We start from the raw sequence: 60,948 nt of genomic DNA, 5'->3' as shown, positions 1-60,948 counted from the left end.
CCACACCCACACACACCCACAAGACCGCAAGAAGAGCGCAAAAGCTTGTATGGGCGACGGCCCAACACTGCCAGCCCACGAAAACGTAGGCGTGGTCGGCATTTCCTCCTTTTTGTAAGTTCCCATTGTGCTCTCTTTACTACTGCTACATGTGTTGATTCGATGATTCACTGCATAATTGGATGCTGCAGCTAGCGCGAAACTCTCAGCATGTGCCATAGAAATTGAGGACTAAAAAATCTTTCCTTCCAGTACTCCAGCAGATTACCAATCCGATCCCTGGAACACACCTCCCTCTCACCCAAATGATGATCCTCTCACCCAAACGAAGGGGATTCATCCTATTCATGGGTATGACTTATGAGTTGTTTTGATAATCTGCAGTACCACTAGTTATAAAAACACAAAGAATTGTTATCGGTGAGGGAGAGAAAATGTATTGGTAAGGAGGAATAACTTGCTAGAGATACGTAACAAACGCGGTGTATTCTGGCATGTTTTTTCTTAAAAGGACTGTAAAACGCACATCGCGATTGTGTCCTTTGATGTGCAGGTTGCTTTGCCATCTTCGAGAGAGTTATGAACGTGGAGATAATTTCCACAAAGCGAAAAAAGAGAGCAAATTGCATGCACGGGCACAGAAGAGTGAAAAGACGGGCGGTGACAATTATTGGCAGAATGATAGCACAATCTTACGGTAACACGCACGTGACCGTGACGGTGTTAAAAGTAATCCAACTAAGAACTATACATACGTTGTACTTTGATTTCATCCTCTGACGATAGTCACAGACTCACAGGACTGTATACACATTACGGTTCAAAAGACCACGCAAGGGCCGACGCCCTGACCAGGTTCTCACAAGGTCCAGATCGTGCAGATGGAGCCCCCTAGTTGTCGGATTGCATGCTCCTGAGCATGTTCAGGATGGAAAGGAACAGGTTCAGGATGTCAAGGTAGAGCCCAACGGACGCCCAGATGTACTCGTCATAAGTGTGGCGCTTGATCAAGTTCTCGGTGTCGTACAGGATGAAGCCTGCGAACACCAAAGCTCCAAGCCCACCGAACAAAGCAACTGATACAGGTCCCAATGGGAAGAAAATCTGCAACATGGCGTTCCACAGAACAAACAGCTATCACAAGCAGTGGATTGCTCGAGTGGTAACATAAAAGTATTTGTGAACAGAGTGCATTCTTTTAGAGCTTATCATAGGCATTACCTGAAGAAAGCTTGTTAGGACAAGGATAGTAAGAGCAGAAGACAGAATAGGCCCCAGGTATCCAAATTCCTTGCCCTTCTTTGAAGCCCAGAAAGCATATGCAGTCAAAGAAGCAACCACACCGGCAGTCAATACTAAAGCCTCTAGAACAATTTTTCCTGCAACAAGTAAATGATTGTTAAACAAAAACCACAATGAGCATCTTCTACCGAAAAAGAATCAAACTATTTCAAGAAAAGTAACAAACCTTGAGTGTTAGCACAGGCCACACCAATGCTGAAGCTCAAGCACAAAGTGAACAGACCCAGGAAAACAAAATTGTGTGGGTGTTTGTGCTGATAATGATACAATGGGATCATCACTGCAGACAATATCAGAAAGGTAGTTAGTGACTTAAAACCTATCTGCTAACAGAAAATAACAATCATGGCTGCTCAGATTTTCTCAAAAGAGAAGGGTATATTTTGGTGTACTAAGAGGATACAGCAACGCTGGCTAAGATAGACAATAACACAAGTAAAAAATAGACCCAAAAGACTTATTGCATCTCTGGTCCAATAATCTGGTCCAATAATTGAGACTGATATTGATTCCTCCTTAATCCACAGATAAAATCTACTCATTTAATTATCCAAGCATTCTCCTATGCCTGTTTATCTGGCAAACAGCAACGCACAAACCCTACAATTGAGCTAGATAACAAGAACCCTCAATTTGCTGCTGAAAGCATAGTCAAGCAATAAATTGTACTACCCCATTTTCATTTACTTGACACCGTTGACTTTGACTGATCAAGCTTTGCTGTTACTTCACCATAAAAGTCAATAGCTTCGAATGCATATTGGTAGAATAACTTTTGATTACAGGTCAACTTAAGACCAATTTTATGCTACATAAAGGAACATTTTATAATTTGTTATTGGTCAACAACCTTGATCAAAGTCAAGTTCAAGCAAACAAAAATGGAGGAATACGTGTACACCCAGCACACAAGAGCTGTTCCCCTACCTCTCCCTCAAAACTCCAGACAACTCTACTCTCTAGTTTGTGAACTATAAGAGAGTAAGGTAGTACGGGAAAAGTTTTGGATAATTCCTTGAAACTGGCAAATGGAAACTCAGTTTCATGCCTCCTTTGCAAAATGTTTAGTACATAAGTCAGTTTTGGTTACTCTTATCTTCTCATATTCTCAAATCATTCCCCAACTCAAATTCCACCATTAAACCAATTCCTACATTATCTTGACAGAGCTGGGGCCATCCACCTTTACACCAAATCAATAGCATAAGTCAGAGAAAGCTTCGGACAACTATGTATCTCTCTTATTCCAATTTATATTTGTATTGCATCATCAGCAACACGGCCATGGTATCACAACACGTCATCAGCACAATAACACTCCCAGACTTCCCCACAACTGCATACAAATTGCTAGATGAAGGCAATGAACCGGGAAACTTAAGTGAGACCATTATCGTGTTATAACATGTTGCAACATTATAGTCGAGTTGAAGATGATCAAGACAAATATCGAATTGGAACAAGACAAATAGGTAGCAATGTCAAGCTCTCTCAACTTTGTTATGCATTTGGCATCTCTTAATGTTGTAACATGGGTTTAACATGCAGAGAGTTTAACTGCACTAAAGCTCATCGGACGCGTCACGCGTGTGGCTCCCTTATTCATTTTACACAGCAAACCTCTCCAGCTCCTAACATCAAGGAGGTACAATTGCACATGCAGTGGCAAGTGCACAATATAGTTGAGAGAAATTTTAGGACTACAACACATTTCTACTGTCTCAATTTAATCTTCCTTTGATAATTGAAAATATTATCACAAGTTCAACAAAACGTCATCAGCACAATAACGCTCACATAGGCTTGTTAGTAACTTGATGCAACACATGTTAGACCCGGTAAGTTACTATGAAGCCTCAATGAGATCATTTGCTCAGAACATATTGCGATATTGTGATCAAGTTGCCCAGGAATAAATGCTCAACAGTAGAAAGATTAAATTGGAACAATTGACAAGGGAAACAGTCCGATTTCCCAACTAAATCACGCAATTGGCATATGTAAAGCATCCTATAGAATTCATAAATAACATGGCACTAGAGTACGGAATTAGACCTAACAAGCCAATTGACCCTAAGAAACCTAGTTAAGGTAAGTGTCCACACATCTATAATATCTATACATCCCCAACTAACTGCAATTAACTTTAAGTCATGTAGCATGAATTGCAAAGCAAAAGGACATTTCGGGAGGTATATTTCTAGTTAAGGAATTGGGGGAGAAAACACCAATTAACTTTTGTAAAGCATGTGACATGAATTCAAGCTTGTATTAACTACATCCTAGATCCAGATCCGAAGAGCTATACGATCTAGATCCAAACAGCTATTCGTCGTAACTAACAAGGGAACGTGATAGGAACACAGCATCGACATGTCTGAATCTGGATTCAACCAACGCATCAAACCAATCGCCGATCAGTTTTGTTCGAGCGACGCCTCACCCTAATCAACCGTCAACCGATATCAGGAACCAGAATATCCTCACACCAAGCACAGCAAACCCGGGCGTGAGCACGGGGGCTTACGGATGAAGGGCAGGACGGCGAGCACGAGCGCGAGGCCCGCGGAGTCGGAGAGCGTGGCGTTGAGGGTGGGGTGGAGGACGGTGAGTGCGGAGACGGCGGTGGTGAGGAGCAGCTGCGCGGCGAGGATGCCGTAGACCTTGCGGACGAAGCCCCAGCGGAGGGCGCTCTCCCCGCGCGAGATCCCGGGGTACAGAGTCTCCCCGGTTCCGGCCTCCAGGTCCACCTCCGAGGCCTCCACCTTCTCCTTCATCTCCGGCGCGCGGCGGTACCCCGCCGGCGCGAGCGGCTGCATCTCCGACACCGACGCCATCTCCCTCTCTCTCGCTCTCAGACGGGATGAGGGTCGGGAGAATGGGGAAATTTCGCTCGAGACGCGGGTTGCGCGTCGCTGCGGAAGGGGAGGACTTGTAGGGGCGGCCGGCTGGTGAGATTTGTAGATTTGCTACGGGGACTCGTGAATCCTGCCAAACTTATCCTCGCCCGCTGAAAGGTGGGGCCAAATCGGGCGGATGGGGTGGGCGGAGCACTCAAAAACTCGTGCCACGGTGGGCGGGGCACTCAAAAACTCTGATCATAATTTTTTCTAAGAAAATATTGAGTCATAAATGAACTATGGTTGACTTCGTAACTAGTTTGGGATGTTTGGATACACCTGCTAAAGTTTAGCACATGTCGCATCGGATGTTTGATATTAATTAGGAGTATTAATATATGTTAATTACAAAACTAATTACACAGATGGAGTCTAATTCGTGAAACGAATCTATTAAGTCTAATTAGTCCATGATTTGACAATGTGGTGCTACAGTAACCATTTGCTAATGATGGATTAATTAGGCTTAATAGATTCGTCTCGCGAATTAGACTCCATCTGTGCAATTAGTTTTGTAATTAGCTCATGTTTAGTCCTCCTAATTAACATCCGAATATCTGATGTGACACTGCTAAAGTTTAGTATCTGGTATCCAAACACCCATTTACTGTCTTACCAGAGCCTGCTCAGATGTGCTATTGTTGAAGTTTCGCAACCGTTAGATTTTAGCACTTCCACTCATTTTCACTCCCATTTGAAGATGTTTCTCATCGATAGAGCTGAAGTTTATGAAATATAGCTTTTGTCCTTTTATCTCCTCACCTCCTCCCTTTTTGTCTTTTCACAAGCCATTAGTATCCGTTAGCTCCTCTCTAGCAACTAATACTTTTGCATCTTTTAACCCTCCCATTAACTTTCCTGTTACGGGATCAAACAGGTCTTAAGATGGTACTTTGATATCCTTTACCTATAAGTTGATTGACTCAGGTAATAATTGTCGTGGGACCTTTTTTCATTTTCTCAAAGAAATATACTCTAAACTAAGACCTTATGGTTCTGCTTAGTAGCTAACGACACCCTACCACGGCGTCGTTATTTTCATGAGCTAAGTAATACCTATTCTCATCTTCCCTCCGTATCGAAGTATTTATTGTTGTTGACTTTTTCTCACAACGTTTGACCATCCGTCTTATTCAAAAAATTATTGCAAACATACGTAAAAATAAATCATTATAAAAATACCATCAAAATAAGCCACAAATAAAATAAATGATATCCCTTCGTTCCAAATTGTAGTTCGTTTTACCTTTTCTATAGACATAGAATATATCTATGTGCATAGCAAATATTATGCACCTAGAAATACCAAAACGACGTATAGTTTGGAACGGAGGAGTACTTACATAATTTTTGAATAAGATGAATGTTGTGACTAAAAATTAACAGTGACAAATATTTTAATACGGAGGTAGTACTGATTAGTTCTTTTTTTTTTCTTACTTTGATGCAACTCCGCTATCTCACCCTGAAGATAACCATCTTTGTAGGTATGTTGGACTCACGCTTTTTTATGTTGCCTTTTTTGATTATTAAATATATCATATGGTAAAGGTAGACCTGATAGAAAATATTCAGTATTAGCAGGGCATTTTTAGGCTAGTATTTATGAATTTTGTGCCATATATTTTTGCAACTCTCGTAAAACACAATTCTTCAAAGCACTCAAAAAAAGAAAAACTACAGAAAAAACATAAAAAGTAGTTCCTCCGTCCCAAATTTACAATTTGTTTTAGCTTTTCTAGATACATTATTTTTGGTATGTATCTGGACATCTAGATGTATATAAAAACTATGTAGCTAGAAAAGCTAAAATGAATAATAATTTGATGCGGAGGGAGTAGTTGAATATATATTGAATCCAACCGACTCAAGTTCTTTTTGCACGGAAAAGGATTGGGTTCAGGACTGTTTGGTTCCACTTACTTATTTTTAGGGGTTAAAAGTTGTTTATTTGGAGGGACTAAACTTTAGACCCTGTTTGTTTCCCACCTCCTAAATTTTAGCTCATTTTTAGTCCATGGTCCAAAGCATGTTTGGTTCCACCTCCTAAAACTGACTAAAAGCAATAAATGTTGTGGCAAAATGATCATACTGCCCTTCCCCATGCCCCAGCTCCTTCTCTGCCTGCCCCTCCCCTCCTCCCGCTTCCCTACACACACGCACCCACCCAAGCCCTCTCACTGGCCCTGCCGGCGGCGGCCGGCACCCTCCTCTCGCCGGCGCCGCCCCCTCCCCTCCTCCCGCCGGCCCCCTCCCCTCTCTACTTCCCCCGGCCGCCGCCCCCTCCCCTCCTCGTCTTCCCCAACACCGCCCCCTCCCCTCCTCTTCTTCCCCAGCGCCGCCCCTACCCTCCAATCAAGGCCGCCGCACCCCTCCCCTCCTCCCGCTGGCCCCGCCCCCTCCCCTCCAATCCTGGCCGCCGCGCCCCTCCCCTCCTCTTCTTCCCCGGCACCGCCGCCCCCCTCCCGGTCCTCCCTTGCCCGGATCCGGCGGCAGCAAGGATTCGGCGGGGGAGCGCCCGACCGGCCCGTGCGGTGGCGCAAGGGAGCGGGGGCGGCGGATCTGGCGGGGGATGGCACGGCCGCCGGTGAGAGGCCGCGGGTACCGGCGTGGAGGAGGGAGGGAGCGGCGGTGGGGTCGGGGAGGGTGCGGTCGGGAGGAGGGTGCGGGGGCAGCGGCAATAAAGGAGGGGTAGTGGGAGTCCAGCACTGGTTTTAGGAGGGGGTGAAGGGACTAAAAGTTTTGAGCCTCTTAAAACTTTTTAGTCACTTTTTAGGAGGAGTGTTTGGCTCTTTAGTCACATTTTAGTCACTTTTTAGGAGCTAAAATTTTAGGAGGGTGGAAACAAACAGGGCCTTAGTTCTACCTGTTTGGTTCCATGAGCTAAACAACATTTAATGAGATAAAGAATGACTTGTTTGCCTCTAATCATTGCTATCCTCCCTTTTCTCCCTCCTTCAAGGCGGGCATTGAATGAGGGCAATGGGTGTCCAGTGCACTTTTAGCCCAAATAAGCAACTCAAAGTTGACTTGTGGACTAAATTTTAGTAGTTAAACTTTAGCTCAAATAAATAAGGATGCTTAACTCTTTAGGATCAAATCAAATAAGGATGCTTGGCTCTTTAGGATTAAAAGGACTAGAGTTTAGCAACCCCTCACGATCATATCGTATAAGAAGATACCCGACGAGCTAGATTTCCGTGGGGAGCTAGAGCTGTGGGCTGTGGCACTAGCGTTTAGGTAGGGCTCGCTGGAAGGCGTGCGGTCTGCGGTGGAACTGGTCGGGGCCGAGGACAGTAGACTTTTGGGGACAAATCACGAAGCTCCATTCTGAAGTAAACGCGTTACTGTTTTGGTTTGGCCGTGCGCACGGGAGATATGCCGGGTGGACGAGTCACCGAGCCACGGAGGGTTAAATCAAAGCGTCTGGGCTGACAGCTGAGGGGATTTTCACTGTCACTGTGTCACAACACAACTCACAACCTAGGTCTTGTTTAGGTCTTATTTAGTTCCCAAATTGGGAGTAGCAAAGTTTGCATTTTACCATAAATGGGCAACTGTAACATTTCGTTTGTATTTGTGAATTATTGTCCAAACATTGACTAATTAGACTCAAAAGATTCGTCTCGCAAAGTACAATAAAACTGTGCAATTAATTTTTAATTACATTTAGTACTCCATGCATGTACCGCAAATTTGATGTGATGGGAAATCTTCTTTTTACATAGTGCTAAAGTTGGGAAAAAGAGGGGAAAACAAGGCCCTAGCGACAGATACCATGCGTACAACACACGAAGCAGAGTTCGCAGCAAAGAAATACTGTTACTGCATTACGACAAGGTAGCATCTCATTTTCAAATCTCGGTGCACCTGCAAAATTACTAGGCCAAACTTCTTTCCTGTGCCCATGGAAGAAGCCTGCATAACATGTACAGATAATCGATGTTGATTCCCAGAAAAGAAATCAATATTGCGACGTGCCTCCAAAAGGTTAGTAGTCACAGTAGAAGCCTAGAATGACTTGTCTTTATTTTCCTTTCTGCATCAACCGATATTCATGCCATCATAAGTTTATTCAGCTGGTGATTTAGGGCATCAGCCTGGCAACATCACTTCATACATCATTCACATCCATCATAACAGAGTAGGGGACACAACATCAAATACACTAGGTAGCATACTAAACACCATACTACATAGACTGCTACCAAGCAGGCTCATTCACATCCATCATAACAGAGTAGGGGACACAACATCAAATACACTAGTAGCATACTAAACACCATACTACATAGACTGCTACCAAGCAGGCATAAACGAAAGCTGAAGCAGAGCTTTCAGTTTCGGTGGGCATAGAAGATTCATCAATTTGCTCGCAGCTCAGGGATCCCTGGCTCATCTCTCAGCTCAAACGTAACAGGATTGTTGTCCAGAAACGGGTACTCGTCAAGCTCATCATCAGTAGAAGAGTCTTCAGCGAGCTGTGCTTTATCACCTGCATGGGAAAGTGTAAGTTACATCCAAGTAGCTGAACATTTCAAAGACGTAAATTCTGCATATTGAAGAAACAGTAGAGAGATCACAAGACGTAAATTCTTACGTTCTTCTTGCACGTCCTTGTCCAACTTCTGAGGATAATTTCCTGTTAAGTGAGTGCCCTCAACCACATCCTTAGCCCATTCATGACACTTCTTGGTCTCTTCAACAGCGAATATTTTCAGTGGATTCTTAATCGCTTCATGCCTGCGTAGAGAAGGCCTCTCTTTCAGGATGGACTTCTCTTTGAGGGTGTTAGAAATATCCTGATGATCCTTCCGCCCTGAGAGGGTGTTTGACAAATCCTGAAGAGCCTTCCGCTCTTGAAGCCTAGGTTTCACAGATGACTTCAGTTGTTTGGCCGTTGGTGCATCAGCCCTCTTGCCTGAGGTAAAGAGACACCTAGTGTTGTCTGGGAGAATCTCTGGTTCCAGCTCCAGCTCTTTCACTTCTTCCGAAATATTGGCAACCTCCTGTAAATCATAAGGAGATGGATGATATCACATTTCTGGTATAATAATATATGGAGAAAAAGGGAGAAGAATGCAAAAAATGTTAGTTTGTGGAACATTACACTTTCAGTGCTATGTTGCTCACTTGCTTTAAAGTCTAAGTCTTTGAATGAATGATGTAGCGTATAAATGGAGTTATATATACAGGGAAAAATCATATGATTTATGCATATGTTTAAACAGTTGCCGAGCATTCTGTATGTGTCAACAACCACTGAAATACACTGAAGTCAGATATAGAATTTTGTCTCCCATTTGTTGTAAACTAAAGGAAAACGATAAGGAAAAGAAGCATAACTTAATTAGTGTTGCTGACATGGTGGAAGGCACAATTGTTATATTGAAGTATTCTGTTTCTGTAGAGTGCGAATGGATGACCAGGAGCGGGCCATAACTCAAACCGTATACAAATGATAACAAAAACACATGAGATGACCAAGAAATGACATAAATTAATGTTATTGAACTTCTACTGATGTGTAATATCATCCGCCATTAAGCTACATGGAGGACAGGGTTTTTAACCCTTAGAGAGGGCAGCATTATATAAAAATAGGCCAGGACCTCCAAGACACATATTACAATTTTAGTTAATACTAGCAGCAGTGTCATACCAAATGACAAGTAAAATGTGTAGGGCTTCTTCTGATGTCACGAGATATTATTAGGTGGCACAAAATGAAGAGAATACAATGGGAGAAGAGGTCCATATCTTGTGATGCAATACATATTCATAAATAACCAGTTTGCTTCAGTACTACTGACAATGGAAAAATTCCAACATCTAGAAACAGGATGTTTATACTTTATTCAAAGACACTTTACATTTCAGAATATGCTTCTTGATAAGTAAATCTTGTAAGTAAAGAGCCTAATTCCTACCGGCGAAATATAACAAGACCAAGCTTATAGTCTTACATGAAAGAAGGCATGATAGTTCCTTCACGCAAGACATGGATGAACCATTAAACCAAGCTTTTCTAATCGATTTATCAAACCAATTTTAGGAAGCATAAGTGAAGAACAGTTTAAATTCACTGCCACAAGTATCTATTTATTGCTTGTGGTTAATGAAACACAATAGCCCAAACTATTACCTAAAGCATTATGTTGATACTGAAAGCTAGGCGATAAATGATTTTACTGGCTTAACCCATAACTCCATCTGTCCAAGAACCACTGTATCAGTTGTCAAGGAGAAATAAGCAACCAAATGGCAAGAAGATAGACTTTTCCAATTCCCTATTTAAGAACAACATGTTTCATTTTCCTGATTGCGATTGTGCACTGTCATAGTCTTATAGAAACAGACATGACTCTTTTGAAAGTGAATACTGTTAAAATCAATGGTAAAGTAATTGGACCTTAAGAAAACTTGCATGAATTATGAAATATTATGCCGGGCCACATACCTTAGCTGGAAACATCACAGGATCAAATACCACATCTGACCAGCCATTGAATGCTGACATAACTTTCACCACTTTCTTCTGGACACCTATATAACAAGCACAGTCAGCCATATGCAACTATATAGAAAAAACTACCACCTGTGTATGAAGAAACAAAAAGAGCAATCATCAGACTTAAGTTCTTACGTTTGTCTTGCATATCCTTATCCAACTTCTGAGAATCATTTCCTGTAAAGTTAGTGCCCTCCACCCCATCTTTAGCCCATTCATGACACTTCTTGGTCTCTTCATCAGCAAAAACATTGACTGGGTTCTTAATTGCTTCATGGCTACCAAGAGCTGGTTTCTGTTTCAGGATGGACCTCTCTTTGAGGGTGTTAGACACATTGTGAAGAGCAGGTCTCTCTTTCAGGATGGACCTGTCTTTGAGGGTGAACTTATCTTTCAGGATGGACCTTTCTTTGACGGCGGACCTGTTATTTAAAGCAGTGCCTTTAGGAATGTTAGACACATCCTGAAGAGCCTTCCGCTCCTGAAGCACAGGTTTCGCTGATGGCTTCAGTGGTTTGGCACTTGGTGCCTCAGCCCTCTTGCCTGAACATGTGGATCAAACAAGTTGGTTATATGTGGAAATGTCACAAATCAGCTCTCAGGAGAAAACAGACTCACCTTTATGTATCTGCATATTCTCATTAAGCAGAACAGCTGCTGGAGTTTGGAAAGCCATAACCGAACAGAAAGGTTTCTTTTTCTACCTTGAAGGCCAAACTGCAGTTCAATTGTTTGATGAAGGAAAAATAATCAGAATAAGGAAATCGTAGAAAGCAACTTCGATAAACTATTGTGTTCTATAGAAGATGAAAAAAAAATCCAGAGGCATGCTAAGCTGGCGCTAAACTGCTAAATTTAAGATAGACTGAAAACTGTAAACAAACTAAGTCACAACAAAAGTATATAATCCGCAGGGACAGGGTTGAAGGCATCAGTGGCAGTGTTGCGCTATGCAGATGCTAATTTAAGATAGACAGGAAATTGTGAAGGAACTATCACAGCAAAAGTACTTAATCGATGACAACAGGGGTGAAGGTACCGGTGGCAGAGTTGCACTATGCAGGTGCTAATTTAAGATAGACTGAAAATTATAAATGAACTAAATCACAGAAAAAGTACACAATTGGCAGAGACAGGAGGAGGAGGAACAGGCAGCAAAGTTACGTTTTCATTTTACAGCAATAGATTTTGGAATTTGATGTAACCAAAGTATAAACTGGTGGCAGAGAAATTTAGAAGGATCATGTAATAGACTTCGCACTGGAAAATCCTTACAGGTTAGCACCAGGCCTGGATCAGCCCCTAGATTAGTGCAAGCTCTAGCCCAAGAACACCAAAACACACGTGTCATCTAGGAGGCCAAGCAAGATCACAGAGAGGCTTTACATAAGCAGCCAATTCCTAACTGTGATAGGATTAGCAAATACAGGACGCAACTCAACTAGAATCCTCTAGCACAACAAGCCGCGCTGAAATCTTGGCCCCGAGCGCCCCAAGAAGGGAGCCAGTATATCTAGAAATAGCGAAATAAGAGCTAATAGATCCTAAAACGGGGGCATCCCATCCCTAACTCGCGCGATTATACATGAACAGGACGGGACATCGTGGCAACGTTAGGGTTTCGACTTGGTTGCTCACACCAAAGCATGGAGGGAGAAAAAGAAATCAGTACAAACCTAAATCGATGCGAGCCAAGAAGCGGCTGGGTTTACCAGCGCCGGGGAAAACCAATCCCCCGGATTACTCAACTCAACTCCGCTCCGCTCCGGGGCGCAGCAGCAGGGAGGACGCGCGCGAGGAGAGAAGGGACGAGCCCGCGGCGGCAGTTGGTGTTCGCTGTCTTGCCAAGGCCCGGCGTGCGTGGGAGTTGTTACTGGCGGTACGGTACCTCGGAGTCGGGAGGATTTGGGGGCGGAGAGAAGACAGAGGGAGGTTTGGAGGAAGAAAAGGGGAGGCAACGGTCGGATTTTCGGGTCGGTGGGTGCTTGCCGTTCGCATAAAGGCCGAAATATCCGTTGCGGCCCAGCCCATCGGTGGAATCCGTTCAGTCCGTTTCGCCCGTCGATGGGCCCAGATCCTATCCTAGGCCCGCGGAAAGCGTTTCCTATACGGTTTTATTTTTTTTGATAGGTGCCTTATATTTGCTTGATATAAAAGGAAAACAATAGTAGGTACAAACGAAGGACAACTCGACACAAAATGATATTAAAAAATAAAATTACACCGAAGATCTTTCTGGTCGTCTTCCACTGGAGCTTAAAAAATATACTGGAAAGGTGGAAAGGCAGCAAGGGAAAGTGACACATGCAAACACCCTTACCGTACAAGACTTTGAACCACTTGCTCCTAACAACGAGATCTAAAAACCATTGAAAAAACATCTGCTGGGGGAACATCCCAAGCAACACAGGCTTGCAATCCATCACCACCGAAATAGAGGGTTGAAGAAATCAGATCTTATCGCAGAACAAACCGAAATAAGAGGTCAAAGTCACCACAATAAAAGACAACCAATTACATCTCCTCATTGACACACCAACTGCAAAGATCTGAAGAGAACCTACCGATCTGGCAGAACCAACTCTCACTGGCCCTTCGACGATGCTAGATCAAACATCGTCGAGGTAGAGAAAGGTCGAAGAGACCTTATTCCAAAACGTCATCGTCGACACCACCTCGTCGATATCGCCTAGAGAACCAACCTTAGATGAAAAGACCTAAAAAAACTAATATGTGAAGAGAACATATCCCCGCTCCTCCACCTACCGGCGAGGCCGCCGGAGGGACAGAGGAGGGGGATCGAGGTGGCGGTGAAGAGAAGGGTGTGGCGGCGGCGATTAGGGCGGACTCCAAATGCTTTCTCCTTTAATGAAAATTCCTATACGGTTTTTGACGTCCTGTCTTGCTGCTTAAAGCGGGTCGTGCTCAGACTGAGCAGCTCAGTGATTATTTGAACATTTCGGAAGTCTCCGTATTTGATTAAATCTTTCATCGAATAAATAATCATACGTGAAACGAAGTGAACAATGTGATGTACTTCCATTTTGCGCCAAGAAAAAAAATCATTCTTCTATCTTAACAGAGCAGAAAAAAGGGATTCCAAAGGAGAATCCATGATATCGAGCAATTTGCTATAGTGGATCACATAACCAAGCTCCAAGCCTTTCAAGTTTCAAGTAGACGAGCACGCGCAACTGCTTAGAGTAAGTATAATAAAGGGCTGTAAGCTAGCTGAATGCTGACGTGGAGGAGAGAGAAGAGGTGAGAGAGGAGAAGCGGACTACAAGCTTACAGCCGACTTGGGCACAGGAACCAAGAAACTTTGTGAGAATGACTTGTGGATCATGTATTAATGGTGAAGAGCTAACCATTGTACAAGTGGGCTAGGAAAAGGCTGAGAGAAATCTTACAGCCCGCTTGCTAGCTGCATTATTAAACTTGCTCTTATGCGAGTTCGCACTGCAGTATGCAACCAATCAATCCACTACCGTGCTGTCTGCAACCAATCAATCCACTACCGTGCTGTCTGCTGGCACTTGCCTTCAAAACAGATCTTCACAAAGGAAACTTTCTTGTGCCCATGAAAGAGATCTTGCATACAAGTTTGGGACAATCGATACTGCGATGTGCCTCAAATGGGCTAGTAATATCAGCGCTTTAACAGTAAAAGCCTAACACATGTTATCTGTATTTTGCATTGTACATCAACCAATATTCATGCCATCTAATATTTGCATACACATATATAGTACCTGAAATTTCTGATCCTGACAAGTATGTAAAGTGCTGACCCTGTATCCTCCTATCTTTAGGGCCTACACACTCAAAATTCCCCTAAGCTACAGATTAGATTGCAGCTATGCCAAAATATGATCAGTTGACTAGTCACTAGTGACAAGATTGGTGCCTGGTAAGAAATGGCCATTTAGGGGTAAAGGATAAAGAATGAATTGTGCAGAGAACCAATAAGGAAGAGAAAACTCTAGTCGTGCTTTTTCTCCAGGTTTGCAACTGCCTGTTTCTGACGCTTCTCCCATGCTGGCATCTTCCCTGGGAACGCCCATCGTAGAAGCCGCTCCCATCCGTAGCAACCGCAGAACATAAGCATTGCCCACAGCATCAGTTTGCCCCTCATTCCTTCTGGCAAGGGTTCCAGTTTCATGTAGTCATTCAGATCCCTGAACATATCCGACGTGATAACTGTGAAGAAAGCAACCGCTCCGTACAAAGCATACTTGAAGGGCTTGTTCTCGGAGATGCTCTGGTTGAATGGATGGCCCATGTAGTTTACAGCAAAGGTTGCCACCTGGATCATCATGTTCACCATATATGAAACTGTGTTCACAAGGTTTGGATGGAAGTCCGAGTCAGGCTCAATGCATTCCTCCGGCATGTGCTTGGATGCTTCATTGACGGCTGTGATCAGGAAGAGTATGTGCATGGCAAACTGGCCAAGAATGGAGAGCAACACATATGCACAGAATATGTTAGGGTGAGGCCGCTCTGCGGACAGCGTTTGAAGTGGCCGAGCATGGGAGATGAAGAGGAAGAAGGCTGCAGTGAAAACACCACTTATTGTAGCCTGAACATCGCCGAGTTTGACACCATCCAGGTACATGACACTGAGAACGTATGCTGTTGCAAGGCAGTTGAGTCCAAGAATCTTGAACATTTGAAGTGTGGTGACTAGGGTGCTTCTCCCCTGGCGGATGATGTCAAGAGTGGGAGCAACAGAGGCATGCTTTGCTGTGAAAGGTGAAGCCATAGAAGCATCCCCAAGCTTCACAATTGGTGCCGAACGGCCATCACTTTCATCATTCATTTCATCCAACATCTTCTGCAGCTTTTCTCGCTGCCTCTCAGCAGCAGTCAAGGGGCGGCTGCTCGATGCTTTAGCGGGACTGTTAGTTGCTGGAGTCACTTGTGATGATGCTTCATTAGCAGCCTTCTGTTTTTTCAACTTCCCAGATTTACTTTCAGCTTTGGATTTTGAGTCGGCTTTCTGAACTGGTTCAGCATTCAAAAGAGCTATACCAACATGTGCCTGAAAGAATATCATGAAAGGAATGAGAAAAAATAACAGATTTCCATCAAATAATCTCATAAGGTGGATAAAAGGAGTGCTGCTTTCCAGTAAACAAATTCAAAGCGCCACTAGAAAAATAAAAGGCCTAACAAAATCATGTAGAAGATACAGTTGCCCCCAAGTTCACTATTACCGCATTTTAGTTATCACAGTATCCAACAATAAGAAAAGAACAAAACACCAGGGTAATATCGGTCAATCTGCATATTAGTATTCAAGTAACATGGACCTCTGCCACTCACATAAATATTACTGGCTCAAATTTCTTCCATAAGTGCTGCCATCCTTCCAGCATAAGCTATAATATATATAAGCCACCTCTTAATAAAATGTGTAAAGAACATTCAGTTACATTCTACTCCCTCCAGCCGGAAATACATGTTGTTCCGACCTAGGGATTTTGCTTATCACCAGTTCAACCATCCTGTCAAACATGACTCTTTTTTTCCGACCGGAGGTAATATACTAATATTACATAATCAGGTGGCAAGTATTACCATGATGCCATCTCAATAAAAACGAGAAAAATAAATGGAAGGAAAAAATTGTAGTGAAAACTGAAAAGTCTCTACACAATTTGGCATGGGTAACAACCAAAATATGTTGTTGTGTCAAATCAAGTCAGAGAAATTAAAAGTATTTTTTTCTATGTAAATTGAACAAAACTAAGTGGGATACAAGACAGGTAATCACCTGCTTCAGTGCACCAACATCATTGGTTCCATCTCCACACATCAGTGTCATCCTCCCAACACTTTTGAATGTAGTCAGTACAAGTTCTTTCTGTTCTGGAGCAACCCGTGCAAAAACCTAAAAGAACGACAATTAAAAGAACCGCTGAGCACGAAAATGAAAGCCTTCATATTCTGTACAGAGGAGGTAAACTGTGCACACATACCTTCACATAAGGAATAACCTGGAGAACAGCCTCAGTACTTTGTAGCATTTCAAAGCAGTCCCCATTAATGCAAAGGTCGTGTGATTCTGATAACACTGCGACCTCCGCAGCACTACAAAACATTATACAGGACATCAAACAGGACACAAGAAAACCATGACTGTATGTAGTTACAACACCAGTTGAGATCATAAACAACAGACTTAATATATCAACAATATTTCGGAGATATTAACACAAAAAAAACTATTTACTTGCAACTTGAGGAAAAGTTGAAGAATAATCATTTTATTGGACAAATGGACACAATTATCATCTTTCTAAAAAACTAGTTTCCAAGCCACAATGCTTGTGGCATAGTGGGTAATAAAGCAAGCAATATAATATCTGTTGAAGACTTGCACTGGAACAGGGTAAAGATTTGCAGGAAAGAAATGAGGTAAGAACTCAATAGAAAAGAACCAGTAAAGAACCATAATGCTAAAGACTGCATATTAACAGTTACCTGTAAGGAGCTCTATCAGTTTCATCTGGCGAAACCCACTCAAAACCACCAGTCTTTATCCGTGTCAAGATCAAAACAGGTTTGGAAGATATATGTACTTGGCTAGCAACATGGCAGGCAGTCAACGCTTGGTCTCCAGTGATCATGACCTAATAACATCAGGGAGCCAGTAAGTACATTAATCATATAAAACAGAAAATTGTCATTTACAATTCTTCACAGGTTGCTGCTATGAGTACAGTATGTTTGCAACCCTTGGGCACTACTTTGTATATATGTATCACATTACTGGCATGAAATCAAACTTCCAGTACAGTGAAATTTATTATCATAAATGGTTACAGGATAAATAGGAGGATATACCAAGTCATGGGAAGATTGTCCCAGTTCTTGTAAGACAGAACCAGAGTCGCTCCTTATAGGGCAATTGAAGACCTGAGTCCAACCCAACACAGCCACATAAGAAAAACATGTCAACTAACTTTAGTAACAGAGAATTTCAAAATAAAAAATTATGCATAAGAGGGAAAAGTTCATACCGCAAAACCCGCAAATGTTAGGTCGCTCTCTACTTGATCCCTTTCCAGATTTCTAGCTTCACTAACCTGTTATTCAAACACCAAGAGGTCACTCTAACCGGATACACTTTTCATAGAAAAATAGCTGTAAAATTCAAAGGTTAATAAGTTAAACGCAGGCAGATAATAAACTCTGTTTGAGAGTAATTTCAGGTAATATTTAATCAGTTAGCATCTCATAGAAAGACAAAAGAATATGAACGGATGCAAATAGCCATAAAGTCCCAAGGTACGTACAGGGGATAAACTCAATTTAAAGTCACTTAAGGCAAGCAGTCAATGAAATATGCTTTGTGAAATCTATCTTCTGGAGCCCAAGCCAGTGAACCACAAACCTTGGGAAATGTATTTTATTTCGAAATGTACCATTATCTGGCCTTTCGAGAATAAATTAGCTCAATGTGACGGATATCTTGTACAAGAGTCAAACATATCAAATGCATAAAATAGGATAATTTTGAAATCGGATGATGATGTATTTCCTATTAATGTATATCCCATTTTGCACAGCGACAATTATTTTAACAGCTACCTTTTCAACTAGCCAATCAGCATTATCAAAGTTATTAATAGAAAAACATAGGGCTCCAATTTCCAGTAAGTAATAATTGCTTCTCATCTAGCCACAAGCTGCGCGCAAGTGGAGCATCATTGGATTATCACAAAAGCACAACGCTGGGAAAGTTGAAATTTGGACGATCCCTTTGCATCAATTAATCAATAAGTTTTTTGCTTTGTTCTCGCCCAGGAAATTTATGGAAGTACACTGACAAAATAATAATAGAACAGTAGGGAATGGCTACAGGCAAATGACATGATAAAACAGAAACTTACAGGCATCTCAGGAAGCAGTTTATATGCAAGAGCCAAGACTCGAGAACCCTGCCGCGTGTATTTCTTGTATGTCTCCACATAGGCAGCAGGTAAATCAACTAATCTCTCTTGGATGGTCTCTGGTGCACCCTGAAGATCACAAAGTATAAGACACATAGATATCTAGAAAAAAGAAGACCAAATCAATCAAGATATGGAAAAAGGTATTGACAGTAATCTCATAGCATCCTCAACCACAGAAAAAATGACTGACTAGTTCTTATGGGCCAACTAAAAATTAATTCATATCATGGTTGATTTCTGAATTATAAAACTCAAGAAATATTGTGATTTTACATTTTTGCCAGCTACAATATTTTCCCTGTTAAAAGAAAGGTACTGCTCAGAACTATTGAATGACAGCACAGCTATTCTAACGTAGAGTGATTCAACAGTAGTTTTAAATGGAGCATTGGTTGTATCACTAGTTCACTCAGGTGCCTATGCCAAAACAACTTTTAGTTTTGGTTAAATTCTAGAGAATGATTTCCTTTAGTTAGTTGAAATAAGAGGGGGGGTCCCATTGGAGTTTCTACACAAGCAAATAAATAAAAGTATATATAAAACATAGTTACTCTAATAGAGAATACAGTCAATTTGACATAAGCCTTTTCAAAGACTGCTTCGAACTGTGGGTGACCAAGGTGAACTCAGCTTTGAACTCTAAACAGATCAGGTGGATAATCCTTAGGGAGTGTCCTGATGAAGATTTCCACCCTTTTCCATTCAAACGATATGGAATAAAGATGTCTTAACCTCCAACGGTAATATTCAATGTATCAAAACCCTATGAAGATCATTTTGGTTCTCTTTTCTCCAAGATACAGGTGGCTTGGAACAATAGAGAATACCATATATTATTATTATGTTACAATTATGATCACATTTACATCAAGGCAAAAAGATACAGGTTCGGAAACATCCCAAATAGGAAGCCTATATTAACAAGTTGTTAACAATTCATGTCACACCTTGAGACAAATTTGATTGGATCTCAGAATTCTTTACCTTAATGAAAGCATAAAACTTATCCTGAATACGGACGACAACAGACATTCTCTTCAAGTGAGAAGCAAAATGGAACCTGTGCACAATCTGTACAGGTTGACCACCTGGCCTGCAACAAAGAGAACACGAATTAACACATAAATGTAATATCTAATGCTTGCAGTGGAGCAAGGAAAGGAGTAATAACCGCCCAAGATATTCTTTCTTGGTGATAAAACAATGACATTGAAATCCATGAACATCAGGTTCACTCAATCATAAGCTCACTTGCACACATATTCATGCATATGACAGCTTACTTTTTAGACATGGCCTTCTCATCAGATGTGTAGATCCAGTCTATGCCCTTTATAGCAGCCTTTTCAAGGGGATCGCCAACCTTTATTAAGGTGCAAGATACCATCAATCAAAAAGGAATATACTTTCATGGTTACTAGATTATACTTCACACCTTCATGTAAGCAGTAAGTTATGAGCTAATTGCACCATACCAGTTTGTTGTCAACAAATACCAACGCATGGCAACTGGAAAGCACTTCTTGTGTTCGGAGGGGCAGCTTATTTGCATCAGATATTAGCTCATCATCACCTTCCAAAGTAACAATACCTTGGAACTCCTGAAAAATAGGGTTGGTCAGCTTTCGAACCCCCCCTCATATTGGCTTAAATAAGGAAATAAACTAAGCACATAACTTACCATATCATCTGATGTCAGAGTCCCCGTCTTGTCGAAGCAGCATATGTCAACCTGATCAAAGAGAACTCTTAAAAGCTTGTAAAGAAAGAAGAAACAGTGACTTGGTAAGGTTTCCTTACTAACCTTCCCAGCAAATGGTATTCTGAATGGCTCTGTGCAGAAAATACCACGCCGAGCTAATGCAATTAAAGATGTGTTGACTGCTATGGAGAGCTCCATTGGCAGTTCAGGGGGTATCACAGAAGTAATAATCAACGAACAACTCAATAAAAGTTTGTATCTGCTCCTTGTCGGGTCCTCCAGTCCCTATACACAAGATAAAACGATAGTTTAATATAAGACAAGAAGAGGCAATGAATGGTAGGATAAAAACAATGATTCACTGTATAGATAGTGGTTTCTGGTTTCACCTTCATAAGCACGTAACCAGACGCGATAATTGCAAAGAAGAGCAAAAAGAGTATAAACAAGCCACTTTCCTTGTTGTTTGCAGTAACCTGTTATGTCATTAAATGTGAGTGTCAGAATTTCATGCCTTCATACAAGTTAATTTCATTACTGAAGAAAAGGATGTTACCCTCTCAGTTGAAAATAAGATAGTCCTCATCAATTTCCCTTGGCTAGTCTCAAATCCAGTTCTCAATACAAAGGCTACGCAGCCACCATCAGGTGCTCGAAGATTTACACTCTGTACAAAGTAAAAAAATGTCAGAAATGGTAGAAATCTATTGGGCACAGATAGCTGGCATAGGAGAAGTATCTACCTTATCTGCAGTGTGTTGCAATATCTTAGTGCCACCAAATAGGATATGGTTCTTATCCCGCTTTATAGATAGCATTTCCTCAGGACCACGGCCAGCAATTGAAACCTATCAGTAGATGTATGATCAGAGCCTATATTATATAGTTAAGGCACAAGAATAGGAGCAGGGAAGTTAGACAATAGAGTTTTGGAAATAACAAAGAAAATGTATTTTGAAGCACATTGTTAATTTCATCCGTTTCTAGCCAGAATGACTGAACTATTAACTACAGATAGCAAAATCAATTGAATTTAAAAATGGCTTTGTTCTAACACTAAAAACACCAGGTAATTCCAGCCATTCTGATGATATCCCAACCATTGTGGTAGCTTTGTGACAATCCATATGTAGTCTCCTCCTAAGGTGGGCAGTAAGGGCAACATAAAAATATTGCTTAGAAACTAACATATATCTTCTTCATCAAGTAACACTTTTTTAAAAATTTGAGTTCTAAATTTTATTGCTGAATCCAGTGTACTTATATCCTTGGAACAGATGCTCTCCAGTAACTTGGTTGACAATTTTATGAGTTACATGTAAAGCATTGATTTTTTGGTTTAATATGCAAGCAAACTTGTTGACTGTTGTAAAGTATTTAAACAGAATGTGCAACACAAGAAAGGCATACTGTAATAGTCCAGTAAATGACTCTTCACAAACTAGAACCACATCCACATTGGAATTTTAAAAATTAGAGTTGAAAGTGCAAATTATCCAAGACGAAACGAGATTTTTCTAATTAACTACATCCAAGGGAAAACGAAAGAAAACCTTCCACTGTGGAGTAGATTCTCCTGTAAGAATAGCTTCATTTACTATTGCAGACCCAGCTAACAATAGCATATCTGCTGGTACAGATCTATCTTCACCACTAGTTGAGCGGCCTATTGACACAATATCTCCAGGTAGTAGTTCAGTTCCAGGGATTTTAACCCATCTGAAGAAAGAACTCACAATTAGGATGGTATATATATGCTGAAACAGATAAGCATTCAATCAAATGAAGGAGCCATACTTTCCACATCTATAGGTCAACACAATCTGATTATCAACTTTCACACGTCTTAGCTCAGTCAATGTCTTCAGTCTATTCTTTGCCATAGTAGACTCAAACAGGAAAAGCATGAAAAGTGTAAACAAACTGTAGTACCAATACGCATCCAGGCACCAAAGAGCAATGCAGAAAACCTGTATAAAGAAGCTCAATGTCATCAAAGATATATAAGTGGGTAAAATAATAAGTATAGAGATACAAGAAAGTAACCTGGAAAACAAAAAATGGTTCCATGATTTGCTCCTTCATTAATTTCTGAAATGTGGGCTGCGGATACTCAAATCTAGAAAGGAAAAATAAATATTGTTAGCCATTGCTGTTAAACAGATGAATGTATTGTAAAAGCTTCCATATTTGCAAACCTATTATGTTCAATTTGATGCAAATGTCACTAGTATATTGGTTGTTTGATACATACATAATCAGAAGCGCCCACGTCCACAGTCCATAATTAAAATTCCCTAGACACCTAGCATGTTCTCACTTTGGTTCTACTAAGAGATCATCTCTGCAGCATAGATCCTTTGCATTCCATTCCTTATAATATGGACTTAAAACAGTTACATGTTGCAGATATTACCATATAATACTCCCTCTGGTGTCCAGAATCACAAATACATGCCATTTTGGCAATAGCACGGTCTCCAAAATACATTGACCACTAAATTAGAATATATTGTACTTATTTATAAAATCCAATAAGATTGTAACATTGTCAGTGCCCTTTCCATTACACAGATGATTTCAAGATTCCAATCTAAATACTAGGAATATTAATAGCCAAAATATTCAAATGTTTGATGGTAAGTTTGTGCAAAAAGACAAGTACTTGTGATTGGATGAAGTATGATACAATTCAATATAGTAACAAGTTATGTTGGCATATCCATGTATGCACAAATCCCTTCAGCTACTCATTTAAAGCTAGTCCACAATTGGTTCAAGTCTATCTACTTCGGATGATATGAGATATGAATGTGCATTGCAGGTCAGCAATATTCCTCCATGCTCATGATGGATTCCCCATAAGTTTGAGTTGTGAATTTCCTTAAGGTGTAGTGCTGGATGGAGCAAATTTTATCTCCAATTGCACACGTTTAAAACATTAAACTAGAGTCCCCTACCATCTTAAACTACACTTGTGTTTCTCATGTTTGGTATATGTGATCATCGATTATGCAACTACCAGTTAAAAGCTCTCTAGCTAAACTACTGAAAGCCCAGTATGAAATAGGGAGCAAAGATGCATCTTACATGTTTCTACCCCACTTGTCCACAGCAGTGTTAATCTTGGCCTCAGTTCCAAAACCAGTGCCCTTGGCATAATTGCCAATCGGCTCCTTCGTTGGGTACCGGAGTTTTAAAAAGTTATCTTTCTCCGCCGAAAAGATGAACCTCTGCTTCCGGAAGTCAAAGTAAATCTCCTCTGTCTCTCCTGCAGCTGAAGACGAGGCCACCTGAACAGACACCCAATCAACAAGCTTAGTAACAGAAGTTCTCAGCCACCACCAGCTCTAAGCAACGTTGCACTCACATTTTTCTGAATGTGCAGGGGCACAATCTCCTTGGACCCAGAGAACTTTGCAGGAGTCACCTTGCACGCATTAGCCGCATGGATATCATTGACCTGCACCATCACCAAGCTAAGTCGTTCATACCTAAAATCTAAAGCGCCCAAACAGATACGGATAATGCTGGCTAGATGGGTTTGGGAGCATGTGAGACAACTCGCCTTGGAGTACCCGACGAAGGCCCGGAAGTCGACGGACCAGGCGGTGAAGAGGAAGGCGAGGATGTGGGCGGTGGAGAGCGCGGCGAGGACGATGAGCGCGTCAGTGAAGTCGAGCGCAGGGACGGCGAGCAGCAACCAGAGCGCGTAAAGCGCGAGGAAGGGCCAGAAGTCGAGGCGCGACGCCCAGTACCGCCGCCGCAGTAGGTCCACGCCCTGCACCGACTTGCCGTTGACCTCGAACCGCGCCATGCCGGCGCCGCGGCCGCCCGGATCGGGGGAGAGCGCTGCGGAGGCGCGGGGACTCTCAGATCGGGTCCGGATGTGGATCAGACAGGTGACACGGTTGGAGATTTGGGAAGGGTTTACCGACTCGGCTCGACGGGGTCCGATCGGCAGCGGCGGGCCGCGAGCGGCGGCGGCGGCGGCGGACGCGACCGACGGAGGGCTTTGTCGCCGCTGCTGCTTCGCTGCGCGTCTCTGCTCTGCGGCTCGTCCTCAACCTGGCGTTGCAAGTGGTTTTACGGTGCGGAATCCCACGTCGATCTGAATTCTCGAGACTTTTCTTTTTCTTTTCCTTTCGTAATTTAAGCAAAGTTTGTGCCAGCCAAACAGATGGTAGACAAACTGAACTGTTTGGAGATGCAAAAGTTAAAAAGGAATAACTCATCGATTTACCTATTTTTTTTATCCCTCAACCCTAGGATTTTTTAGGTTAGTCTCAACGGGAGTTTCATCAGTATTAATTTCTATATCATATTAGCAATTTTGCTGATTTAGCAAGATTTTTATGTGGAGAGAAATGATATAATTTTATGAAACGAGAGAGAAGTTTTATCCCTATAAAATTGTGCATTGAGACTGACCTTAGCGTGGGTACCTCAACTTTCAATTTTGTTTATTTTTCCCTTAACTGGTCGAAGCAGTTTTAAGACAGAAATTTCTTGTCATTGATGACGTGGTTTATATGAATTTATATAAAATTTATGAAACCTCTTTATAATAGATTTATTGGATGTTTGGAGAGCTTGTTTTCGCGAGCCCTGCTTATTTTCTTGTGGGAGAATTCCTCTTATCCCAAAATATGTCTAGATTTTTTTAGAAAAAACTTATGAAGATGTTTGAGTTTTTTACACATTTAAATTTTAAAAAATTACTCTTCTAATAGAAAATCAATTTCAACTCTCTCATTGAGTATCTTGGCCAAATGTAAATATTTTGCTCGGTAGGAAGATTTTCTTCTCTATTCTGGGACATTATTTTCTTCCATTTATACTAAAATGTATCGCAATTGAACTTATCATATATGTACAAAACTACTGATCATATTCTTATAATCCTACCTAACCAAAGTGCAATATGTTGCTTTAGCATTTTGCCGTGCCATGTCCAATGCAACTAATAAAAGAGAGAATTCCCTATTTGACACCAGGAAAATGACCCGTTCCTTTCTTGGCCCTCAGAAAATTTTGGTCCCTATTTAATACCGAGTTCAACTTTCATTCCTTATATGACACTGTTGGATTTTCCATCCATGAACCGTTAAATGCCCCGTGAAAAGATAATTTTACCCCTATGGGCCCCACCGCCCTTCTCCCTCCTCTCCTCTCCTTCTCCCTCTACTCCACACCGGCCTGCCGGCTGTCGTGCCCCCGTGGGAGGTCGAGCCCCGTCGGCCGCCAGGACCCTTGGGAGGCCGCGCCCCCCATGGGAGGCCGCGTGCCGCCGGCTACTCTTCATCCATCGGATCCCCGCCGTGTGCGCATGGTTGTTGGTGCGGGGCAAGAACAGGCCGAGTCCCTCCCCCTAGTCCCCCGAGTCCCTCCTCGCCGCCGTGACGTCCCCCGCGGGCTGCGCGAGAGACACATCCTGCTGGTTGCCCTTGGCCGCCGCCACCGCCGAAGCCGCGCCGGAGGAGGACTTCCTGTTGCCACCGCCGTCGCAGCCGAGGAGGCCGTCGAGGATGGCGAAGAGCACGAGGTAGAGGTTGACGATGTCCCAGCCGCTTTTGAAGCTGATCCCGCCTCGGTGGTACCCTTGGCCCCCGCCTTCCCCTCCTCTTCCTCTGCCGTTGCTGCCTCCAGCCCAGGGCGTCGGGCCGCCGCGCCGCACCGCGAAGGGTAGGAACGACAGCAGAAGCAGTGCGAAGAGGAGCACGAGGACCCAAACCTTGACCCCGCCGGCGCCCGCATTGTCGTCCCCGTCGCCGCTGCACCGGAGAGTAGGAACGACAGCAGGAGCAGTTGCGAAGAGGAGCACGGCGGTCGGCGGCGAGCGGCCTCCCACGGTGGCGCGCGGCCTCCCAAGGGGCCCGGTGGCCGACGGGGTTCGGCCTCCCACGGGGGCACGACAGCCGGCAGGCCGGTGTGGAGCAGAGGAAGAAGGAGAGGAGAGGAGGGAGAAGGGTGGTGGGGCCCACAGGGGCAAAATCGTCTTTTCACAGGGCACTTAACGGTTCACGGATGGAAAATCCAACAGAATGTGGTATAAGGAATGAAAGTTGAACTCGGTCTCAAATAGGGAACGAAAATTTTTTGAGGGCTAAGAAAAGAACGGGTCATTTTTCTGGTGTCAAATAGGGAATTCTCTCTGTGCGGCACCAGCCCCTGGACATCTCCAGCTCTACGTGCTGAGCTCAACATCACTGACAAAGCATCTCCCACAAGGTTGAAAAGTAAAGGAGATAGTGGATCTCCTGCCTCAGGCCTTTATAGCTCCTAAAGAATTCTCCTCTTTCACCGTTAATGTCAATTGCCACTCTCCCCCCTCTGACCACCTGCATAATCCAGTTAGTCCACTGTGGTGAGAAACCTTTCCTGATCAGCACCTTTTTCAGAAATTGCCAACTAACTCTATCATACCCTTTCTCAAAGTCTAGTTTAAGGATAACCCCTCTTCTTGTCTAGTTTTCAGCTCATGCAGAACTTCTTGAAGGATCTCCACTCCATCTAGAATATTTCGTCCTGGGATGAAGGCAGTTTGATTTCTGCTGATGATCTTGGGAGCAATTTTTGTGAGTCTTTTGGTTAGGACCTTTGTAATGATTTTGTAGATGACATTCAAAAGGCAGATAGGTCTAAATTGTTTAATGTTGTTTGGTAATTTCAGTTTCGGTATTAGGATAATCACTCCATAGTTTAGGCGCCACAGGTCCAGGGTACCTTCCCACATATCATCTAACATTCCCTTGATGTCTTCCCAAATCAAAGCACAAAATTCCTTAAAGAACTCTACAAAGAATCCATCCGGACCCAAGGTCGTGCTGTTTTTTTATTTCTTTCATCGCTTGATCAAGTTCTTCTAAGGTGAAACTCTTGGTTAGTTCCTAATTATCCTCTGCAGACACCTGTTTGTCTGCTAACCACATATCTCCCGCCAAGTGTATATCAGCTACCTCTTCATGTCCAAAGAGTTTCTTATAGTATTCAGTGACATGCTCTCTCAGCTCTCTCATATCTGTGATTATCTCTTCTCCATTTTCTAAGGATTGATTGTTGTTTTTCTTCTTCTTCCATTAGCACATTTATGCAAATATGCAGTGTTGTTGTCTCTTTCCAGGAGCCATCGTTCCCCTCCTCTTTTCTACCAATATAGCTCTTCAGTTGCGTATATGTCTAGGAGCTCTCTCTCCAAGTTATATCTAAGCTCCCACTCTTGGCTAGTTAGCACCTTTTATTCAGCTTGCTCGTCAATCCATCGAATCTCTCTCAACATATTATGTTCCTATTTCTTTCGCTCACTCTCATAGTTCATCCCCCACCCTTTCATAGCACTCCTCAACTTCCTCGAAACTATATGCCAATGGTCAAGCACTTTATGTTTGTATTTGTCGGGGCAACTCTCTATCACCCAATTCCTGAAGCCAGATTGTTTAAGCCAACTGGGGTAAAACTTCAAATATCTGGGGTGTGGCACCTGCTCACTGCTTATGTTTAGGAACAATGGATTATGATCCGACCCAATCCTGGTTATCACTTGCACTTTCACCAGATTGTATCTGTCCTCCCAAGGGTTGGTCACAAAAATCATGTCCAACACGTTCTGTATAGGGGTGGTTTGCATATTTGACCATGTGTATCTGCTACCGCTTCTATGAAGCTCCCTCATCTCAGTATCCAAGATCAAACCGTTGAAAGCATTCATGAACCTAACATTCACATTCCCCGTCGACTTATCCTCCACTCTCCTGACCATGTTAAAATCGCCTCCAATCAGTATTGGAAATTGGCAGTTTTGAATTTTGCTTTGAATTTCCTGCAAGAAGTAGTCTTTTCTCTCATCTTGTACTGGGTCATATACGTTAACCAATTCCCATTTAAAGTTATCATCTTTCATCTTCACCGTTACACTTTGAAAGAACTCGCCACTTCCTGAAGAACCTCTACTGTTTCCTTCCAGACATCAATGAGCAATCCCCCGGAGTGCCCTCTAGGAGGCGCCTAGAACCAGTGAAACTCAAAACCTCTACTAAAGTTGTTCAGTTCTCTTGAAGTGTTTGACTCTTTGATAGTTTCCTGTAGACATATAAAGTCAAAGTTGTGTTGTTGGCATAACTCTACTAGTTGTCTTCTCCTCACTACTTTCCCTAGGCCTCTAATATTCCAAAAAGAATCCTCTTTGATAAAACCAACTCTTCTTGTTTGTCCTCCTCCCCCTCAAAAGGTGGGAGGATGTGTTGTCTTGTGCGGTGCTACCTCTACCGTTTGATCATCAACACTCTTCTCATGTGCAAGGTCTGTGGTGTTCTCTCTCATCTTCTCAGCCTGCTCTACCTCTTTGATTTTGAACTTCTTCGTTGCCTTACTCAAAGCTGTTTGTGCAAGTTCTTTAGCCTTTATCAAAGAAACATTTAAATCCCTAGAACTAGTGTCACAACCTAGCACTAAACCACAATTTTCCACAACAGTAAGGAGTTCAGGAGATTCAATATCTTGTAAAGAGGATGGGGTGTGTTTCATGGGGTTACCTGGTACTTCAAGGTTCTTCTTCATCTGCAGTTGTTCCGCCATCTTCAGTGCTGGTACACCATGTTTGGGCTTCCTTGAACTAAATCTTGTGGCTTCCGGCGGGAGGTACGAACGTCCAACTTCTAGGCATCTTTTTGCTTGGGTAGGATTCTCCTACGCAGAAATTTCATCTCCGCCTTTCCTCCCAGACCTATGCTTGGAGTTCATATCTTTCTTTCATATCTCTACTTCACCTACGCACTTCTCTTTGTCTGAGGTAATTATGGTGTCATCAAGTTTTGTCCCCACCTCATTTGCAAGATTTTTGCTAATTTCAGATACGGATGTCTTCTCCATCTCGGGGGCCTCCAGGGTGGTTTCTGTAACAACCAGGTGTTAAAATGGTTTAAGAATGGTTATTTTGAGGTTGAGAACAAAATTTGGGTGCTAAGAGAGTTTATTGGCAAAAGTCAACTTTAAGTCAAATGTTGACAAAAACGTCAAATTGAGATTCAAATTTAAAAAAAGATGACAAGTGCGTGGATTTGGACTTTATGGACAATTGGAACTTCAAGAGACCATTTGAGAAGCAAATGGACCTTAAATTGTCCAAAAATCAAAATGAAGGATGCTCTTGAAAATAGGAATGATTGCCTATGAAAAACAATACTAAAAGGAACGAATTTTGATTCAAGAGATTTTGAAGAAATCCTATATGGACCTTTGGTTTTATGGACAAAATGGAACTTTTATATCAAGCTTAACATGATCTCTAAGTTTGGCATGAAATGGTTGGCATCTGAAGTGTCAAGTGGAAATTCAAGATTAATTTGGAGCAAGTGCTACTGTTCTGTTTAGAAGAACAGCTAACTAATGCAAGTCCAGTTCAGTAAAGGGCAAAACAAAGGTAGCCAGCTTCAGGGCTAAAATTGGAGGGGAAAAAAGGAGGATTTGACTTTTCGGGTGAATAAGAAAAATGTAGAGGAATAGGTCCTCTACAACTTCTATAAAGGGTGTTTTGAGAGTTTGAGTGCAGAAAATAGAGTAACCACCTTTTGAACTTTTAGTTTAGAAAATTGGCAATCCTGTAACAGTTGGGTTGGGAAAATTTTTTTTGAACCCTTAGGGTCGAAATCAGCAGGAACTTCAAGTGTAGCAAAGGGAGTCACTAAAATTTCCTACAACTTTGTTTAAGGGTCCTCATCAAGCCTCTATTGAATTCCAGCCACAAAGTCGATCTGAAGGTAAGCTGTCGAAGCCTTAGCTGTTAAAATGAGGCAAAACAATAGCCAGGTTCAGAAAGAAATTCCCCTTGATTGGCTGGGAATTTGAAGGAGATGTAATAAGGTTTCAAAAGGAGGAGGTTTAGTTTAAGTTTAAGTTCCATATTTAGAAAAAATTTATAGATGCTTTTCACAAGAAAGGAGTGAGATTCAGTCAAAATTGTAAATCTATGAAAGGTAGAACTTTAGATTTCCTCTACCTTTGCTAAAGGGAGTTTGGAATGTTTTGTTGGCCAAGGAAGGTAAAGGAGTCAATATAAATTGAAGCTTAAGGTGAGCAAGTAACAGACTAGAATTGCTGCTGGTGCAATTTTTGCTTAAGTCTGAAAGTAGAGTGACTTTACCATTTTTGGTGCAAATTTCTGAGAAATCCATTGTAGAAGATATATGGGCTCAGGTGCAAAATGGAACCTTGGTTAGTTGTAGAACAAAGAAGGATAAATGATGGATGCTATGGATCAAGTTTAAGCTATTTTAATTGAGCCTAAAATTGGGCAAATGGCCCTGTTCTTATGTCTGACAAAACTAAATTGTCTGATTCAGTTAAATGGTCGTTTCAGCCCGAATCTTGGAGCTTCAGATTCAGGGTCTCAGATTAGTTGTTTTGGTTTAAGGCCAATCTATCAATTGAAGTGCTTGGTTTGCACTACGAGTTTGCTTAAAGGATCTTCACGAGTCACATTGGGGATATTGGAGTTTTAAGCCTCTGAACTTTGAAGAATTTGAGTGTGCGCATGTGTTAATAACAGAGGTCGAGTCCAGGCACAGAGCCGTGCCACCGCCGGCCACCTGTGCATGCCGGCCAGCGCAACTCGCAAGCCACATCCGTATCCACGCACCCTGGAGCTCACCGACGTGGTTGTCATAGGAGCAGTAAAAACTCATACTTCTACTGCTCTCGCCCTCCTCCGTTTCACCCTGCTATTTTTCACCGTCGCAAGCTGAGCCAATCGAGTAGCACCGCCGCCGGCCGAAACCACCGCTCTGGCGCTCCTCTCCTCGATTTCGCCCACTCAAAGCTCCGCTTGAAGCTCCTATACATGCTCAGCAAGCCACCACTCCACTCCCTCCACCGTAGCACTCCGTCATCGTCGTCTTCCTTAAGCCCGGCTGCTACTTCGTTCTGGTAAGAACCGCCACCGTGCAGGTCTTGGTTACTGGGGCTGGGGTCACTAGGTAAGGGCTCAAGTGAGCTTCTCGTGAGCCAAGGATGGTGTTGAGGCCGCTCGTTGACTTAAAGCATGGCCAGGTTGGCTGGAACGCCGTCGCCGCCGTGTGTGTCCGTCGCCGCCATGGCCGCCATAGTGGAGCTTTATACCCTGGCCATGGAACGCCCTGATTTGGGTGAGCTTCGTGTGTCCAAGGTCGAGGCGAAGCTGCTGCGCAAGCTTGTTGTCGTGGAGTTGCTGCCGTTGAGCCGCCCGCCGGAAGAACCCTAGCGCCGCCCGTTCCGCCGCTGTTCGCCATCGACTTCGGTCGAGCCACCTCAGCGTCACCACCGGTGTGTGCGTCGTCGAGGCGAGTCGAGCCAGCAAGTCACCGTCGCCGGAGACCTCGCCGCCGGCGAGTTGAGGCGCGTACCCGCGCCGGTACCCACGGTCAAGGCCAGGGGTACTGTGTGCTGACCGGGCCCGCGAAGCAGTGAGAGAGGGGTAGAGCGAGGGTGCGTGAGAAGAGTTTCTTAGGGGGGTTTGGATAATCATAAGTTTTCCTTTTAACAAATAATAGCTTAAAATCGTTTATCACTGTTTAGTTCATTAGAAATTCTAAAAATGTCCAAAAATAGTAAAACCAATTTTATTAGGATTGTTTTATTTTCCTTTATGCATTAAAATTCTTAAACCCAAGGAAAGGTAATAAAATTTTAGGTATTTATTTAATGCCTTTTGATTAAGGTATTTAGATAAATGCTAAACCTTTATTAAATGCATAAAATTTTGAATAATATTTTCTTATTCACAAATTATTATTAAATCATAGGAATTAAGTTTTGAGATTAGAAACTATTTATACTGCTTTTCTAAAATAAAAGAAAAGGGCTTAAGGTAGGTTAGTAAAGAAATTAAAAAAATTTTGGGTTAATCTTTATGGGTAGTTTAGTGTTGGCTTGCAACTTTATCATGAAGATGGGTTGGTCACTTGTTGGCTTGCAACTTTATCATGAAGGAAAGTTGTATAGTCATGTGTTTAAAAGTTTGCATCTCTAACTCCTGCATGTACTAAATCGTAGACACTGAAGCTCTAGAAGTGGAATTCTTGGAGTTATCTGAAGAACCTTCAGAGTTTGAGGAGATTGTTGAGTTGATCCCTTGCGAAGCAGGATCGTTGGAAGATGCTAACCTTTTTGTGGATCAAGGCAAGCCCCGGTGCATCTATGCCTATCTATTTTGGAGTTATTATTTCATGTGTCCAGTTATTAGTTATTGGTTATTTTCTTTATGAATGCATTAAGTCTAGGAGTTGATTGAAACCTACTCTTGTGCATGATCCTACCTTATTTAGAGGACATCTTTGCCACTTGTTCACTAATTAGTAACTATCCTATGCTTAGCAATGCTTAGATACTTCTAGCCACTTGGTTGCTTAGCTCTAAAGTAAATTTGGTCATACATATTAGTCAAGGAAAATAGCCTGGAAATTGGAAATGCAGACATAAGCTAGAAATGGTAGTTCTGTCTGCTAAGTTAATTTGGTTAAGGCCCGATCGTTGTGTTAACCTTTGATTAAGGGATTTTTACCTGGTTGCTTACTGGGTATGGGACCAGTAAAGCCCAGTAGGTTAGTTGGCTCTCTGATCGGGAATATTTCGTACCCGTACTTGACGTGCTGGAGAATGGCAGGGGCATAGCCTGAAACTCACATGGAGATCAGGCCACACGTGGGGTCCCATCGTGGAAGTGATCCTGATGTATGGCTATGGATCACGTCGTGGATGTTTCGAGGAGTCCTAGAGACACTCGACAGACTACCGGACTTACACTGTTTTAAGTGTGTTTCGGATAATTGCTGTTCTGATAGCGATTAGGTGCACTTAAGCCAGTTTAAAATGGGCGGTTCCGCCACAGTTTCCTTTGGCAGTTGTATCTCTCTTTCCATATTTCCTCCTCCTACTAGCACCTCACTATGCTGTCTACCGGCTTCCACATTGTCTGCCTCCTCCTGAACCAAGGTCAGTTGTTTTCCTTTGGTTTGACCCACCTCCTTTGTTGTGTTAGATGGTTCTGAATCCTTCTGGGTTGGGGAGCTCCTGATTTTAAGATTGACTCCATCAGGATCCGTAGCTGTCTTGTGAGTCGGTTCTTCCTCATCTGTGATATCACCATCATCGTCCATCTTATCATCAGGTCCTCGGGTTGGTTTGATTGGTCCTTTGCCCACCATAGATCAGGTGATCCTATGCCCTTGCTTATTGATGTACACTTCAGAAGTACCGTTAATATGTGTCAGGTCTTTACAGGATACTTTCACCCTTACCTCTTTCCAATTCAGTGACTCTATGTGAACCTCCTATGGGTCTCTAACTAGGTAGGCCAGCTCCATTACATAAGATTCTTTCCTAGCCACCTTGGGTATTCCAACTGCTTTCACCCAAATAGTTTCTAAGGTAGCAAAGGAATCAGGGTCCATTTTGGTCTCCTCAACAGTTGCAACCATATCAAGACATGTGAACCTGATTCTCCCTATATTTCGCAAGAGGTTCAGCACTGCCATGGATGGGACTGTGACTAGAAAGGTGTTGGAGGTTAGTCTCTTTACCTGCCAGTCCCAATCTGCATCTGCTAGATACTTCAGTTCAGTACTGATTCTGAATTTCTTACCTCTACCCTCCAGCATTATGACAATAGCTCTAATTGCATTATCAATCTCTACCTGCTCCTCAGGGACAATTAGGCTACAGAAAAATTGGCCAGGCATCCCAAAACCACACAACTTCATACCCTTATTGGTTTTGGTACTAGGACACTTTGTATCTATGTGACCAGATTGTTTGCAGGCATAGCAGAAGGAAGGATTTGGACATTGGGACTTATGGTGACCAACCTGATGATAGTTGTAGCACGTCATACTTGCTGCTTGGCTATCATTGGTTACATCTTTACCTAATCTTCGTGGATATCTATTCATCTCTTCTCTTCTTGTAAAGTCTGCATGGCAGAAAATGATTCTACTGAGGGTTCTATGTCGCCATTCTCTTGCGTTCTTCTTGTTCGTAGTTAAGCTTTTATCGCAGGTCTCCCTTAGTCACCTGTCTCACATCTCTCCCTTCTCCAGGTTCCCCTTGGTGTTTGATGCTAGCTTAACCTTTCCTATATGTCTCCCCAAGTTCATCCCAGAATCCGCGTTGCTCCTTCATTGGAGCCTTGAAACTTTCTCTTCTTGATTCAAGTCCACCAAAACTGCCTCTCTCATCTCTCCCAACCATTGCTCTCGAGCACCACGGTACTCTTCTTCCCCTCTTCCTTCTCGATTCATACCTCTACTATCACGCCCCAAATCTCTACCATCTCTACCGTCATGGGACTGCTGAAATCTCCTCTCCATCTTCCTAGATTTGAATGCTTCAACAAAAGACCTCAAGTCTGTGGTTGATGGGTGTACCTTACGGAGGAACTTCGCTTGACCTCCAAATCTCTTCACCTCGCTTGGTCTCGCCAGATAGAAAGCGGCGGCGGGGTCCCAAACCCTAGCTGTCGGCTAGGCACCCCCAGGCCCACCAGAAGACTTGTACGGACCCACTCAAGGGAACATACCAAGAACCTACTCGAACATGAAGACTACTCTGCAGGGTACGTAGGCTTCATGGACTCCCCGAAGACTAGTCGGGTCAAAAGGAAACTACTCTACCGAGTTAGAGTAGGACTCTGTAAACGTACTTGACTAGGACTCATACACAATCCACCCTGTAACCCTGCTCCCTCGACTATAAAAGGGCGGGCAAGGACCCCCTCCAAACAACGAAGAACAAGATCAATACAACCAACACATGGGACATAGGGTATTACGCGATCTAGCGGCCCGAACCTACCTAAATCGTGTTCCTTGCGTCACTATCAACTCCTTGATTCTCGACGACACCCACCGCACAAAAGACCACCTTGGGTACTCCCTAGGCGGGTTGCCGGTCCAAAACACCGACAGCTGGCGTGCCAGGTAGGGGAAGTCGCTGAGTTTCTCCGCACGAGATTGATGGCATCAGTCATCATCAAGCCTGCGTTCACTTTTGAGGCAGGCACAACCTTCGTCTTCGGTTCCTGGCCTTACATTGCGGACGGCGCTGAATCCTTTCAATGCCGCATCATCCACAACCAAGAAAAGAAGCGTCTCGATGAAAACTTTCTTCATCAAGAAGCAGAGAATTTCGTCGAGAAAATCTAAAATTTCAACGTCAACAACATTAAGTTCGACTACGGCTTGAACTCGACCTCGACTCGGACTAGCCCGCACAGGCTGACGTCCAAGTCATCCCGCAAGTCGACTTCAAATCGAAGTCGATTCCTGCTTGGACTCCGCAATGCAGCCGCGGTCCACCAAGAACTCCTCACTCGAGTCCAAATCGAACTTGGGTCAGTCAAGGACTGCGACTACGACTCGGACTCTGTCCAAGAGATCCCTTTATCAGGCCCAGCTTAAGGCTTGGTAATTACTTCAACTCCGCAAGGTAGATTCGTTTATTGGCCTCAGATGAAGCCACCGTTCCTTGCCTAAGATTACGAGTCGCGCCTTGTCGCTCACATAGACAACCTCCCGTATCAAGAGGGTATCCCGCTTACTTCAACCCATGCAGAAGGAAGCACTACGGAGATTGCAACATCAAGCTCTTGAAGCTACTACCCGGACAAATAAATCTTCGTCATCACGTCACCAAACAATGACACTGGTGCCAACCACCAAAAAACTCCCCGACGGGTTGGATAACTCGACGATGTCTCACAAGATGAATCATCAGCTAACACCTTGCAAGATGAAACCTCTGAACAAAGAAATCAAAGAAGAGCATGCAATGCTGCCCGAGCAGATCGTCGCCGACTACTAGCTACGAACATTCCTATCGTGAACCTCGAAAGATCATTTGACGCAGTGCAAGCTCGAGAGCACAACACTCCACTCACAGCAATTGCCTCAATCAATCTCATATCAACTCTCATACCTCACGACAGAGACAACGAGTTAACAGCACAACTTGCGGAAAGGGACAACGAGTTAATAGCACAACTCGCAAAACAAGCCTACAAACTTTTTGACAAGGAATCACCGATCCCATCTATTCCTCGCAACTCAGCCCACCAAGATGGCAACAGAGACGTTGCAGTCCATGGTGGCAATCACGAGGCTCCAAGAAACAGTCTTGAAGTAGTCAACCAGCCAAGACAACATAGCCGAAGGCAAAGTAGAGATGGACACGAGGCCCAAGGCAAAACAGGGATGTAGGAGAGGCTAGCTATACTAATTCAGCAAAGAGCTCTCGCCACCGCAGAGCTGATCACGAAGCCTCAATCTTCAGTGACCTAAGAGAAGTAATCAATAACAACCATCGTCGCGAACATGAGCGCGAAGCCAATGACTATGATCACTTCCCCGCCTTCACCACACGGGTAATGAAGACTAAACTACCTAAGAAGTTCAAGCCGATGGGGATCACCAAGTACGATGGCAAGCAAGATCCAGTCCAATGGCTACGATGCTACTCACTAGCAGTTCAAGCAGCTGGGGGTAATGATGATACAAATGTCATTCACTTCCCCATATGCATGGAACCCGCGTCACTAACATGGCTCGAGTCACTCAATCCCAAGTGAATCGATTCCTGGAAAGACTTGACGAAGGCTTTCACTAATAATTACGCGGGCTCCATGTCTCGCCCAGGCAACAAAATTGACCTGAGCCAAGTCAAACAGAAAGAAAGCGAGACACTTCGCGACTACCTAAGTCGTTTCTTTGAAAAGAAGGCTACAATAGTCGACATTTCTAAAGGGGACGTCATTGAGTGCTTTCAAAATGGCCTCTATGATCGTCAAACATACCAAGACTTTGGCAGACGTCGTCCAGCCACTGTCAAAGATCTCAAAATCATGGTGCAACAATGGGCAGATGAAGAAGACAAAGAGCGTGAGAGATTCGACTCCCATCGCAACTGTGGTCGCGACAACAATAACAATAATCATGAACAAGACAGAAACCGCAACAATGATACTCGAAACAACTACTCGGGTAATCAGAACCGCAAGCGCAAACCTGACAACACTGTCGCGGCTATGTCCAACTCAAGCAAGAAAGGGTCACACAAACGCAATAACGGGCCCTCCTTCACCGGGCTACTCAAGAAACAATGCCCATGGCATCCAAACAGCAAACACTCAGCGATTGATTGCTACAGCATGCACCGAGTAATGCAAGAGTTACCCACACCAACCCCTCCTGAAGACATTGGTTAGAAGAAGGATAAGGGAAAAGGCAAGGCCGACGAAGCTCACGAGGGTGAAGGCGAGTTCCAAACTGCCTCTAAGACGGTCAACGTCATTTTTGGTTGAATCCCGGGTACCGCGTCCAAGCGGTCCAATAAGCTAGTACTTAGAGAGATTATGGTTATCGAGCCAGCAGCTCCTACACCACTCAAATGGTCTGAGGTACCCATAACTTTCATCAGAAAGGACCAATGGACAAGTTTCTCAGAACCAAGCCAATTCCTCTGGTACTCGATCCTGTTGTCGCAGGCTCAAGACTTACCAAAGTACTCATCGATGGCGGAAGCGGACTCAACATCATTTTCATCAAAACACTAAGGAAAATGTATCTCGATGTCACAGACATGCTTACCCCAATGGACTCACCATTTTACAAAATTGTCCTAGGCAATGCTGCCATACCTTTAGGACAAGTTGTCTTACAAGTCACTTTCGGCACCAAGGAACATTACCGAATCGAGTACATCAGGTTTGAGGTTGCCGACTTCGAAACTTCTTACCACGCTATACTCGGAAGACCGGTCCTGGCCAAGTTTATGGCTATACCACGCTATGTGTGCCTAATACTCAAGATGCCAAGACCTAAGGGCAAAGTAACACTACGTGGAGATTTGAGGCGATCGTATGAGTGCGACACAGAAGCTGGCGAAATTGCAGCAACTTCTCAAGCACCCAATCCTATGCAGCAAGTCTTCACAGCATCAAAGAAACCCAGCCCCACAGAACTCGAGATCCCAGAAAACAAGTCAGAATCGACTAAGGTGAAACCAGCAAGTGAGAAGGACTTCAAACCCGTCGATCTCCAGACTGGTGACTCATCCAAGACAGCCCTAATTGGAACAGGGCTAGACCCTAAATAGGAAAGCACGCTCATCAGTTTCCTTCGGGCTAAACACGACATCTTCGCTTGGAAGCCAGCTGACATGCCTGGTGTGCCCAAGGAGATGTTTGAGCATTCATTAAACGTCGATCCCAAAGCTACCCCAAAAAGATAATGACTACGAAGGTTCGCCCAAGACAGAAGAGATGCAATCAAAAAAGAGCTAGCCAAACTACTCGCAGCAGGGTTTATCAAGGAGGTTTTCCACCTTGATTGGCTAGCCAACCCTGTACTCGTTTGCAAGAAGAATAATGAGTGGAGGATGTGTGTCGACTACACAGACCTCAACAAGCATTGCCCAAAAGACCCCTTTGGACTACCCAGGATCGACCAAGTAGTCGAGTCCACAGCTTGGTGTGCATTGCTTTGCTTTCTCGACTGCTATTCGGGCTATCATCAAATAGCCCTCAAAGAAGAAGATCAAGCCAAAATAGCTTTCATCACCCCGTTTCGAGCATTTTGTTACAAAACAATGTCTTTTGGGCTAAAAAACGCAGGTGCGACGTATCAACGTGCCATCCAGATGTGTTTTGAGAAACAACTACACCGCAACGTAGAAGCTTATGTAGACGACGTAGTCGTCAAAACAAGAAATCCAGATGATCTAGTGCAGACTTAGAAAAACCTTTGCAAGCCTACGAGCGTTCCGATGGAAACTCAACGCTACGAAATGCGTTTTCGGTGTACCCTCGGGAAAATTACTCGGATTCATCATTAGCCACTATGGCATTGAGGCCAACCCGGAAAAAATCTCTACCATCACAAATAAGTAAGCTCCAACCGGCATCAAGGATGTGCAGAAGCTTACAGGTTGCATGGCAGCCCTCAATCGATTCATTTCAAGACTTGGAAAATGCGGATTACCCTTCTTCAAGTTACTCAAACGACAACACAAATTCCAATGGACAGAGGAGGCAGACAAAGCCTTGACACAGCTCAAGGACTTCCTATCAAAACCACCAATCCTTACGGCTCCATCTCCAAATGAGGACTTGCTCCTATACATAGCTGCTACTACTCATGTTGTTAGCACAGCAGTAGTAGTAGAAAGGTCTGAACCAGACCACGTCTACAAAGTCCAGAGACCCGTCTACTTCGTCAGTGAAGTACTCTCGGACTCCAAAACTCGGTAGCCACCAGTGCAGAAGCTACTCTACACAATCCTGCTTACCTCTCGGAAGCTGCGACACTACTTTCAAGAACACAACATATCCATCATCACCGACTTCCCGCTTGGTGAAATCCTTCATAACAGGGATGCAACGGGTACAATCTCCAAGTGGGTGGTAGAACTCGGAGCTCTGTCTCTAGACGTCAAACCCAGAATAGCTATCAAATCCCAAGCTTTGGTCGACTTCATGGTGGAGTGGAGGGAAAACCAAGTACCAAAACCAGTTGAAAGGCCAGAACATTGGGTTGTGTACTTTGACGGTTCCCTCAAGCTTGAAGGTACCGGCGCAGGAGTACTCTTGATTTCTCCAAAAGGTGAACAACTCAAATACATTCTCCAGATCTTTTGGAAAGTCTCAAACAATGAAGCTGAATACGAAGCACTTCTACATGGCCTTCGTCTCGCAATATCACTTGGTATCAAACGACTACTAGTATATGGTGACTCGCTAGTCGTCATTAACCAAGTCAACAACAAATGGGATCGCAACAAGGAAAACATGGATGCCTACTGCAAGGAAGTTCAAAAGTTAGAAAACAAGTTCTTAGGCCTGGAGTTTCACTGTGTCGTCCACGACAACAATGTAGCTGTTGATGTGTTATCAAAAATGGGCTCAACCCGTGCAGAAGTTCCAGCAGGCATTTTTGTACACGAGCTTCGCAAGCCTTCCATACCATAACAAGTTAATCTAGAAACTACCAACACAAAACCTCCAGAACCCAACCGAGAGATCATGATGATCGAAGTTGACTGGAGGTCACCGTTCATCAACTACATCAAAGAACAAAAGCTACCCTCCGACAAGGACCAAGCTGAACAAATCTCGTGACGAGGCAAAAGCTATGTTCTAGTCGTAGACAAGCTCTACAGAAGGAGCGCATCTTCAGGAATACTGATGAAATGTGTCACCTGAGAAGAAGGTCAAGAAATCTTGGAAGAAATTCACAAGGAAATATGTGGTAATCGTGTCTCTTCACGAACGGTTGTAGGCAAAGTTTTCAGAGCAGGTTTCTACTAGCCCATGGCACTGGCCGACGTAAAATAGCTAGTCCGTAGATGCCAAGGCTGCCAATTCTTCGCCAAGCAACAGCATGTCCCCGCCTTTAGGCTCATCACAATACCTCCAACATGACCCTTTGTATGCTAGGGGCTTGACATGATTGGTCCACTCCCAACTGCGCCAGAAGGGTTCAATTGAGTACTCATAGGCATCGACAAGTTCACCAAGTGGATTGAAGTCAAGCCCGTCACTTGCACCAAGGCCGATCGAGTCCTCGACTTCCTAGATGAGATCGTACATCGCTACGGCTTCCCTAACAGGATCATCACTAATTTGGGATCCAACTTTAACAATCACAACTTCTAGGAGTACTGCGAGAATAGCAGAATTGATGTACGATACGTCTCCATCACTCACCCAAGGGCCAACGGCCAAGTCGAGCGTACCAACAGTATGTTACTCGAAGCTCTCAAGAAAAGGCTGCATGACATCGACAACACGAAAAGAGGCAAATGACTCAAAGAATTACCCAATGTTCTTTGGGGACTACACACTCAACCATGCAAGCCTATAGGGTACTCTCCCTACTTCCTCGTATATGGGTCAGAGGCCATCCTCCTTATAGACATCATCTGGAAATCTCCTGCAGTTGAGCAATATGACGAAAGAGTATCAGAGGAAACAATGCGCCTAGACCTGGACAGTTTGGAAGAAACAAGATGTGCAGCACTGGTTCAGTCAGTCAGATATCTCGATGAGCTACGACGCTATCACGACCGTAATGTCAAGGAATGTTCCTTTAACGTGGGTGACATGGTCCTCAAACGCATTCAAGACACATTAGGGCTGCACAAACTCAACTCGCCATGAGAAGGTCCCTACGTCATATCCAAGGTCACAGGGCCTGGATCGTACTGACTACAGGAACTCTCAGGCGAAGAAGTACCAAACTCTTGGAATATAGAGCATCTGTGTCGCTACTACTCGTAGCAGACTACAGGATATGTACTTGGGTCTTCACCCACAGTTTCTTAAACAACAAAGTTCTTGGCAAACACTACCTATCTTTGCCTCCGCTTGGCTATTCACATCCACTCGAGCTCTTCAGCTCCACGAGCCCCAACGCTCCGCCTTCGACTTGATCCCATCAAGTCTTTTTGAGTTATCACAACTCGTCGGCTATTCACAACCACTCGAGCTCTTTAGCTCTGCGAGCCCCAACGCTCCACCTTCAACTTGATTTCATCAAGTCTCTTTGAGTTATCACAACTCTTCGGCTATTCACAGCCACTCGAGCTCTTCAGCTCTGCGAGCCCCAGCGCTCCGCCTTCGACTTGATTCCATCAAGTCTCTTCGAGTTATCACAACTCGTCGGCTATTCACAGTCACTCAAGCTCTTCAGCTCTACGAGTTTCAACGCTCTCTCTTCGACTCGTCTCTACAAGTCTAAGCGGCTTCACAAAGACACAACTCAAGTCTTTCCACTTGCTGGGCTACAACGCTCTATGATAACAAGCCACGGCTACGGCGCTAGTCCTTCGTTCTTCAAAGGCACAAGGCTGCTACAACCATCAGCCAAGGAGTACTCAAACTCACTTCATACTTGCATTTTTTGCATTAACGAAACTCCGCAGGATTAAAATCGACTACCCAATGAAGTCGAGGTATACAAAATACAACACAATTGCACAACAACGACTACAAGCAACTACCTACTGGCAGTTAGAACAAAAGTCCCAAGCTTTTACTATATTACAAGGATACACGAGCATGGTGATTGCTCGACTACCAAGGTGCAAGCAGTGTCAAAAGGCAAAACCTGCACACGAGGAAGCTGCGCAATAGGCAGTTGTACCCTGGTTCCTCCTGACAACCGGAACGCCAGGTACTCCTTCACCGCCGCTCCCTCGACAACGATAGGATGAATACTCGACGCAGATCAGGAACAAAATCACCAAGAAGACAAAGTGCACTCCCCGAAGCTGCTCCATGGACAGCTTTAGCACACAGATCCTTACCGTATGCCACACCTCCTCCACCTCTAATCAGGAAGCCGGATAAAGACCGCGAAGCTCATCATCCTTCACTGGCGAGTTCCAGCACGAACTGAGCTGGATCGCGAGTTGCAAGATGAGGCACACGGCAAACCCTCTTACGAGGATTCTTCTAGCATTGCGGCTATCCCTACAAGCGTAAGAGTCTGTGGAGGGAAGGTGGCTCTAATCTACGAGGAATCTCTAGCATCGGGACACTCATTGGAAGCTCTCTACTATCAAACAACAGCAACCTGAAGCAAGCCATCGCTATACTGAAGGGCATGATCCCGATCGAGTACCCAGAGGCTCATTTATAGCCGAAGGGCTGCAACTGCCAACTACTTGCAGTTACTACTCGCTCGTGACGAATAGCCTCAGACACTGACAAGGGCTAGACAAACGCCTTAACTCCACGCATGTGACCACACTGGACACAACGGACAAAAATGAACAGTGTACCCGTGCACCCTCTCAAGTACAAGGCAATAATAGCTATAGTACCCTCACGAGCAACTCCAATAATTGAAGATCACACCGGATACTACAACTACTCGATTACCCGGATTTGTTTTCCTAACTACGAGGAAAGATCATCGATCACATCAAGACTTAAATTTCTCAATAGAGCAAGATTTACACGACGGGTCATCAAAACCCGTGTACTCGAAGCCCCAATGAGCACGCTGTTGTAGGGGCTGAACTCGGCGCTTGAGGAAACTGGCGGCTACATGGATCCCAGTCAACCCTAAAGCTCTCAAGTCGGAAATCTACACCAACAAGTCGGTGATCTCATGAGTATCCCCAGGCTCCATTACCCAGTTGTCTGCATGTTTCGGATCATGGCCGGTGACTACTAGCAAGACAGGATCATGGTTCCCAATATAAAACCACCTCTTCTTCCAATCAACGTGGGAATCAGGTAGGTCATATTCAAGATACACACCCGAGTTTCTCAACTGAAACTCAGCTCCTCCAAAGACTTCTGTCCTAATCACACTGGGTTGTGGTTTACACCGGAACAATTTCCTAAACAAGCCCAAACTAGGCAAAACACCCAAGTACACTTCGCACAAGTGTACAAAGATAGCCATATGCAGCACACCATTCGGATTCAAATGGACTAACTAAAGATTATAATACTCAAGAATACCTTTGAAGAAGTTAGAGGTAGGCACCGCCATGCCCCTTTCGACAAAGTGAGCCAGCATCACCGTCTTCTTGGGGTGTTCTTCAAATTGCCATGCATTTCCATATCTCAGGCTCCTTGCCCTTCTTGGATCTGGATCTCCCCTTGCTGGTGGTTGTGGCCTCCCCCTGGATCTTCTCAGGCTTCTTGCCCATCTTCTTGGTATGCATCAATTAATCTCGAGGAAAAAAGGGGGTGAAGAAGGCCGCAGCGATTTCTCTTCAAAGATTGGGCGGGGCAACAATTGCAGTGGTGGCGCAAACAGAAACAGCGGCGCTAGGGTTGCAAAGGGGGTGCAAATTGCAGATCTGCTAAAACAGCCGTGCTAATAATTAGCGCTGGGCCCCCTATTATATCAGCAACATTTCCGGGATCCACCCATTAATCTAGCAACGATCAGATACGATGCAGATTTACCACAATATAGTGTTCAACGGCTACTCTAACCAAGACATTGATCCCTTCACCGACTACAAGTAGTCGTCCAAGTGCTCGGGGGCTGCGTATACTGTACTCATTGGATAAAGTTTTCTTTTTCTGAAGACTAAGATAAGTTGAAGTGAAATTACAAGTTTGACCCTCAGCCTAATTCTTCGATTCAACCTAAGGCTCGGGGGCTACTCCATATGGAGTGCGATTGTCATCGACTACCATATAAAAAAGTTTCAAGACAAAGACTACTCGAAGCAAACATCGGGAACTGCAAAGAGTACCTTCCAGTCACGCGACAGCTCCGGTACTCGAAGGTTGGCCGCAACGAGAAGTACTCGAGGAGCACCAGGAGGAACTCAGGTGACATCTTCAAGTACTCAGAATTGTTCCTCTTTACTACAAAGTACTCGGGAAGAGCACCAGGAGGAACTCGGGCGACATCTTCAAGTACTCGGAATTGTTCCTCTCGACTACAAAGTACTCGGGGGCTTATTGGCTAGGCACCCCCGGGCCCACCAGAAGACTTGTATGGACCCATTCAAGGGAACGTACCCAGAACCTACTCGGACATGAAGACTACTCTGCAGGGCGTGAAGGCTTCATGGACTCTGTAAACGTACTCGACTAGGACTCATACACAATCCGCCCTGTAACCCTGCTCCCTCGACTATAAAATGGTGGGCAAGGACCCCCTCCAAACAACAAAGAACAAGATCAATACAACCAACACACAGGACATAGGGTATTACGCGATCTAGCGGCCCGAATCTGTCTAAATCGTGTTCCTTGCGTCACCATCGACTCCTTGATTCTCGACGACACCCACCGCACAAAAGACCACATTGGGTACTCCCTAGATGGGTTTCTGGTCTAAAACACCGACACTAGCTGCCTCAATCCAGAGACATCGATGGGGGAGTGGCGGCGGTGTATATGAGTGAGAGAAGAGGTCCTCAATGTAGTTGCCAAAATGGGCCGTTTTGGGCTGGGTTTGTTCCTGTTCTCTACGGCCCAACGAGTCTGCCATGCATTCCCTGCCCCCCAACGGTGCTCGAATTGCATTCAGGATCTGTTCATGATTTTGCCTGATTCCACCACCATCTCCATCAGTTATCTCGCATTTCACTTTGGGTCGAATCTCTTCCTAGTTTCCATTTCGAATCTCATTCTGATTCTTCCAGAGCGATGGTGAGGTGGCGAGGTTGCGGCGGTGAGGACGACAACCGCCACACCTCTCGAAATCGGGAGCGATTGAGACAAGCCTCGCTCGCCTCCTCGTCTCCTGGCGGTCCTCCGTGACAAAACTTGTCCTGGTGATGATCCTCTTCTTGGAGATTGATCCTTGAAGGATGGGGATCCATCTCTCCTAGTTTCGGCGGTGATTTGACGGCCAACACCAGCGATCGCTGAAATTTCTCTGTCTAGGAGGCTCTCTCTTCTGTCTAGGAGGCTGGTCAGTTGCCAGTGAGATACAAAATGTGCAAATCCGGGCTATTTTTGCTTTGAATAAAGAAAAGCTATCCTTTTTTCATAGAAAGAAGTGCGAGATCAAGTAAATAGTGCAAGCTAAACGGAACCAAAGACAAATAATGATAGCCAGTACCAATTTCCTATACTAGCCTTGCTTCCATATGGATATAGGTAAAGAAGACTACCCCGCCAGAGCATACATACCCACACTACCTAAATGCCTAGATCTCTCGATGCATCACGGCTTTGAAAGCAAATAGGTAGACAAGAGGCCTAGACACAAAAAGGGGGCGATGCGAATGGAAGCGCAATCTGGTAAAATAACAAACCTAGATTTTCGAAAATATATCTTGGGAACAGCCTAAAGCACTCATGGTATCATTATGAATGTGCAAGCTAAAATTGTGAAAATCTAGAAATATACATACTCAGTTAAGGGGTGGGATATGATTGCATCGCGGTATCTAAGAACGTCATCTCATGGATCGTTGTATGGAGTAGTTGGCAAGATTAGGTTGCGGTAAGTTTGGGCCTCGCCAATTCAATCCTAGCCCAGATCATAGGCTCGTAGCTCCGGCCCACCAGGCAGGCAGGCAGGCAGGTGTCTTTGTGTGAGTCGCTGGCCTGCAAAGCCCAACCCGATCCCAGATTCCTCTCCTGCCCATTTCCCCCGTTGCCGGCAGCCGCAGCAGCACGCGGCAGCTCCGGTCAGATGCCCATTGCCGGCAGCAGCGTGGTCGTGGTCCAAGTCCAATTCGTTTTCTGCACAGCACACCCAACATCCCTGCCCTGCCCGGCCATTATTCCCCATCCCATCCCCTGCCGGCGTGCGCAAAAGCTGGTGCGTCTCCCGCGTGCCGGGAACGCCGAGCTGCCGACCTTTTTCGCTCGCCGTGCTCCCCAAAACTACACTTCCTCCCATGGTTTCACACGTTGTCCCACTGTCCCAGCCCGGCTCGCCGGTGGTTTGCCCGGATCTGCGCAGTTCTCCATGAAGACAAGACAGCGACTCGTCACTCGTCAGCTCAGCCGCACTAAAAAAGAGTCCAAGTCAGAGGCGGCGACAACCGGCGCCACGTCGGTGCGTCAGGATAAGTTCTCGTGGCCGAAATCCCCTCGCCTAGATCTCACCCATACAAAAATCGCTCCCGCCATGCGCCCATGCAGAGGACGCGCAGTCTGCCGGGGCCGCCGTGGACTCGCTGCTGGTGCGCACCAACCAACCATCGCGTACGACCGGTCCATTTCGGTGTCGCGCGCGCCCCGCCACGGCGCCACATCCCCGTCTCCGATCCCCATCCCGCTATAAAACTCCTTGCTTGCGTGCCGCTGCTACCACGTCACATCGCCATCGCCTCCAGCCCAGCATGGCACGCCTCCCTCCTCTCGCCGCTCTCCTCTTCCTCTGCCTGCTGTCGGCCTGCCGCGCGGCCGGCCCCCGCGACGGCAACCCGAGCGCCGTGGTGCTACCGGTGAGCAAGGACGCCGCGGCCACGCAGCAGTACGTGACGTCGTTCCGGCAGCGCACGCCGCTGGCGCCTGTGGAGGCGGTGCTGGACCTCGCGGGCGCCACGCTCTGGGTGGACTGCGAGGCCGGGTACGCCTCCTCCACCTACCGCCGCGTGCCGTGCGCGTCCAAACCCTGCCGCCTCTCGCGCTCGGCGGCCTGCGCCACCAGCTGCCTGGGCGCGCCCAGCCCTTCCTGCCTCAACGACACCTGCGCCGGGTTCCCCGGGAACACGGTCACGCACGTCAGCACGGGCGGAAACATCATCACCGACGTGCTGGCGCTGCCCACCACGTTCCGCCCGGCGCCCGGCCCGCTCGCCACGGCGCCGGCGTTCCTCTTCACCTGCGGCGCCACGTTCCTGACGGAGGGCCTCGCGGCGGGCGCCACGGGGATGGCGTCGCTCAGCCGCGCCCGCTTCGCGCTGCCCACGCAGCTCGCCGCAACGTTCCGGTTCTCTCGCAAGTTCGCACTTTGCCTGCCGCCGGCGGGCTCCGCGGGCGTCGTCGTCTTCGGCGACGCGCCCTACGCGTTCCAGCCCGGGTTCGTGCTCTCCAACTCGTCGCTCATCTACACCCCGCTCCTCGTCAACCCGGTGAGCACGGCGGGCGTGTCCACCAAGGGCGACAAGTCCGACGAGTACTTCGTCGGCGTGACGGGCATCAAGGTGAACGGCCGCGCCGTGCCGCTGAACGCGACGCTGCTGGCCATCGACAAGAAGGGCGTGGGCGGGACCAAGCTCAGCACGGTGGCGCCATACACCGTGCTGGAGAGCTCCATCTACAAGGCCGTCACCGGCGCGTTCGCGGCCGAGACGGCGGCGATCCCGCGCGCCCCGGCCGTGGCGCCGTTCCAGCTGTGCTACGACGGGAGCAAGGTCGGGAGCACGCGCGTGGGGCCCGCGGTGCCGACCATCGAGCTGGTGCTGGGGACCGACGCCACGTCGTGGGTGGTGTTCGGGGCGAACTCGATGGTGGCCGTCAAGGGCGGGGCGCTGTGCCTCGGCGTGGTGGACGGCGGCGAGGCGCCGAGGACGTCGGTGGTGATCGGCGGCCACATGATGGAGGACAACCTGCTGGAGTTCGACCTGGAGGCGTCGCGGCTGGGGTTCAGCTCCTCGCTGCTGTTCCGGCAGACGAACTGCAACAACTTCCGCCTCGGCTAGCCGACAATGCAAGCTGCTGAGACTTGCTGATTGGGTTGTAACTGTATGTCCGTCTGTGACCAGAGAAGATGGTCTTGGATTTGGGCAGTCGTTGTCTGAATAAATTGTTCATCTGTTACCATACCAAATGGCAATGTTGATGGAGAGCAAGGTCGCGTGGATATACTATATACAGTACATTGCTCTATGGGCACTGAAAAGTGAAAAGCAAACCAACTGACGAATAGGAGTGCTTAGGTTCGCTGCAATGGGTAATTTCTTGTGTTTTCAAAGGCCGGGAAGTTCAAGGCATCACATAAGGAAGTGAAGAAGTAAGGCAGGCTACACAAGATCATTCATACAGAATTTTATGTTCAACAAGTCAGGCCCCAATTGTGTCCTCCTACGTTCTCCTGAAATTCTGTGGTAACTCATCGGCTAGCAGTTCCAAAACCTGCCGAAACAGAGTACAACATAGCTTATGCATCCAACTGTCTAGTTCAATCCAAATTCAGACACATGTAAAACTGAAGTTTAACCCTGGAAGTTCTCGGCTGTTGACAAGACGAGCACGGGCACATCATATCTTATATATGTAGCAGACTGATAAAAGCTTGAGATGAGCAAAGTTCAAGAAGAAATGTTTCTGGGAGTAACCTCTACTGAAAAACAGCAACCATCAATCAGATATTTCTGGGCGCTTGACGTTTGAGAGGCACTGGGAGTTACTTACCTCTACTGAAAAACACCATCAATCATCCAAAAAGGGTAGTTCAGGAATGAGAATCATGTAGAGCTCTAACAGAACATTCTCAAAACTAAGAAACCAAACCTGACAGTTCCACGCAAAAAATAAAAAAAATTAGCCTGGTTCCATTGTCATTGCATTTATGCATACCTCAGCCCGTATGACATAGTGATGGATGCTGCATAATGTCAGCGATGTAGACCTTTTCATTTTTGCACCTGTGATGAATTGTTGCAGAATTGCTTATCAGACTTTTGGCAATTTCTGTTTTCTTTTCAAAGACACGATTTCTGATTACTGTCATGCTAATCAATGGTATGAACAGAGTCACCACATTAATCAATTTAACAACATGCTGGGGAAATTGAGGTAATTAAATACAAGAGGAACTAAGTCTTTCAGTCCCTCTATTTCTAGCAATTAATGTTGGTTTCTTCCGATCCAGCGTCCACCAGACCACCACCAAATGATTATCATCATGCTTTCTTGGCCTTGGGCTTAGGTGGCGGTGCCAGGAACAAAGCCTTGAAGATCCACGCAGCAAGGACGGCGCCAATAAAGGGGCTTATCCAGTACACATAGAACTGCTCCCACGTATTGTGACGATTGTTGACATATGCCCAGCCAAATGCCTGCGGAATAATATTCGACCAATATTCATAAGTTCAAGAAACACAGGGAAACTAGAATAAATTTTACTACAAAGTGCTTAAACTGAACGGCCAGGAGCAGAAATATTCAAACGCTAATCCAGTGCTTATCCAGTGCTGACAGCAAATTCAGATATTCACTTCTAATCAGAACAAGCAGTTCGAGATATTTTGTCAAAATTATTCATATATCCTTCTCTTCGGTAATCATTGTTAAGTTCACCTCAAATAGATATTCATTTCATTTGGAACTTATGTTCATGGTGTATTGTTGCGCTCCTGTAGAAGGCAGGGTTTTATGTACAAGTATCCATCTAGTGGCTGATCCAAAAAAGTGAACAACGTGAGATTTCTTAACATTGAAATTTTGGCAAAGCAGAAACTACAGTCCCTTGCAGATGAGTATGTGCTCTTTGTCATGCTCCAAGCATGGTTCCTTACGTGACGAAAAATCTTGAATTTAGTTTGAAGGATACATAAAAGATTTCTAGAAGAAATTAGATAAAATTCTCCCTATCTTGTAGTTGTAAATTTTGATGAAACTGAATGGAAATTTACAATTTATTAATTTTTTCACTTTTCCATTTCAATCTATTTCAGTGCTCAGTGACTCTAATTTACAGATAGCATTCCAGTTTTACTACTCCATGCTCTCTAAAAAAAGGCTATAGAACAAAGGAACACTGGCAAATTTCACAAATGAAGAATCCAAATATGTGTTCAGATTCAGACATGGAAATAAAGTGGCTATATGCTATATATGCATGCCTTCTCAATAGTTAGCAAACACTTACCCTATGTCTCTGGAGTTATCCTGGAATAGTGTTTTGTTTTTTAATTCTCATCACCATGCTAACTTAGTTCGGAACTGTAAATTTTTTTAAAAAATACATCGCAACATTGTGCTGTTGACTTGCAAAATTGTTCATACAGGGGCTTCAAAAAGGACAAGAAGATGCTTCAAAGATCAGGTATAATGATTTGGTGGTCAAATAATTTTGCTCACTTTTTCCTTCTTATTGTAACATGCCGACCATTTTGTTCAATAGTTTTAGCCACTTTTGCAGTTCTATATCACCAAACTCAATTTTGTGTCTGTGTTCTGCCTTTAGGTGCTGCAAATAACATTGAACGGGGATTTCATTGATAAAAAAATCAATTGCAGGGCCTAACATTGTTATGGAAGAGAAAAGGAAATTACAGAAACAGATGTCCTTATCTATGTTGTTTAGAGCTGAGCTTAAGAGGAGTAAACTGTAACAGATAATAAACATTTGGCTTCAATTTACTATTTTATGAGTTCCTTACCTACTAAATGAGCGGACCATACAAACTGTTGTTTTTAATTTATCCCATTGTCAATTTCTATTTTCAGTACATAATGCATTGAGTCCTCTTCCCCTGATTTACGGTTACTATAAATTTTGAGCTTGCTACTCCAACAGAGTTCTAGCTCCCTCTAACTACGTGATCTCTTATATATCTATCTATCCATGTGGCATCTCGAAAATACAAGATCCGTGCATGTCCAGTGGCCAAAGTATACCTCAACATCATGAGGTAATTTCACCTTTCTCAGTAAACAATGGTATAGATCAGACTACCCACATGATGTAACATTCTTGGAAGCCATCAAATCCTACAACTATTTATCAAATATACAATCAACCTTCTAAAGGTCCCTGTGACGGGCCAAATGCCGCAGCTATTTTCTAGTTGGGCGTTGAAATTTGATCGCTGTAACGATGGTGATTGTGGAAACTACTAATGGAGTGGAAAGTAATACGATTCATGAACTAGTTTGACAAACAGTAGAAGAAGAAAAATGGAGGAAAAAAAGGGGGAAGAGACTGACATTGGCTGGGTTCATAGAAGGGCCGGTGTAGGCTGCCCCGGAGAGGACGAGGCAAACGGTGGAGATGGAGATCATCAACGTCTTGACTATGGGGTTGCGGGGGCCCTTGACGATGATCCAGAGCACAGCCATGGTGATGACGAAAGTGAGCACTAGTTCAGCGACAGCGCCAGTGTGGGGATCCACCTTGAGCGAGGGCCCCCCGAGCATGTGCTTGTACTGCGCCGGCATCAGCTCCGAGATGGCAAGAGCGCCGCACACAGCGCCGGCGGCCTGATCAGTTACTAGTCCGCATCAGTCTCTGAAGAAGACATTTCTAAATCCTAGAATCGGATCGAATCGAATCCAAATTCAAGCGGAACGCACCTGCGCCGGGAACCGGAGCGCGACGGCGAAGAGCGAGGGGCTGGTGACTCCGGCGGCGTAGAAGGCGGCGATGCCTGTGGGGTTGAAGCTGGCGCCGCCGAGCGCGTCGCAGAGGATGTTGAAGACGAAGAGCAGGACGGAGACGAGGGAGACGGTGATCAGGAGCGCGTACTGGACGCCCTGCAACTTCAGGTAGGACGTCACCGCCGCCGTCGAGGCCCCCAGCGTGGAGACGCAGAGCACCCACAGGAAGGTCACCACCGCGTCCGCGGCAGCCGCCCGCAGCGCCGCCCCTATCGCCATCAGCGCACTCTCTCTGCTCTGTTGCGTTGTTGTGTGCAGGAGCAGCGGAAGTAGATCGAAACTGACGCAGGAGGAGGGGGTAGGTAATCAGGCCCTCTTCGCGTGCGGCATCTTATCTCCTATTTTCTCCTTATTTATGGAGAAAAATTTGATATTCGCCACTTGATCGACCAATTTAATTTGTCTCTTTCAAATTTTATAATATAACTCAGGTGAGCATGGTATTTGAGATTTATTCGGAAATGACAAGAGTGCTTACCATAGAGCTCTGCTCGGTAGAGGTTTGAAAGGACGTGTCTGTTCTAAAGATGTTTGAACCTTGATGTCACGCACAGCTAATTGAACAAAATAAAATCAATGCTGCATATATCCTTCAGAAATAAAAAAGGCACCCTCCAAGGCCAAACAATAGCGTAAATTTTATTTTTTTTTTCTGTAATTTGTTGGATAAGGTTTCACAAATCGTTGCTAAATGTCAAGAAAAGCTTGAGGGATGCTAGTATTCATTAGGCATATTTTTTGTACTTACCCGAATTGCATCTTGTGGTTCATACCCTTAAAATGTAGTTTTTCTTTTACTTTGAAAATAGCAATCAAGTAGGAACTTACAAAAATTTGACAAAAGTCATTAAAATTCCTTCAAGACTGCGTGTACTAAACTCAATGTCCTGAAAAAAAACAATACTAATAAACTAATTATAGCTAGCAGGTACTACGAAAATGCAAGTAGTAAAAATATCATTTGAAGCTCCAAACACCAAATCTTCTCAAAACGAGCCCAAACAACAATTCGAGGTCCTTTCGAAAAAAAAAAAATCGAGGCCAGTTGGACGCCTGCGCCCACTACTCCACTCCAGTGTCGCTTTCCACTTCCTCAGCGCCGCCGCCACTCCTTCAGAACCCCGGCATGTTTCCCTCAACCGGCGGCCGGCGGCTCGCCCTCCTCATCCGCGGCACCACCGCAGCGGTAGACGGCGGCACAAGTCCCATCCAGTCCCAGCCCCACACCGCCCGCTTCCTCCATCCCTACTACTCTACGGTGCCCCTTGCGAGATCCCCCGATCCGGACGCCGCCTCCTACCTCGTCGCCTCCTGCGGCCTCTCCCTCGCCACCGCCGCCGCCCTCGTCGCCCGAGGGCGCATCCGTTTAACTGCCAACGCGGACGCAGTACTCGCCCTCCTCCGCCGCCATGGCTCCTCCGATGCCCACATCGCCCGGTTGCTCAGCATATCCCCGGATCTCCTAATACTTGACGCCGATAAAGATCATCCGGCCCAAGCTCGAGTTCTTCGACTCGCTAGGCGTCGGCGTCACAGCTCTTACCCAGACAAACCACCTCTTGCGCAGCCTCGATAATCATCTCGTACCCTGCATCAACTTCATCCGCGGCATCATCGGCACGGACGCCGGCATCCGAATGCGATCTCCCACATACCCTACGCCTTTCCGGTTCGACCTCGAGAAACATATGCGCCCCGCCGTGGAAACCCTCCGCTGCCACGGTCTCTCCGAGGAGGCCATCTCGAAGCTCCTCATCAAAGAGATGGGCGTTCTCGGCTTGGCGCCCGACCGCATTGCCGGCATCTTTGAGGACCTTGATGCCCTTGGTCTGCCCATGACGGACTCCTGCTTTGTCAAGTGCTTCTCTTCAATGTGCAACTTCAAGAGGGGGACAGGATGGCGTCGGTTGGCGCTTTACCAGAGCTTTGGGCTTTCTCAAAGCCAGGTTGTTGGGGCATTCAGAAGTCAGCCGCCGTTACTGGAGCTTAGTGATGAGATGATTCGGAGGAAGCTCCTCTTCTTCCGGGACAAGTTGAAGATTGCTCTGTCTCAGGTGATTGCATGGCCGAAATTATTGTCATTGAGCCTGGAGAAGAATATCCTCCCTAAATGTGCTGTTCTTAACGTGCTGATGAGGGAAGGGAAGATCCGGGGAGACATAAGTCTGTACTCTCCTTTACGTGCATCTAGCAAGGATTTCTTTAGAAGCTATGTGGAGAAGTATGAGAAGGACGTGCCAGATGTTGTTAGGGCATACGAGGGGAAGATCAAATTCAAAGGGTTCCTGGACGATGATATTGAAGTTCCACTAGCCAAAGCATCAGTCATTTAGTGTAACATCACTGTAGGTAAGGCAGATGCTGCTTGTAATGTTAGGATAATTCTACATTGTCTAACGTCAGAATCTTATCCATTTGACTCAATATCTCTGTAGTTATAAATGTGGTGTTAAGCCATTGGAATTTTACATTCAATGGCGTCAAGTCTTGAAACCCATATGCTTTCATGATGTTGTCATTTGTTGAAGGTAGCTTGATCTTCGTTTCCGCAAATGTACTTCATTTTTATTGAATGCACTTGCCAATCAGCCATATAATTCCAGTGTTTATAAAGAGAATGTCAGTAGCACTATCTTGCATTATGCTTAGAGCTGACTAGCTGAGGTCCTTCATGTCTGGCAGCCTGGGGTGGTCCTCCATTTGTTCTGCAAAGCCTGTTAATTCGTAGGTATGATATGTTCACCTGTTAACTCTTTTGTATAAATCCTTGAAAATGCTGCAGGGAGGCCTCTTTTGTTCTTCATACAAAATGATTCTTGAATTGTGGTAGATCCATAAGGCTTTCTGTTGGTACGCTGAGTGAGAGATGTCTTTTATCTCTAGTGTCAAATTTTCCTTCCACACGTCTCTCTGTATTTTGCGGTTTCCCACTGGTTGCACCCTTTATTGTACAGTTTAGCATTTTGTGTTCTGCATTTATTTTTGTACAGGCTCTGCAGTTATTTTGTTGACCTAAGTCCAAATCTCTGACGGTCTAGTTTTGGATCCAATTTTTTCAATCTTTTATGCTGTTAACAAGTTACTATAGATGCCCTAAACTATTTTAACAGGCATAGGGACCTTGAAAAGCCATATAGTTTTACTGTAATCCTTGATAGCCATTAAGCCATTTCACTTTACTCCTATATAATTAACTTGCTGATGGTACCTATGGACTGGTACCTCAGTTGTGGATATGTCCCAAAAATAAAGGATTTAATACTATGACACATTCATCAAACCTAATGAAAGGGCAAAAAAAAGCAATTATCAGTCTGTCTACGATTTTCAAAACACTTATAGACAGCAGCTGTCTCAATTGTTGAACATGCCCTTACAGTTGAGGGACAAATTAAAATACATACTGTACTCCCACGAGAATTGAGGGAGGTGAATAGGCTTTTTTTTTCTTACGGTTTTTCGGACAGGAGAACCGAGCTAGCACATCAGACATCGAAGAAACCAAATACCACTCTCAAGAGCTTTTGCAGCGTGGAATGCTGGAATATACTCACACAATCACAACTTTCACAAGGTTTTGAAAACTAAAATGTTTTCAACAAGTTGCTAAAATGTTACTCTCATCCCCCTAGTAACCTCCAGGTCCTCCCACCGCCGGTGACCACCCGGTCCGGCGTCCACCCTCCTCCCGATGTTCATCTCTCTCTCTCTCTATTGCTCTCCTGTCTTTCCCCTGACGTCCCATGGATTCTTCTATCCTGGATCAGGAACCGGGCCACGTTTTTTCATCAAAGGTACGAACTCAAACTAGCGGTTTGGTGGTTTCCTCTCATCCGGATGAGATAGACAACTTCTGGTTAATTGCGGCTTTTAGTCGTTCAAGGATTAAGCTTTTGGAATCTTCTGTTGGTTGCATTCTGCAATCTGTTCTTGGGGGTTTGTTGAAGCTTTTCTGTGTTGTGGAATTGGAAGATGGCATTTTCAAATTCAGTGTCTCCCCCAAGGCTGTTGGTGTTTTGGTGTATGATCTTAAGTCCTTTGCTTGTCCGACTTTCAAGATTTTCTTCCATCTCTGGAATGAAAAAGGTTTATCTGTGGCTAGATCTTCTGTTCTCACTGATCGGGGGCCTAATTTCCACTGGGTTGAAATCGGTCCTAAAAAGAGGACTAAATCTTTTATTGAGGCAGTTAAAAGTGATGCTCCTTTAACTGGTGCAAATTGTGTCCCTATGAAGAAGAGAATTTCAGCTTTTTCCAAATTGGATTTTCGGAACATCAGTGATTCGGATCTTCGTAGTTCTTTTGGGACTGTCAAAAATATGAAATAAACGAAGAACACAGGGGAATTGAGTAATTCAAATTCAAATGGCGTTGATGTGAGCCTCAATCTTGGGCCTTCTTTTCTGCCTAGCTCCCGGCCCTCAAATCGCGCCCCTGGAGTTAATGTGGCTCATCAAGAATCATTTGGCTTTATGGCAGGAAGGGTCGTGGGCTGGCAAACTTGCTTCAGGTGTTTTTCCAATTCGCACTCTAGGACCCTTTGCCGCAGCAGGATCAGATGCTCCACATGCTTCAGGGTCCTATGCAGGGGAGGCACACCATCTTTGCTTTGTGGAGCATCTGATCCTGCTGCGGCAAAGGGTTTCTCTTCCCAAATTGATCCTATGCAGTGGAGGCACACCAATCCGGCAGGGTGGTTCAAGTCCAAGCAGCATATGACAGATGAGGTTATGCTCTTTGGGGTCCCAATTGTCAATGGCACCGGTCAATTGTTTGGGGACGATTTCTGCCCTGAGACGGCCGACCCTTCATCTTTGGTAGTGAATGCCCCTTCGCCTACCTTGCCCCAGTTCTCTTCCTCGCCGGCTCCGTCAGCAGCACATCCGCCTCCAGCCTTGCCTTGCAATGATGACCTTGAGCTTCGGCTAGCCTCAAGCGTCCGCATCCAAGCTACATTCTCATCGCATCACGCTTCTGATCAACTATCCACCGGCCTATTCGCTTCAGCTTATTCAGCCGGCTTATCAGCCACCAAACAGTGTTTTCCTCTCACAACAAATCAGCCGTTTCAGCTTTTCAGCCGGCTTATAAGCTGAAGCGAACAGACCCCACAACAGCTACACAGCCTCCCACCGCCACCGAGAAAACCCTAATCGTTGCTACATTACCTACCCCTTTGGCAGATTCCGATTGTCACGGGGCAATCACGACCTACAAGTTTATTGACCATGCACCATTCATGCCCCCAAACTGCAATCGAGTGATGCTTCCGCATAGGAAGGTGATGTCCAGGGTCGTTTTGGGCGGCCTCCGCGACAGGAACAGTGACCTCGCCATTGCTTTGATCGAGCCTCTTCCAGAACAACAGGTATCCTTCCACTCTGTTAGGGAAGTGTTCGATGATTTTCTAAGGAATCAAAAGCGTTTAGGCTATCGCACTATTCAGCCATGCCCTTTGGTAAGGCCTTTGTTCGCTTCAATCATTTTCATGATAGGGATTTCTTGATTGCAAGTAGCCCACATAACAATGGTGATACGAGAATTTTTTTTGTGGAGCATACTAAAGGTTGGAATAATAAGTCTGTTAACATGAATTATGAAGTCTGGCTTATGCTTCTTGGATTCAATAATGATTTCTGGACCCATAAGGATATTGTAAAACCTTTAATCATTTAGCAAGGGTTTTAGTCAAAGCAAGAGTGGTTAATCTGGAGGAAATTCCTTAGTTTATTGTTTGCTCTGATGGTGAGGGTTTTGAGGGTGAATCCTAGACAACTCAGTGTGAGATTTTTCAAGCAACCATGTTGGGAGGTGCTCCTTCTGATCTCAGCCTCATAGTCCCGATGAAATACAGCCAAATCTCTTTCAATTCTTTGGTTTTGGGCAGCCTAGGAATGGATCGCCAAATATGAATGTTAATGGGCAGGGATGGTCAGGTGAATGGTAATGTGCAGGATTAGAGCAATGCAAATGCTAATGAGAATGTTCAGGGCAATGGAAATAAGTGGGGATAGTGGCCAATTGGGCCTGCTGATGACAATGGGCATAATGGGCCTGCAGTTCAATAGGAAGTTGATGGACCATTCATCGGACCATTGGCTGCATAAATCAATTCAGTCTGAATATCGCGGGATAATTGTTGTTGTCCAACTCAGATTATTTTTCATGTAGCCACCGACTAGGATTAGTCCGACTTGTAACCTTAGATCGTCAGCCTATATAAGATGATTAGGGACACCCCTGAGGGTAACTCACCTCAACTCATCCCATGCCAGCAATACAATCCACCAGAACACAGGACGTAGGGCATTACTCTTCGGAGGTCCGAACTTGTCCAAACCTTGCGTCTCTGTATTATCATTCGAGTTTTTGGTCTTACGATCTTCCCTGCCTACAAATCTACCACTTGGGTAACCCCTGATGCACTTTCGGTCACTAAATCCGATAGTTGGTGGATTGGGTAGGAGTGATCGCCGAATCCTCCTAGTGAGCTTGATGGCAGTACTAATCGGGTGAGTCGTTCTACGAATTGGAATTAGGTCGGTCCAATTTTGCAGTATATCGATCTCTCATTTACAATTGGTGCATACGGCTTTTCTCTCTCCAATCGAGTACCGCCTGGTTTCATGCGCCATTCGCCACGACGATTACGCACCGAGGATGGGGCAAGTACCAAGCCGGCCACCGCCCAGGACCCCATCTACGTCGGCTGAGGCATCCGGACCAACTCATCTGTCCTCGGCGTCGACTCCGCGCTCGTCTAAATGCGACCTACAAAATCAATCTACAAAGACCATACGTGAAACAGGGAGCATATCTCTGATTTTCTTTCTTAAGTTCAATCGGCCAGTTGTACTCTAATTATTTCCATTGGCCAATGAGCGTTCCATTGCATTGCATTGGCCAATGTTTTTGTCTGCAATCGAATCAGGTACCAGGGCACCTGGGATCATCGACGTACGGACGAATGTATAAAGCTGTGGCGCGGCAAAGATGGGCTCGCGCTACCTTAGACACAAGATGGCCGGCAAACGTTCTAACGACTGAGAGACAGCAGCGATTCGGCATCAACCAAGCCTGCTGGCGACTTGCCAGCGACGTGCCCGACGGCAACCACGCTTCATGGACGAACCCCGCCTATTCTCCGACTTAGCCACGAAATCAAACTAAGTCATATATTCAATTAAACATTTTACAGCTTCCGTATATCTTCACATACCTCAATTCTTTTATATCTCTGCGACTTTCGCCCATCACCCTGATCACATCTCCAACTGTTTATACAGATTGGTCCGTCCACTACACAGGCAATCGAGGGTTGCGCACTGTGAGTGCCCAACGCACGCTCTTTGCTTTTCCGCATAGTTCCAACTGCTTTACGGTTTGTCCGTCTCTCTTAACGGTTGCTAAAGTACTTGGGTAACACACGCTCTAATCCGTGAAACCTCGACTCATCTTGTGATGCCCCGTCTACAAGCTCGAGATCCACTCTCAGCAAACTGCTAGCTAAGCAAGGCTAGCTGCTTAAACATAACAGGCTAATTACTTAAGGAAATTACATGGCATACAAGAGAGGATGCGCAAGAATTTACTTCTATGCCAAATAAAACTCCGAGTTATTCAATTATTAAATGCTCTACGTCATGCTACATGATCTTTGCATTGTGCTTTCACAACTCCGAAAACTACTCAGTGTGCCTCCCGTTTTCGGCCAACCTTTGGGGGTTGGGTGCGAGAGGCAACTTGACGTGCTTCCGTGGCTTGTTCAGCTCCCGGGCTCGGGGGCTGGGTGTGGGAGGTGACTTGGCGTGCTTTCATGGCTCGTCCGGCTCCCGGGCTTGGGGGCTGGGTGCGGGAGGTGACTTGGTGTGCTTCCATAGCTCGTTCGACTCCCGGGTTCGAGGGCTGAGCGCCACAGACGACTCGACCTGCCTCCTGGCCCTCAGCCGACCTCCCAATCTCAGGGGCTGGGCGTAGGAGGCGACCGAGCCTCCTGCCATTCGGCCGACCTCCCAAGCTCGGGGGCTGGGTGCGGAAGGCGACTCGACGTGCCTCCTACAGCTCAGCCGACCTCTCAGGCTCGGGGCGGGAGATGACTTGGCGTGCTTTCACCGCTCGGACGGCTCCCAGGCTCGGGGGTTGGGCGCTGGAGACGACTCGGCCGGCTCCCAAGCTCGGGGGCTGGACGCTACGGATGACTCGGCATGCCTCATGCCACCCAGCGACCTCCCAGGCTCGAGGGCTGGGTGCGGGAGGTGACTTGGCGTGCTTTCGCGGCTCGTCCGACTCTCAAGCTTGGGGGTTGAGCGCCACAGACTTCAGGTCGGCGTGGCTCCGCCAGTCCTCGTGCTCGGGGGCTGGGCGCCTATTTCATGTCGGCGTGGCTCCACCAGTCCTCACGCTCGGGGCGAGATGGCTATCTCAGGTCGGCGTACCTCCGTGGCTCCGCTAGTCTGCGCACTCGAGGGGTTGGGCGCTGTATTGAGATTCGTTTTGCTATGGAAACAATATATCATTTTCTTGACCATTGGACCGATTACTTTAATCACTTCAACGCTCGGGGGCTACTCCGTATGGAGTGCGTCTTGCAACACCCTCCATGTGCTTCCCTTCGATCTACAAGATGCCAGACATCTCGAAGCTCGGCAGTCGCATAGCCATGTGCATTTGGTCATACGCCTATGGAAGCTTCAATTTTTTTCCTTTTTTTAGCACAGCGCGAATTAGATCCTATCCGACTTGTAACCCTAGGTCGTCAGTCTATATAAAGCGACCAAGAACAC

At 45.2% G+C, this 60,948-nt stretch overlaps 5 protein-coding genes and 1 non-coding gene across 7 annotated transcripts; 2 read left to right on the top strand and 4 right to left on the bottom strand.

Moving 5' to 3' along the window:
- Positions 1–646: 646 nt before the first annotated feature.
- On the bottom strand, positions 647–4,238 carry LOC117848912 (BI1-like protein). Its single transcript, XM_034730500.2, has 4 exons — positions 3,830–4,238; positions 1,469–1,582; positions 1,222–1,379; positions 647–1,104 (listed from the first exon to the last, which is right to left on the bottom strand). Exons 1-4 carry the CDS (start codon positions 4,137–4,139, stop codon positions 892–894), a joined length of 795 nt encoding a protein of 264 aa, XP_034586391.1. The 5' UTR covers positions 4,140–4,238; the 3' UTR covers positions 647–891.
- Positions 4,239–8,208: 3,970 nt separating this feature from the next.
- On the bottom strand, positions 8,209–12,667 carry LOC117847089 (uncharacterized). Its single transcript, XM_034728246.2, has 6 exons — positions 12,390–12,667; positions 11,332–11,430; positions 10,849–11,256; positions 10,663–10,748; positions 8,803–9,211; positions 8,209–8,697 (listed from the first exon to the last, which is right to left on the bottom strand). The coding sequence occupies exons 2-6, from the start codon at positions 11,387–11,389 to the stop codon at positions 8,567–8,569; spliced, it is 1,092 nt and encodes a 363-aa protein (XP_034584137.1). The 5' UTR covers positions 11,390–11,430; positions 12,390–12,667; the 3' UTR covers positions 8,209–8,566.
- Positions 12,668–14,330: 1,663 nt separating this feature from the next.
- LOC117848387 (probable manganese-transporting ATPase PDR2) lies at positions 14,331–24,468 on the bottom strand. 2 transcript variants are annotated; one of them, XM_034729770.2, is made up of 22 exons: positions 24,314–24,468; positions 23,948–24,231; positions 23,750–23,842; positions 23,470–23,672; positions 22,426–22,498; positions 22,177–22,349; positions 21,933–22,098; positions 21,123–21,227; positions 20,936–21,046; positions 20,769–20,855; positions 20,482–20,664; positions 20,359–20,409; positions 20,153–20,278; positions 19,961–20,040; positions 19,662–19,770; positions 18,615–18,743; positions 17,742–17,807; positions 17,566–17,637; positions 17,203–17,351; positions 16,698–16,809; positions 16,493–16,609; positions 14,331–15,757 (listed from the first exon to the last, which is right to left on the bottom strand). In XM_034729770.2, exons 2-22 carry the CDS (start codon positions 24,194–24,196, stop codon positions 14,696–14,698), a joined length of 3,516 nt encoding a protein of 1,171 aa, XP_034585661.1. In that variant the 5' UTR covers positions 24,197–24,231; positions 24,314–24,468; the 3' UTR covers positions 14,331–14,695. The 2 variants fall into 2 exon arrangements, with proteins under 2 accessions (XP_034585661.1, XP_034585660.1); XM_034729769.2 differs by having other exon boundaries at positions 23,750–24,231.
- A 22,510-nt stretch (positions 24,469–46,978) lies between these two features.
- Positions 46,979–48,633, top strand: LOC117849594 (probable aspartic proteinase GIP2). Its single transcript, XM_034731198.2, has one exon. The coding sequence runs from the start codon at positions 47,179–47,181 to the stop codon at positions 48,481–48,483; it is 1,305 nt and encodes a 434-aa protein (XP_034587089.1). The 5' UTR covers positions 46,979–47,178; the 3' UTR covers positions 48,484–48,633.
- A 749-nt stretch (positions 48,634–49,382) lies between these two features.
- LOC117849595 (aquaporin SIP1-2) lies at positions 49,383–52,491 on the bottom strand. Its single transcript, XM_034731199.2, has 3 exons — positions 52,082–52,491; positions 51,716–51,988; positions 49,383–49,842 (listed from the first exon to the last, which is right to left on the bottom strand). Exons 1-3 carry the CDS (start codon positions 52,382–52,384, stop codon positions 49,687–49,689), a joined length of 732 nt encoding a protein of 243 aa, XP_034587090.1. The 5' UTR covers positions 52,385–52,491; the 3' UTR covers positions 49,383–49,686.
- Positions 52,492–53,144: 653 nt separating this feature from the next.
- Positions 53,145–54,712, top strand: LOC117849596 (transcription termination factor MTERF15, mitochondrial). The gene has a single exon (XR_011897804.1). It is a non-coding gene; the product is annotated as a transcription termination factor MTERF15, mitochondrial (transcript).
- Positions 54,713–60,948: the final 6,236 nt, after the last annotated feature.

The sequence above is a fragment of the Setaria viridis genome, chromosome 3 (assembly GCF_005286985.2).
Source record: "Setaria viridis chromosome 3, Setaria_viridis_v4.0, whole genome shotgun sequence".
In the NCBI taxonomy this organism is placed as follows: Eukaryota; Viridiplantae; Streptophyta; class Magnoliopsida; order Poales; family Poaceae; genus Setaria; species Setaria viridis.
This window is presented reverse-complemented; position numbering and strand designations above follow the sequence as displayed.

Excerpts from the sequence above, each read along its gene's own strand:
- LOC117848912 (XM_034730500.2), bottom strand. The coding sequence starts at position 4,139 with ATGGCGTCGGTGTCGGAGATGCAGCCGCTCGCGCCGGCGGGGTACCGC. Across the intron at positions 1,583-3,829 it reads CGCCGTCCTGCCCTTCATCC|TGATGATCCCATTGTATCAT; the intron begins GTAAGCCCCCGT and ends TATTGTCTGCAG. Across the intron at positions 1,380-1,468 it reads GGCCTGTGCTAACACTCAAG|GAAAAATTGTTCTAGAGGCT; the intron begins GTTTGTTACTTT and ends TACTTGTTGCAG.
- LOC117847089 (XM_034728246.2), bottom strand. The coding sequence starts at position 11,389 with ATGGCTTTCCAAACTCCAGCAGCTGTTCTGCTTAATGAGAATATGCAG. Across the intron at positions 10,749-10,848 it reads TAAGGATATGCAAGACAAAC|GTGTCCAGAAGAAAGTGGTG; the intron begins GTAAGAACTTAA and ends CTTGTTATATAG. Across the intron at positions 9,212-10,662 it reads CTGTGATGTTTCCAGCTAAG|GAGGTTGCCAATATTTCGGA; the intron begins GTATGTGGCCCG and ends TATGATTTACAG.
- LOC117848387 (XM_034729769.2), bottom strand. The coding sequence starts at position 24,196 with ATGGCGCGGTTCGAGGTCAACGGCAAGTCGGTGCAGGGCGTGGACCTA. Across the intron at positions 22,350-22,425 it reads AACCATTTTTTGTTTTCCAG|GTTTTCTGCATTGCTCTTTG; the intron begins GTTACTTTCTTG and ends TTCTTTATACAG. Across the intron at positions 16,810-17,202 it reads ACTGATAGAGCTCCTTACAG|TGCTGCGGAGGTCGCAGTGT; the intron begins GTAACTGTTAAT and ends AATGTTTTGTAG.
- LOC117849594 (XM_034731198.2), top strand. The coding sequence starts at position 47,179 with ATGGCACGCCTCCCTCCTCTCGCCGCTCTCCTCTTCCTCTGCCTGCTG.
- LOC117849595 (XM_034731199.2), bottom strand. The coding sequence starts at position 52,384 with ATGGCGATAGGGGCGGCGCTGCGGGCGGCTGCCGCGGACGCGGTGGTG. Across the intron at positions 51,989-52,081 it reads CGCTCCGGTTCCCGGCGCAG|GCCGCCGGCGCTGTGTGCGG; the intron begins GTGCGTTCCGCT and ends GTAACTGATCAG. Across the intron at positions 49,843-51,715 it reads CTTCTATGAACCCAGCCAAT|GCATTTGGCTGGGCATATGT; the intron begins GTCAGTCTCTTC and ends ATTATTCCGCAG.